Source organism: Prionailurus viverrinus, chromosome X, assembly GCF_022837055.1.
Source record: "Prionailurus viverrinus isolate Anna chromosome X, UM_Priviv_1.0, whole genome shotgun sequence".
Lineage (NCBI taxonomy): Eukaryota > Metazoa > Chordata > Mammalia > Carnivora > Felidae > Prionailurus > Prionailurus viverrinus.
The window spans coordinates 42,242,833-42,314,921 of NC_062579.1; the positions used below are offsets into that span (position 1 = coordinate 42,242,833).

General features: G+C 41.1%; 1 protein-coding gene and 1 non-coding gene across 3 annotated transcripts; both read left to right on the forward strand.

Moving 5' to 3' along the window:
• Positions 1-29,408: 29,408 nt before the first annotated feature.
• LOC125157856 (melanoma-associated antigen D4) lies at positions 29,409-36,913 on the forward strand. 2 transcript variants are annotated; one of them, XM_047844918.1, is made up of 13 exons: positions 29,409-29,503; positions 30,532-30,742; positions 31,021-31,851; positions 32,191-32,394; positions 32,499-32,562; positions 32,789-32,868; positions 33,262-33,353; positions 33,984-34,063; positions 34,164-34,206; positions 34,623-34,685; positions 35,629-35,743; positions 36,076-36,506; positions 36,695-36,913. In XM_047844918.1, exons 2-13 carry the CDS (start codon positions 30,533-30,535, stop codon positions 36,702-36,704), a joined length of 2,223 nt encoding a protein of 740 aa, XP_047700874.1. In that variant the 5' UTR covers positions 29,409-29,503; position 30,532; the 3' UTR covers positions 36,705-36,913. The 2 variants fall into 2 exon arrangements, with proteins under 2 accessions (XP_047700874.1, XP_047700875.1); XM_047844919.1 differs by lacking the exon at positions 36,695-36,913 and having other exon boundaries at positions 36,076-36,510.
• Positions 35,253-35,381, forward strand: LOC125158037 (small nucleolar RNA SNORA11). Its single transcript, XR_007149162.1, has one exon. It is a non-coding gene; the product is annotated as a small nucleolar RNA SNORA11 (small nucleolar RNA).
• Positions 36,914-72,089: the final 35,176 nt, after the last annotated feature.

A 72,089-nucleotide genomic window follows, 5' to 3' on the forward strand; every position in this document is an offset into this window, starting at 1 on the left:
GTGTTCAAAAGAGTGATTCAACACTTCCATACGACACCCAGTGCTCATCACAACAAGTGCACTCCTTAATACCCACCACCTATTTAACCCATCCCCCACCCACCTCCCTTCTGGTAGCCATCAGTTTGTTCTCTGCAGGCCTTGATTTCTAATATCATTCTTTGATAAAAGGAATTAGGACTCCTTGAAGAGATGACTAATTCTAGGACTGAGGCAGGGAATATGCAACATGAGTAGGGAGCATTTTGCAGTACCAGAAAGTGAAGAAGTACTGAAAGTACTGGAGTACTGAAAAAAAAAAAATCAATGATGGGGTTAAGTCAAAGAGACACTGGAGCCAACTGAAAGACATTCTAATGGCCAAAGCTGAAACAATTGGGGAACAACATAAATAAAGTAGTATTGAATTATAATCCAAAGTATAAAATATGTACCCATGATTCCACACTAGCATAAATAAGTGATTGAAGAAAATAAATGGAGGCGAATAGACAAATTTCCCATAGTTAAGAATTCTGAATAATTTTTTATAGAAACCCCACACTCAAGGAGGTTGAACATAGTCTCCACTCCTTAAGTGTGGGCTGCTCACAGTGACTTCATTCCAAAGAGTAAAGAATGGAAAAATGGAAAAAAGAGTAACGTTATAGTGAAGAAACCTGAGTTAACCTTAAGAGTGATAAATCATGTTGATAGAATGTACCCTGAATATAATGTGATGGGGCGGGGCGCCTGGGTGGCTCAGTTGGTTAAGTGACAGACTTTGGCTCAGGTCATGATCTCCCAGTTCGTGGGTTCGAGCCCAGCGTCAGGCTCTGTGCTGAATGCTTGCTCGGAGCCTGGAGCCCGCTTCAGATTCTGTGTCTCCTTCTTTCTCTGTCTCTCCCCTGCTTGTGCTCTGTCTCACTCTGTCTCTCAACAATAAATAAATGTAAAAAAAAAATTAATGTAATGTGATGAGAATAACACTTAACCTCTGTGCTGTGATCTTCCTCCTCCAAACCCCAAACCCCAGTCTAATCATGAAACAAACATGAGACGAAATCCAAGTTAGGGGCATTCTGCAAAATATCTGACCAATACTTCCTCAACACTGTCAAGGTCATCAAAAACAAAGAAAGACTAAGAAACTGTCACAGGCAGGAGGAACCTAAGGAGAAGTGACGACTAAATGTGGTATCCTGGATGGGATCTTATAACAGAAAGAGAGTAGGTAAAACCAAGGAAGTGTAGGCTTTAGTTAATAAATATTAATATTGGGGTGCCTGAAGTGGCTCAGCCGGTTAAGCCTCCGACTCTTGACTTCCACTCAGGTCATGATCTCATGGTGCCTGATTTCGAGCCCCGCATCAGGCTCCACACTAACAGTGTGGGACGTGCTTGGGATTCTCTCTCTCCTCTCTCTGCCTCTCTCCCTCTCTCTGTCTCTCTCAAAATAAATAAATACATACATACATACATACAGAAATAAATAAAGTTTAAAAAAATAATACGTTTTAATATTATTTTGCTAATTGTGGAAAATTTACTATACTAACATAAGGGGTTAATAAAAAAGGAAACTCTCCATAAAGTCTGTACTATCTTCATAAGTTTTCTGTAAATATAAAGCACTTCAAAAATGAAAAGCTTATTTTAAAAAGAATAACGTCAAAGAAGAAACTGGCTTGTGATCTTTACAGTGAGTGCAAAGAAAGGAAACAGGAAAACTATAGCAATTAGGAAGTCATAAAAATGGGGAACAAAATTAATACAAAATTAGTTTAGTTGGATCCCTAAAAATATATGAAATCTAATAACATTTCAACAGTGTAGGAAATTTCCCTTGAAGTAAAACACACACACACACACACACACACACACACACACAGAGAGAGAGAGAGAGAGAGAATGCTGAAGCTCTGGCTCAAAACAAAACAAAACAAACAAAAAAAACAAAAAACAAAAAAACACCACATATTGGAAAAATGTGTAGAAAAATAATGACAAAGATGAATCCAGGGTAAGTTATTTAAATGGAAGTATAACAACGTAATTATTCATATAGTCAACTAGAGAAGACAAATCACCTACAAGGAGGAAAAATCAGTTTGAGCTCAGATTTTGCGGCGCCAGCATTTCATTCCAGAAGGCAATGCAGCAATCTGCACAAAACTGTGAGCAGACTATCACTCAAAAGTGTCATACACAACAAAGATAACAGTTGAATATAAAGGTGATTTGTGTACATTTTCAAACATGAAAGAATGTATGGAATGGCCCTATTAAAAGAATAATTACAGTGCTTAATGATGAAGTCTATTTAACTCATGGATGAACAATAATACATAAACCAGGAATAGAAAAGTGTGAGTATAATGAATGATGCTGAACAATGATCCCATTTATAACTAGAACGAAGACTAAACAGTCAAGGGGTTATGGGCACAGAACAGAATGTAAAAGTTATGAAAATGGACAAAGTGAAAAATAATACAAATATCAAAAATAAGAATTGGGAAGGGGATTCATTAGTCCAGTCTCCTATTCTAACTTTGTGCCAGAGGGCAAAATGATTCCTCTCTGGAGGCCAAAATCCTAAGTGATCTCTACATGTTTTATATGCAAAGTATAGTAAACAACTAAAAAGAAAAAAAGTAGCAGGCATGAACAAGATAGGACTAAATGGAAGGAACCCCAGGTTAAAAAAGAAGAAAAAGAAAAAGAAATAAAATGAACAGATCCATAAATAATCCAGCATTTGGAATTCAAGAAACTAGATGACAAGAAGAATTTAACCAGAAAGCCTAAATATATAAAAATAACACAATAAAAAATTTAGAAATGAAAATAAAATAAATGAAATTAAAAACATAACAGATTGGTTTAGAACCAGGTAAGACAAGAAGAAAGGAATAGGAAGTAGAAAATATATCATATAAAAATATCCAGAATGAAAAATAGAAAGCAATAAGGATAGAAGACAAAGAGGTAAGTGTTAGATATATGAGAAATGGAGAATAAGTATAAGATATCGAATTTGAGCCAGACAGAGAGGAAGGAGAGAGAATGGAGCAGAATGGACATCCTTCAGGTAGAGTGAAATGATCACCAATGGAAACATGGAGATACGAAAAGAATAAACGGAAACGGAAGGGGAAAATATATGGGTTATTCTAAATGATTATTGGTGTACGAAATAGTATAATATGGACCTTAAAATATATGTAAAATTAAAATGCATGCTTAAAATAACACAGAAGATGAGGGACATGAAGGGAACTAAGTGTTTTAATATCCTTGGCCTTTTCTGGGAAGTAGTGAAAGTATCCATAAAAAAAAAAAAAGACTCTAATTAGCAAAATGCATAGTGTGTTCTTCTTTTCTTAAGTGTATTTATTTATTTTGAGACAGAGAGCACGAGCGTCTGAGAGTGGGGTAGGAGCTGAGAGAGAGACACAGAAGAATCCCAGCGCAGGCTCTGCGCTGTCAGTGTGGAGCCCCACAGGGGGCTCGATTCCACAAACCGTGAGATCACAGCCTGTGCCAAAATCAGGAGTCAGGCGCTGAACTGACTGAGTCACCCAGGCGCCCCCATAGTGTGTTCTTGAGAATCGTCACAGAAAGAAAAGAATTATTATACATGTAACCAGCTTCTGAAGAGGAAATATAAAATGATGATAAATACTTAGTTAATCAGAATATGACAAAACCGAAACCAAAACCAAAACCAAAAAAAGAAAAAGACATCAAACACATGGGAGACACAGAAGCAGATAGTAAGATGGTAGATTTAGACAAAAATATATCTGTAATTACATTAAAGCTTAATGAATTTAAAAACTTAAAAAAATGAAGATATCAATGAAACAGAAAAACAGACATACGATAGAGAAAATACAGCTAACATTTGTTTGTAAAGATTATGACTGATAAACCAATAGCATGACTGATCAAGAAAACAAACATAGAGAAAGCATAAATGACCATATCGAGAATGAATGAGATCACAACATGAAGACATAGATATTGAAAAGGTAACTGGTGTAAAATTGTTATGGACAACTTTACACTAAAAAAATTTGAGGATTTAAATAAAATGAAAAATTCCTCGAAAGAAACAACTTACCAAATCTGACAGAAGAAATAGAAAATATGATTGATCTTAAGGTTATTGTTTAAACTGTATGTTATTGAACACTTTCCCACAAAGAACATTTCAGGCATAGACAGTTCAACCAACGAATCCTTCCAAACACTTGGGAAAGAAACGCCACCAATTTTATGGCTGCATCATACTCCATTGTGTATGTATACCACACCTTCCTTATCCATTTGTCTATTGATGGACACTAAGTTTGCTTCCACATCTTGACAATTGTAAATAGTATTGCAATAAACATAGGGGTGCATACATATTTTGAATCATCAGGGTGTTTGTTTGTTTGTTTGTTTGTTTGTTTTTCCTTTGGGTAATATCCAGTAGTGGAACTATTGGATTGTACGGCATTTCTATTATGCATTTTTTGAGGAACCTTGAGACTATTTTCCACAATGGCTATACCAATTTCCATTCCCACCAGCAGTCTACGAGGGTTCCTTTTTCTCCACATCCTCTCCAACATTTGTTATTTCTTGTGGTTTTTTATTTTAGCCACTCTGACAGGTGTGAGGTGATATCTCATTGTGGTTTTGATTTGCATTTCCTGATGGTCGGTGATGTTGAGCATCACTGTGCTGTACAGTATATTCAACACTATCTTGAAAACTAATGTAGCATTGTGTGTCAACCAGTCTAAAAAAAAAAAGACAAGAAATAGCACCAATTACAAATAAAGTCTTTGAAAGACTAGAAAAATTACTCTTTCCAATGATTTTAACTCTCTAGCAAAAATCTGAACCCAAGACCAGAAACAGACCTTACAAAAAGGAGAATTACAAAATATTAACAAATAGAATCAGCAATATATATATAAGGGATAGTCCATGGTGATTAAGGCATGATTAAGCAAGGCAAGGGTGATTTAATGTTGGAAAATCTATCAGTGTAGTTCCACATATTAATAGAAGGGAGTTAAGTTATATGACAATCTCAATGGATATAGAAACATATAATTTTACAAAATTAATTACTTTTTGAAAAATTCTTAGAAAATTAGTGAATAGAACTGTTAAATACTGAACCTGGTAAATACTATCCATAAAACAGGTAGCAAACATCAATAGTGGTGAATTATTTAAAGCATCCTACCTGAAACTGAAAATGGAACAGATAGACAAGGAAAAGAATATAGAATTGGAAAGGATGGAATATAAATGTTATCATTCACACATGATATTATTAAACACGTAGAAAAATCCAAAGAATTTACAAACTGTTAGAATTAATAAGTGAACTTAGCAAGGTTGCAGGAGGCAAGAGGACGCATAACTATTAATTATTTTTCTATAAACAAAAATGAACAAACAAAAGGAAAGGAAATAGCAAAGGTAATGCCGTCTACAATAACATAAAAATAAAATACCTAGGAATCAATCTAAGGAAAGAAATGCAAGACACAACCCATTATTTAGAACAATTAAAGGAAATCTAAATAAATACCACGCCCCTGGATGGAAGTCTCAATAATGTAAGATGTAAATACTGCCCAAATTGCTCTATACAAACAGTGTAATAATTTTTTTTATTTTTTTATGAAGTTTATTGTCAAATTGGTTTCCATACAACACCCAGTGCTCATCCCAAAAGGTGCCCTCCTCAATACCCATCACCCACCCTCCCGTCCCTCCCACCCCCCATCAACCCTCAGTTTGTTCTCAGTTTTTAAGAGTCTCTTATGCTTTGGCTCTCTTCCACTCTAACCTCTTTTTTTTTTTCCTTCCCCTCCCCCATGGGTTTCTGTTAAGTTTCTCAGGATCCTCGTAAGAGTGAAACCTAGAACAAGCAATCCTAAAATTCATATGGAACCACAAAAGGCCCCGAATAGCCAAAGTAATTTTGAAGAAGAAGACCAAAGCAGGAGGCATCACAATCCCAGACATCAGCCTCTACTACAAAGCTGTAATCCTCAAGACAGCATGGGATTGGCACAAAAACAGACACATAGACCAATGGAATAGAATAGAAACCCCAGAACTAGACCCACAAACGTATGGCCAACTAATCTTTGACAAAGCATGAAAGAATATCCAATGGAAAAAAGACAGTCTCTTTAACAAATGGTGATGTAATAAAATTTTTTAAACACAGCAGATTTTTCAAGGAAAAACTGAGAGCTTTCCTCCTAAGGTCAGGAACAAGACAGGGGTGTCCACTCTCACCAGTTTTATTCCACATAGTACTGGAAGTCCTAGCTGGACACATCAATTAAACAATAGGAAATAAAAGGCACCGAAACTGGTAAGGAAGAAGTAAAACTTTCACTATTTGCAGATGACATAATACTCTATAGAGAAAACCCTAATGACTTCACAAAAAATAAAACTATTAGAACTGAAAAATGAATTTGGTAAAGTCGCAGGATGCAAAATCAATGTGCAGAAATCTGTTTCATTTCTATACACTGATAATGAAGCAGCAGAAAGAGAAATTAAGGAATCAATCCCACTTACAATTGCACCAAAACCAATAAGATACCTAGAAATAACCTTAACCGATGAGGTGAAAGACCTGTACTCTGAAAACTATAAAACACTAATGAAAGAAATTGAAGAGGACGCAAAGAAATGGAAAGACATTCCATGCTCACAGATTGGAAGAACAAATATTCTTTAAATGGCTCTACTACCCAAAGCAATCTACACATTTAATTCAATCCCTATCAAAATAACCAACATCAGTTTTCACAAAACTAGAACAAAAAAATCCCAAAATTTAGATGGAACCACAAAAGACCCTGAATGGCCAAAGCAATTTCGAAAAAAAAAAAAAAAAAAAAAAAAGGGCAGAGCTGGAGGCATCACAATTCCAGACTTCAAGTTACAGTACAAAGCTGTAATAATCAAAACAGCATGGTATGGCACAAAAGTAGACACATAGATCAATAGAACAGAATAGAAAACCCAGAAAAGAACCCACAACTATATGGGCAATTGATCTTCGACAAAGCAGGAAAGAATATCCAATGGGGAAAAAAAAATACAGTCTCTTCAACAAATGCTGTCAGGAAAAACGGACAGCAACATTCAAAAGAATGAAACTGGACTGCTTTCTTACACCACACACAAAAATAAACTCACAATGGATTAAAGACCTAAGTGTGAGTCCTAAAAACATAAAAATCCTTGAAAGAGAGCACAGGCAGTAAGGTCTCTGACGTTGGCCACAGCAACATTTTTCCAGCTATGTCTCCTGAGACAAGGGAAATAAAAGCAAAAATAAACTATTGGGACTACATCAAAATAAAAAGCTACTGCACGGTGAAGGAAACAACCAACAAAACTAAAAGGCATCCTATGGGATGGGAGAAGATATTTGCAAATGACATATCTGATAAAAGGTAAACATCCAAAATATACAAAGAATATTATTCAGCCATAAAAAAAAACAAAGAAATATTGCCATTTGCAGTGGCATGGATGGAGCTGGAGAGTATAATGCTAAGTGAAATAAGTCAGTCAGAGAAAGACAAATACTATATGATTTCGCTCATGTGTGGAACTTAAGAAACAACAGCAACTACAAGAGTAAAGGAAGAGAGAAGGAGAGGGAGAGGGAGAGGGAGAAGGAGAAGAAGAGGGAGAGAGAAAGAGAGAGAAGCCAAGCAACAGACTCTTACTATAGAGAACAAACTCTATAGGTGGGTGGTTGAGGTGAAATAGGCGATGGAGATTAAGGAGTGCACTTGTTGTGATGAGCACTGGGTGATGAATGGAATTGTTGAATCAGTATATTGTACACCTGAAACTTATATGACAGTACATGTTAACTATACTGGAATTTGAACCAATTTAAATTTAATTAAATTTTAAAAACACAGCAGGATTTTTGGAAATTGTCTAAAATGTATATGGAAATGTAAATGGGGAGAAAGAACCAAAGTAATCTTGAAGAAGAAAAGCATAGCTGAAGGACTCTGTAAGAAGAGTTAATAGAAAGTTATAATGAAGACATTATATTGTTGGTGCAAGGATAAACAGACAGATGGAATACACTAAAGAATCCGGAAACATGCATGCACACTATGGTCATTGATGATGTAAATGCCATTGCAGTGAGGTGGGGGAGAAGATGGTCTTTTTAATAACTTGTGTGGTATCAACTGTATATCTCTATATATAGAATCTCTATAAAGAATATTCCCCCATCCTCACAAAATGTGAAATAATACATTTGAGATGTATTTCACATCTAAATAATAAATGTTAAATAATAAAGTGTTTAGAAGAAAATACAGGCAGGCAGCTGGTGTGGCTTGCTGGAGCCAGTGTGGGCAATAAGGACCTTGCTCTCTAAATGTCGAGGTTCTGTGTTCTGATTGCTGATCACAGCTTTTCATGGCTGAGGTGCTGGCAGCTTCTTAAAAAGTTAAACACAGAACTACCATATGACCTAGCAATTCTACTCAAAGGTATATATCCAGAAAAAATTGAAAACACAGACTTGAACAGAAATGTGTGTACCCATGTTCATAGCAGCATTATTGACAATAGCCATGAGGTGTAAACAGCCATGTGTCCATCAACGGATGAACGGGTAGGCAAAATAAGGTATATACACACAACGGAATATTATTCAGACATAAAAAATGAAACTTTGACATACACCTCAACATTGGTGGACCTTGAAAACGTTATGCTACCTAAAACAAGCCAGACGCAGTAAAACAAATACCATATTTATATTCGTATCATATAACATATTTCACTTACATGAGTTACCTAGAATAGGCAAATTCATACAGGCAAAAAGTAGAATAAGAGATTGTTAGGGGCTGGTGGGAGTAAGAAATGGGGAGTTATTTTTTTAATAGGTACATAGTTTATGTTGGGGATGATGACAAAGTTTTAAGTATAGTTAGTGGTGATGGTGATGGATACATTGTGAATGTTATTTAATACCACAGAATTCTACACTTATGAATGATTGAAATGATAACTATTATGTTATATACGTTTTACCACACAACATTTTTTTTAAGTGGTACGATCATTTTGGAAATTTCTTTGGTACTGTTTAATAAGGCTGAGTGTAGGCAATGTCCTATGACCTAGCTGTTCAGCTTGTAAGTAACTCTACAAATGCACATCTGTAAGTACAATTATCTCTAAAATATGTACAGTATTGTTCATATCACAAAATATGTACTATCCCAGACCAAAAAAAAAACAACAACAAACTACCCAAATATTTATAACAAGTAAAATTAATGAATAAATCATACCCATTCCCATGATAGAATAAAATGTAACAATTAAATGATTGGATAACTACCATACCCAAGAGCATGGATAAAACGCAGGAAAATGATGTTGAGTGAAAAGAAGCCACACACAGAAGACTCTATACTATATGATTCCATTCACATAAATTTAAAATCAGACAAATGTACACCTTGCTGCTGGAGGTGAGAGCTGTGGTTACTTTGCAGACGAGGGATGGGGGTAACTGGGAAGGGGCACAAGAGGGCCTTGGTAGGGAGCCACATGATATTCTACATTTCAGATTGAGTGGTGATTGCATAGGTGTGGTGTGTTTACTTGTATAATATTTGGTAAGTTACACTTTAATAAATAGGTGTATTTGAAAACAACAAAGGGAGAGGAGACTGGAGGAAGATGGCGGCGTAAGAGGACACTGGGCTCACCGCGTCCTGCTGATCACTTAGATTCCACCCACATCTGCCTAAAGAACCCAGAAGACCGCCAGAAGACTAGCAGAACGGACTCTCCGGAGCCAAGTGTAGGCAAGAGGCCCACGGAAGAGGGTAGGAAGGGCAGAGAGGCGGTGCCCGCTACACGGACTGGTGGGAGGGAGCCGGAGCAGTGGAGGAGCAGCCTGCCCAGCAAAGCAGAGCCCCCGAGTCTGACTTGCAAAAGCAGAGGGGCCGGATTGCGTGAGTACTGACATCCAGCAGGACTCAACATCTGGAATGTTATAAGTCAACAGCTCTGTTTGGAGAGAAGGAGAGCGAGAGGACACCGGGAGGGAGAGGTGTTGAGACCCAGAAGACAGAGCTCAGCTCAGCTGGGAACAAGGACACTGGCCAGTGCCATCTCCCTCGCCCATCCCCCAACCGAAATCCCAAAGGGAACCACTTTCTGTCACCGAACTTGCTTGCACCACGCAAACACCCAATGCTGTCCTTCTGTGGATCCATCCCTCTGACGGGTCTGTCTGCCTCCCACCCAGTGCCACAGGGCCCCTCCCGTAGCGGACCACTGAAGGCAAAGCGAGCTGAGCCTGCCCCTCCCGCCACTGTGCACCTTGCAGAACCACCCTGGCTAATACACCAGATCCCATAGAAGTAGCACCACAAGCCTGGCAGGGTGTAAGTAGCCCAGGCAGGGGCCACACCACTCCACAGTGAGTCCAGCCCCTGGGAGAGGGGAAGATAAGCTACACACCAGTCTGACTGTGGCCCCAGCGGTGGGCTGGGGACAGACATCAGGTCTGACTGTGGCCCCGCCCACCAACGCAAGTTACTCCAGACAGCACAGAGGAAGAGCCCTGCAGTTCCGCGCCACTCCAGGGACTATCCAAAATGACAAAATGGAAGAATTCTCCTCAAAAGAAACTCCAGGAAGTAGCGATGGCTAACGAACTGATCAAAACCGATTAAAGCAACATAACGGAACAAGAATTTAGAACAATAGTCATAAAATTAATCGCTGGGCTTGAAAAAAGCATAGAGGACAGCAGAGAATCTATTACTACAGAGATCAAGAGACTAAGAAACAGTCAGGAGGAGCTAAAAAATGCAATAAATGAGGTGCAAAATGAAATAGAGGCGACCACAGCTCGGATTGAAGAGGCAGAGGACAGAATAGGTGAGTTAGAAGATAAAATTATGGAAAAAGAGGCAGCTGAGAAAAAGAGAGATTAAAAAATCCAGGAGTATGAGGGGAGACTTAGAGAACTAAGTGGTGCAATGAAACGTAACAATATCCATATAATAGGGATTCCAGAGGAGGAAGAGAGAGAAAAAGGGGCTGAAGGTGGACTTGAACAAATCATAGCTGAGAACTTCCCTGATCTGGGGAAGGAGAAACGCATTGAAATCCAAGAGGAACAGGGAACTCCCTTCACACGTCACTTGAATCGATCTTCTGCATGACATAGCATAGTGAAACTGGCAAAATACAAGGATAAAGAGAAAATTCTGAAAGCAGCTAGGGACAAACACGCTCTAACATATAAAGGGAGACCGATAAGACTAGTCACAGATCTATCTACTGAAACTTGGCAGGCCAGAAAGGAATGGCAGGAAATCGTCAATGTGATGAACAGAAAAAATATGCAGCTGAGAATCCTTTATCAGGCAAGTCTGTCATTCAGAATAGAAGGAGAGATAAAGGTCTTCCCAAAGAAACAAAAACTGAAGGAATTCATCACCACTAAACCAGCCCTACAAGAGATCCTAAGGGGGATTCTGTGAGTGAAATGTTATAAGGACCACAAAGTACCAGAGACATCACTACAAGAATTAAACCTACAGACATCACAAGGACTCTAAACCCATATCTTTCTATAATAACACTGAATATAAATGGACTAAATGCACCAACAAAAAGACATAGGGTATCAGAATGGATAAAAAACAAGACCCAACTACTTGCTGTCTACAAGAGACTCATTTTAGACCTGAGGACACCTTCAGATTGAAAGTGAGGGGATGGAGAACTATCTATCATGCTACTGGAAGTCAAAAGAAAGCTGGAGTAGCCATACTTGTATCAGACAAACTAGACTTTAAATTGAAGGCTGTAACAAGAGATGAAGAAGGGCATTATATAATAATTACACGGTCTATCCATCAGGAAGAGCTAACAATTATAAATGTCTATGCACCGAATACCGGAGCCCCCAAATATATAAAACAATTAACTACAAACATAAGCAACCTTATTGATAAGAATGTGGTAATTGCAAGGGACTTTAATACCCCACTTACAACAATGGATAGATAATCGAGACACAGGATCAATAAAGAAACAAGGGCCCTGAATGATACATTGGATCAGATAGACTTGACAGATATATTCAGAACTCTGCATCCCAAAGCAACAGAATATACTTTCTTCTCGAGTGCACATGGAACATTCTCCAAGATAGATCACATACTGAATCACAAAACAGCCCTTCGTAAGTGTAAAAGAATTGAGATCATACCATGCATACTTTCAGACCACAATGCGATGAAGCTTGAAATCAACCACAGGAAAAAGTCTGGGAAACCTCCAAAAGCATGGAGGTTAAAGAACTCCCTACTAAAGAATGAATGGGTCAACCAGGTAATCAGAGAAGAAATTAAAAAATATATATGGAAACAAATGAAAATGAAAATACAACAATCCAAACGCTTTGGGATGCAGCGAAGGCAGTCCTATGAGGAAAATATGTTGCAATCCAGGCCTATCTCAAGAAACAAGAAAAATCCCAAATACAAAATCTAACAGCACACCTAAAGGAAACAGAAGCAGAACAGCAAAGGCAGCCTAAACCCAGCAGAAGAAGAGACATAATAAAGATCAGAGCAGAAATAAACAATAGAGAATCTAAAAAAAAAAAAAAAATCTTTAGAGCAGATCGATGAAACCAAGAGTTGGTTTTTTGAAAAAATAAATAGGGGCGCCTGGGTGGCTTGGTCGGTTAATCGTCCGACTTCAGCTCAGGTCATGATCTCACGGTCCGTGAGTTCGAGCCCCGTGTCAGGCTCTGTGCTGACAGCTCAGAGCCTGGAGCCTGTTTCAGATTCTGTGTCTCCCTCTCTCTCTGCTCCTCCCCTGTTCATGCTCTGTCTCTCTCTGTCTCAAAAATAAATAAACGTTAAAAAATTTTTTTGAAAAAAATAAAAACAAACAAACAAAATTTATCAACCTCTAGACAGGCTTCTCAAAAAGAAAAGGGAGATGACCCAAATAGATAAAATCATGAATAAAAATGGAATTATTACAACCAATCCCTCAGAAATACAAGCAATTATCAGGGAATGCTATGAAAAAGTATATGCCAACAAACTGGACAACCTGGAAGAAATGGGCAAATTCCTAAGCACCCACACAATTCCAAAGCTCAAACAGGAAGAAATTAGAAAGCTTGAACAGACCCATAACCAGCGAAGAAATTGAATCAGTTATCAAATATCTCCCAACAAATAAGAGTCCAGGACCACCTGGCTTCCCAGGGGAATTCTACCAGACATTTAAAGCAGAGATAATACCTATCCTTCTCAAGCTGTTCCAAAACATAGAAAGGGAAGGAAAACTTCCAGACTCATTCTATGAAGCCAGCATTACTTTGATTCCTAAACCAGACAGAGACCCAGTAAAAAAGAGAACCAGAGGCCAATATCCCTGATGAATATGGATGCAAAAATTCTCAATAAGATACTCGCAAATCAAATTCAACAGCATGTAAAAAGAATTATACACCACGATCGAGTAGGATTCATTCCTGGGCTGCAGGGCTAGTCCAACATTCACAAAGCAATCAATGTGATACATCACATTAATAAAAGAAAAGATAAGAACCGTATGATCCTGTCAATCGATGCAGAAAAAGCATCTGACAAAATTCAGCACCCTTTCTTAAAAGAAACCCTCGAGAAAGTCAGGATAGAAGGAAGATACTTAAAAATTAAAAAAAGCCACTTATGAAAAGCCCACAGCTAACATCATCCTCAATGGGGAAAAACTGAGAGCTTTCCCCCTGAGATCAGGAACACGACAGGGATGTCCACTCTCACCGTTGTTGTTTCACATAGTGTTGGAAGTGCTAGCATCAGCAATCAGACATCAAAATCAAATCAAAGGCATCAAAATTGGCAAAGATGAAGTCAAGCTTTCACTTTTTGCAGATGACATGATATTATACACGGAAAACCGGATAGACTCCACCAAAAGTCTACTAGAACTGATACATGAATTCAGCAAAATCGCAGGATACAAAATCAATGTACAGAAATCAGTTGCATTCTTATACACTGATAATGAAGCAACAGAAAGACAGATAAAGAAACTGATCCCATTCACAATTGCACCAAGAAGCATAAAATACCTAGGAATAAGCCTAACCAAAGATATAAAAGATCTGCATGCTGAAAACTATAGAAAGCTTATGAAGGAAACTGAAGAAGACACAAAGAAATGGAAAAACAGTCCATGGTCATGGATTGGAAGAATAAGTATTGTTAAAATGTCAACACTACCCAAAGCTATCTACACATTCAATGCAATCCCAATCAAAATTGCACCAGCATTCTTCTCGAAGCTAGAACAAGCAATCCTAAAATTTGTATGGAACCACAAAAGGCCCGAATAGCCAAAGTAATTTTGAAGAAGAAGACCAAAGCAAGAGGCATCACAATCCCAGACGTTAGCGTCTACTATAAAGCTGTAATCCTCAAGACAGCATGGTATTGGCACAAAAAACAGACACATAGACCAATGGAATAGAACAGAAGCCCCAGAACTAGACTGACAAAAGTATGGCCAACTAATCTTTGCCAAAGCAGGAAAGAATATCCAATGGAAAAAAAGACAGTCTCTTTAACAAATGGTGCTGGGAGAACTGGACAGCAACATGCAGAAGGATGAAACTAGACCACTTCCTTACACCATTCACAAAAATAAACTCAAAATGGCTAAAGGACCTGAATGTGCGACAGGAGACCATCAAAACCCTAGAGGAGAAAGCAGGAAAAAACCTCTCTGACCTCAGCCGCAGCAATTTCTTACTTGACACATCCCCAAAGGCAAGGGAATTAAAAGCAAAAATGAACTGTTGGGAACTCATGAAGATAAAAACCTTCTGCACAGCAAAAGAAACAATCAGAAAAACTAAAAGGCAAGCAACGAAATGGGAAAAGATATTTGCAAATGACATATCGGACAAAAGGCGAGTATCCAAAATCTATAAAGAGCTCACCAAACTCCACACCCGAAAAACAAATAACCCAGTGAAGAAATGGGCAGAAAACATGAATAGACACTTCTCTAAAGAAGACATTCGGATGGCCAAGAGGCACATGAAAAGATGCTCAACGTCACTCCTCATCAGGGAAATACAAATCAAAACCACACTCAGATATCATCTCACGCCAGTCAGAGTGGCCAAAATGAACAAATCAGGAGACTATAGATGCTGGCAAGGATGTGGAGGAACGGGAAACTTCTTGCACTGTTGGTGGGAATGCAAACTGGTACAGCCACTCTGGAAATCAGTGTGGAGGTTCCTCAAAAAATTAAAAATAGATCTACCTTATGACCCAGCAATAGCACTGCTAGGAATTTACCCAAGGGATACAGGAATGCTGATGCATCGGGGCACTTGTACCCCAGTGTTTATAGCAGCACTGTCAACAATAGCCAAATTATGGAAAGAGCCTAAATGTGCATCAACTGACGAATGGATAAAGAAATTGTGGTTTTTATACACAATGGAATACTATGTGGCAATGAGAAAGAATGAAATATGGCCTTTTGTAGCAACGTGGACGGAACTGGAGAGTGTTATGCTAGGTGAAATAAGTCATACAGAGAAAGACAGATACCATATGTTTTCACTCTTATGTGGATCCTGAGAAACTTAACAAAAGTCCATGGGGGAGGGGAAGGAAAAAAAAAAAAAGAGGTTAGAGAGGGAGGGAGCCAAAGCATAAGAGACTCTTACAAACTGAGAACAAACTGAGGGTTGATGGGGGGTGGGAGGGAGGGGAGGGCGGGTGATGGGTATTGAGGAGGGCACCTTTTGGGATGAGCACTGGGTGTCCTATGGAAACCAATTTGACAATAAATTTCATATATAAAAATAATTAAAAATTAAAAATAACATAAATAAATAAATAAATAAATAAATAATCAGTTCCTTAGGCAAAAAAGAAAAAAAAGAAAAAAAGAAAAAAGAAAACAACAAAGGGAGATGGGGAGGGGTTGTGGTAGGAAGTGCAAGGAAAGTATCCTCCTTGTTCATTATCTTCCAAGGCAGGGATGTTCCTGATCCCAACAAAATTTAAATGAGCCATGAAACTAATAAAGGTCCCAAACATATAATGTTATGGAGAATCTATTTTCCTAACTTTGGAGGAATCTTCCAGAAACATATATCCCAAAACCATGATTCATCTCTTTCTTGTTCCCTTTCTCTTTATTTTAGCATAGTGGTAAAATGTAATATATTTTTTTGAATAGCGTATATTGGTGTAAGCCAATTTTTAGGATATTCATTTATTTCAAGTTATCCCTCTTTCTTGCTTTCCGCCTGCTAACCTACCCTTTTATTTAATAGATGAGCAATAAGGTATCTGGAGTGATTTTGATCCAGTGTTAGAAATAGAAACTTCTGGAGTTTAAAATTGCTATACTTAGTAGTTTTGCACTTATTTTTTTCTCATAGTCCTAGATTATTTTTAACAATCAACATGTTATAATAGATTTATGAAATCACACTCCTATGTTTTTAAATTTATGTATACTTCACCCTCTTACATTTTGTAAAGGTAGCTACATGTGTTCAATTTATACCCACCATTTAAAGTTTTAAAATAGCATCTATATGCTAGATTTTGTTGCTTTGTTTTTCTTTTTTTTTTTTTTCTTTTTTTGTGTTTTTATCTAAATTCCAGTCAGCTCACATACAGCGTAATATTAGTTTCAGGGGTGATTTTTTGTGTGTGAACTTACATTTATTTTTGTCAGTAGATCCACATTTTATCGGTTTCCAGAAGTCTTCTTCCTTAACCTTGGAGTAATCTTCCAGGAATTAAATATCTCTTCAGGTAAAGAAATCATTAACCAAAGATTTGCCTCTTTCTTATTGTCCGGCCTTTATTTTATCCTCGTCCAATAAAATAAAATCTAATACCTTTTATTTGAATAGCATGTATGGTAAAAGCTGATCACTGTAAAAATCATTTCCGTAAAGCCATCTCCCTTTCTTGCCAACCACCTTCTAGCCTATCAGTTTATCTCACATGTGAAAAAGTAAATGTTTGTATGCAATGATTTTGAACCAGTGTTAGAACTAGCTAATTCTGAACATTGCAATTTGATATATTTACTTTACTGTATCCACCTTCATATTTTCTTGTAGTGCTTGCTTTTTGAAAGTAATCAACATGTTATAATACATGTATAAAGCAAATATCCTTGTTTTGTAATTTATATAAACCTCACCCTGTTATATTTTATAAATATAGTTGTATGTTGTCAACCAAAGCACGTGATTGATTTCCAACATGATAAAAGTTTTAAAAGCATCAGCGATTATATGCCAGATTTTATTGCTTCTTCATTTTCTAATGAAAATACACTTTTGTGAATTCACATTTGTTTTTCTCAACAGGTCCACATTTTAACACTTTCCAGAACTGGCACATTTGAGATTTTTAACAGCAAAATCCCTTGAGATTTTACACGTGACCTCCTTTTCCTAGGATCAGATCAGTTCCCATCCGTGGTTCTAACTAGCAGGGAATCTACTAGGGTCACGCTTCTCTTTCCTCTCCCCAGGCAAGGGAAAGCCCCCACTCCCAGGCCCTTTCCCCACTCCTTTACACGGGCCAGATTCCAGAGCACTCACTGAGTGCAGTACCACTGCACGCTGTGAGGTGGCACCCATGCAGTAGGACATGTGCATGTTCTCTCTCTCTTGCAATATTAAGCAGTAAACTGAGCCAGTGCCAACCTGTGAAGGCTGGGGTGCTGCCACATCACTCTCTCTTCCTTTCTTCTCACTGGAGATTTGGGGCTGAGTCATCATCCTTGCACATTAGGGGTCAGTGGTGGTAAGATGCAGAAGTAGTCAAAGAGATTCTGCTTCATTCTTGAGTCCAAGCCTGTGCTTCAACCCAACTCCACCAGAAGGCTCTAAATTGAGGGGTGCTGGGAACTAGCCCAGTGAACAATGTTCGACGCCCTCGTGTCTGTGCCTCATTTAGAGAAAGCCCAGGGGAGAGGGCAGAGTGGCAGTGTAGGGTAAGGGGAAGATGTTGTTTTGCCCTGTGGACAAACACTAGTCCCATACCGTCAGATTCCTGCCAACACCTCCACATGCTCACATGCCCCTCACCCTACTCCATTTTAGAGGTTTGATATAGGGAATTCCCAATACCAGCAGCAGGACAACTTCCATCTGGAATTCCTTGTTTTGTCCCTGAGAGGACTCAGTTCTTTTCCAGTGCCCCACAATGGGGAATTCTCCATGGCATATTACATGAAAGACTTGATAAAATATTTCCTTTTTTTTTTTCCTTTCTACAAATACAATGCAGAGATCAGTCTATTACCTTCACGGTGTGTGCTTCCGACATAGCCACCTGAATGCAGCTGCTTCAGAATGAGGAGTGTGCTCTTCGTGTTTCCTGCCTGTAGCCTTATCACTGGTGAGAGCTCAGCCACCAGCTTTTCACCAAAAGCAATGAGTGAGGTGGGACCTTTGTTGTCTTGATTTTTACAGACAGCTCTAAATTTTCATGGCCAATGTTAAGAGATGACAGTGAAAGAAAGAAAAGGGGGAACTTGTGGAATTCATTATTTTGATCACCACCCAGTAAGGTGTGCCTCTGGGGAGAGGCGCTCCTTAACTTTCCTCCTGCCCCTGGCTTTCTGCTTGTCACCTTGCAGTCCTACTTCCTGTCCCTCTCCCCCCACCTCTCCCTCGTCTCCGCTGAGTCCTCCCTCGCTCTTTGCCGCCACTTCTCTCTCTCCTTCCTAGATCATTTCAGTCCTCCAGCTGGTTCTTCTGCTGAGTTTCTCTTTCTCCCTTCCACCCCGTTCCACATATTCCATATCTGGGTATCTTTCATCCCTTTGCTCTCCCTCACATATCCCTGTCTGTGTCCCCACTGTCAGGGCCCCAGGGAACCACATCTGCGGGAGAGCATGAATATATACATTCACATACCAATCCCTCTACTGATTCTTATTCTTCCTTCCTTTCCATTCAGTTTCAATTATTCCTCCCACAAACATCCTGGAGAGTCTATTATGTAACAGGCATTGGAATAGGCCCTCAGAATATACAGTGGAGAACCAAACAGACAATGGCAACTTTCACCATGGGGCTGGGGCTGGAACGGGGAGACAGATGTTTCAGCAAGGTTCTCTCTAACCACTATATCCCCTTAGGACAAATACTGAAATGGAGAAAGTTTTCAGGGTGCTCAGAGAAAGGAAAAGAGGATGAGTAATTTAAATTGGGGATAAAGCGGTTTGTGGCCAGAAAAGGCCTTCGTGAAAAACTGATGTGAAAGTTGAGACCTCAAAAGTAAGCCTGAGGTAGACAGTTGAGCACGAGAGGAAAATGGGTTACCACGGCAGGGACCCCAGGAGCAGCACTATAAAGCCCCTAAGGCAGTCACAAGTGTGACTCTCACGGGCCTGAGAGAAGGTCAGAATAGTTTAAGCAAAGGGACAGTGGGGATATTTAGGGTCAGAGGTTGACAAAATCTTCTTTCCAGCTCATATCACTATTCTCATGATTCTTTCAGGCCAGACCCCTCACTTGTCATTCATTCGTTTGATCCTTTTTGTTGGCATTTTCCACTCCCACGCTATGCCTCTCACAGAGACAACAAATTCTATTGTGTTTAATGCATATCATTTTCTTTATGCAACTGGAAAATGCATACCGTGAGGCATCTGCCCTTGGTTTACATAATATTTGATATTTATATCTTATAAATTTATAAAGTTTGCAATATATATCTCCCCATCCTCTGTCTTTTTTTAAAAAGTTTATTTTTTTTATTTAGAGAGAGAGAGAGAGAGAGAGAGAGAGGACACGTGCGCACGAAGTGGGGGTGGGGCAGAGAGAAAGGGAGAGGGAGAATCCCAAGCAGATTCCATGCTGTCAATGCAGAGCCCTACACGGGGCTCAGTCTCAGGAACCATGACATCATGACCTGAGCTGAAATCAGGAGTCGATGCTTAACTGACTGAGCCAAACAGGTGCCTCTCCATCCGCTTTTTGTTTTTGTTTTCTTTTACACTGTATTGAGTTTTAATCGACACACTGTAGACTGAACAGATTTAAAGTGCACAGTCTGATAGGTTTTGACATATGTACCTGTGAAATAGTCATCATACTCGAGATAATGTGTATATATACATATGTATAGGCGTGTGTGTGTATGTACATATGTATGTGTGTATATATATACTTATGTATACATACATATGTATATGTATATGTATATGGTGTATATATATACACAATAATGAAAAATAACCTTGTATGCCTTTGAAATCCATCCTGCCCTCCTCATGCTCTCATTACCGGGCAAACATTGAACTGATGTCTATTACTATAAGTTAGTGTTCATTTTCTAGTGTTAATAAATGTAATTATACCATCTGTGTTCTTTTTGGGGGGGGATACTTCTGACTTTTTTCAAGTATTGTATTTTCACATTTAGTCTTGTTGCTGTATGTAGCAATAATTCATTCCTTTTTAATGGTTTATGACATTATATGGATATACCACAGTTAGATCATGTCCCTGTTGATGAACATTTGGTTTGTCTCCAGGATTTTGTCTATTGCAAGTACAATTGCAAAGAACAATCATAAACACATTTTTTTTTTTTAGATTTACGTTTTCCTTTTTTCTGCATTCACCTTGGAGTGGAATGACTGGGTTGTATGCGAGATGTATATCTAACTAGATAACTACCAAACTGTTTTCCAAAGTGTTTGCATTATTTTACATTTCCACCATCAGTGTATGAGTATTCTAGTTGCTCCATATCATTGCTACTATTTGTTAGGGTCAGTTATTTTATTTTAGTCATATGAGGGTGTTGACACAGTTTTGTTTTTTTGTGGCTTTAATCTGCATTTCCCTAATAATAAATGATGGTGAGCGTGTTTTCATGTGTTTATTTGCCATCTGTATTACTTCTTTGTTGAGGTAGTCTGTTGAAATATTTTGTCCATGTTTCCAGTTTTTTAGTTGGGTATTTGTCTTCTTATGACTGAGTTGCAAGAGTTCTTTATATAGTTGAAAAGTGTACTGTGTTGAATATATATTTTTTCTAAATACTTTATCCCAGTCTGTGGCTTTCCCTTTCATTTTCAAAACAGTGACATTTGAAGACCAAAACATTTTTAATTTTGAAGTCATACTTACTAATTTTTGTCTTGCATACTTTGTGCTTTAGACATCCTAGTTTGAAAAACTTTGCCCAAACCAAAGACACTGTGATGGTCGTAATTTCCTATGTTTCCTTGTAGAAATTTTACAATTTTAGCTCACGTTTAGGTTTTTGATCCATTTTAAGTTTGTTTTGGTTTATGGTGTCAAGTAAGGATTGAGGTTTCTCCTTCCTTCCTTCTTTCTCTTTCTTTCTTTCTTTCTTTCTTTCTTTCTTTCTCTTTCTGTCTTTGTCTTTCTTTCTTTCTTTCTCTTTATATATGGCAAAAAAAAGCAGCACTATGTTTTGAAAAGATTAATTTTTCCCCATTGAATTTCCTTGACATCTTTTTGAAAAAGCAAATTGGCTATATACTTGCATGTATTTGTGTCTGGAATTTCTATCATGCTAAATTGTTCTATTGTCTCTCTTTATGTCAACTGCAAACTCTCTTGATTATTGTAGCTTCGTAATAACTGTTGGTTTCTTTTCTATTTTTTTAAGTTTCAATTTAAATTTCAGTTAGTTAATATGCAATGTAATATTAGTTTCAGATGTACAGTGTATGGAGTCAACACTTCTGTACGACATCCGGTCCTCATCACAAGTGCCCTTCTTAATCCTCAATACCTGAAAAAAACAGTGTTTAATTCTGATGGCATAAATCTTTCAAACTGGGTTTCCTTTTCCAAAATTGTCTTAGATACTCTAGGTGTTTTGTATTTCTTTATAAATTTTAGAATCAGTTTATCAATTCCTACAAAAACCCTGATGGGATTATTACAGAGATTGTGCTGAGTCTATTGATGAATTTGTGGCGAATTAAGTCTTTAACAATGTTTGGTATTTGAGATAGTATGAACATAGTATATCTCTGCATTTATTTAAGTTTTCTTTAATTGTTTTTGGCAATATTTTAATGTTTTCAGGTAAAATGTTGCACATTCTTCTACCACATCTATATGAAAACAATTTATATTTTTAGGCTATTGTAAATGGAATTTTTGCTATTGCAAATGACATTTTAAATTTCATTTTCTTGAATATTTTTGTGGTATAAAATTTCATTGATTACAATAAAGTTATTGATAATATTCATTTATAATATTTTAATGTAAGATCATTGATGACAACAGTTCTCTCATTCCTGATATTGGTAACTTGTGTCTTCTTTCTCTCATTTTTTATAATATTTTCCTTTTTTAAAATATTTTTAAATTTATTTTGAGAGACAGAGGGAGAAAGAGAGAGAGAGCACATGAGCTGGGGAGGGACAAAGAGAGAGGGAGAGAGAGAGAATCCCAAGCAGCGTCTGCACCACCAGTGCAGAGCCCGATGTGGGTCTTGAACACACAAACCATGATATCATGACCTGAGCCGAAGTCAAGAGCCGGATGCTTAACCCACTGAGCCACGCAGGTGCCCTGTGTCTTCTCTCTTTTATTCCCCTAACCATTCTAGATAAAGGCTTATCAGTTGTACCGATATTCTTTTTTTTTAAATTTTTTTATGTCCATTTATTTTCTAGAGAGAGAGACAGAGAGAGAGAAAGAGAGAGAGAGAGAGAGAGAGAGAGAGAGAGAGCAAGCAGGGGAGGGGCAGAGGGAGAGGGAGATACAGAATCTGAAACACGCTCCAGGCTCTGAGCTGTCAGCACAGAGCCCCACATGGGGCTGGAACTCACGAACCTCGAGATCATGACCTGAGCTGAAGTCGGATACTTAACCAACTGAGCCACCCAGGCACCCCAATTGTATTCATATTCTTAAAGATCAGATTTAATGTATTTTATTTTCCCTATCATCTACTTCAGTGACTTCTGCACTTTCCCTTATTTCCTTTCTTCTGCTATTTTGGTCTTCACTGTGTCTGCATTTTTGTTTCTAAGTACTGAAGTTTAGGTCATTGATTTGAATTCTTATTTTTATATGTAGGCATTTGTGCTCTATAAATTTCTTGGTAAGGACTGCTTTAGAAACATCCTACTAATTTTAGTAAGTTGTACTTTCTTTTCATTCAGTTCAAATTACTTTCCAAATTTCTTTTTGATTCCCTCTTTCACCCATATGTTACTGAAGAGTGTATTATATACTTTCCAAATACTTTTAAAATATTACAGATACATTTGTGTTATCTACTTCTAATTTAATCCCACTGTCCTCTAGGAAAATCCTTTGGGTGATGCTAATCCTGTCAAATTTAGTAACACTTTTTTATGGCCCAGAATATTGTCTATCGTGGTAAATTTTCATGTATATATGAAAAGAGTGTGTGTTCTTTGCCGTTGGGGAGAGTGTGCGAAAATGTTAATTAGATTAATTTGGGTGATAGTGTTTTTCAGTCTATACACTTACTGGTTTTGGGTTTTTTTTTTTTTTTTTTTTTGTCAACTTGTTCAACTCTTGAGAGAAAAGACTTAAAATCTCTGACCCTAATTATGAATTTTTCTTTCTTTCATTTATTTCCAAACTCCGTTTAGAATTTTTATGTCCACTTGACCATTTTAACCAATTTTAAATACAAATATAATTGTAAATATAAATATAACCAATTACTATCTCTGGTAATGTATTTTGTTCTGAAATCTGCTTTGTCTGGTATTAATATATCCATTACAGCTTGATTTTGATTACTGCTAGCATGCTATATCTTTTCCCATCCTTTTACTTTTAACCTCTATGTACCTTTACATTTAAAGTGGAATTCATGTACACACCATATAGCTGGATCTTATTTTTAAAATCCATTTGTCATGCTCCACTTCATATGTCATCAGGCAAAAGCAAATTACAACGATGAGATGACACTACACACTTATTAAAATGGCCCAAATCCAGATCAGTGGCAATGCCAAATGCTGGTGGGAATGTGGAGCAATAGGAACTCTCATTCATTGCCGGTGGGAATGCAAAATTGTACAACCACTTTGGAAGACAGTTGTACAGTTTCTTACCAAACTAAATCTACTCTGACCATACAATCCAGCAAGTGTGCTCCTTGGTATTTACCCAAATGAGCTGAAAATTTAGGTCCACACAAAAATCTCACATATATGTTTATAGCAGCTTCATTCATAATTGCTAAAACTTGGAAACAACCAAGACGTCCTTCATAGGGTAATGAATAAATAAACTGTGGCACATCCAGGCAATGGAATATTATTCAGCATTAAAAAGAAATGGGCTATCAAGCCATGAAAAGACACAGAGGAACCTTACTTAAATGCACATTACCCACTAAAAGAAGCCAATCTAAAAAGGTCACATAGTGTATGATTCCAACTATATGACATTTCAGAAAAGGCAAAACTATGGGAACAGTTTAATTTTTTTTTTCAACGTTTAATCTATTTTTGGGACAGAGAGAGACAGAGCATGAACGGGGGAGGGGCAGAGAGAGAGAGGGAGACACAGAGTCGGAAACAGGCTCCAGGCTCTGAGCCATCAGCCCAGAGCCCGACGCGGGGCTCGAACTCACAGACCGCGAGATCGTGACCTGGCTGAAGTCGGACGCTTAACCGACTGCGCCACCCAGGCGCCCCGGGAACAGTTTAAAAATACAAAAACATAACAAAACAAAACAAACAACAAACAAACAAACAAAAACTCAGTGATTGCCTGTGGTTAGGAAAGAGAGAGGGGTTTGTATGTGGAGCACAGAGGATTTGGAGGGCAGTGAAACAATTCTGTGTGGTACGATAATGGTGGATACATGTCATTATATATTTGTCCAAACCCATGGAATGCACAAAACCAACAGTGAACACCGATGTGAACCGTGGACTTTGCATGATAATGACGTGTCAGTATAGATTCATTGATTGTAGGAGGAGGTATTCCAGTCTGGTGCAGGATGTTGGTAGTGGGAGAGGCTGTGTCTGTTTTGGGCAAGGGGTTTATGGGATGGCTCTGTACTTTCTGCTCAATTTTGCTCTGAACTTAAAAAGTGCTCTAAAAATAAAGCCTATTTAAGAAAAAGGAATCCAATTTGTCAATCTCTACATTTTAATTGGTGAATTCAATTTGTATTCAATACCATTGTCGATATGGTTGGATTTAAAACTATCATGCTATTTGTTTTCTACTTGCTCATCTGTTGTCTTATTTTGTTTTCCCTTTTAGGACTTATTTTAAAGTATTTCATGATAATACCATTTATCTTCCAAATAGGCTTATTAGCCATAATTTTTTGGATAGGTTTTACATTTGATGCTTCTTTTAACTTACGACAGTCTACCTTCAAGTAATATTGTACTACTTCACATGTAGAATTAGAACCCACCAACAGTATACTTATATTCCCACTAGGCCCTGTGCTATTATTGTCCAAGAAATTAATTCCACAGAATTTATACTCCACAATGCATTGCTATGAATTTCTGTTTACGCTCTCAATTAATTTATAAAGAAAGTTCCAAAAATAAAAAAAAAGATTATTTTATCGCTATCATCATATTTAACATCTCCAGTATTGTTTATTCATTTGTGTAGAATACATTTATATTTACTGTCATTTTTCTCATGCCTCAAAGACATCCTTTACTATTTCTTGTAGTGCATATCCAATGATGATGAATTATTTCAACACTGGTATGTATGAAAAGAACTTTTTTTTTTTAAAGTTTATTTATTTTTGGGACAGAGAGAGGCAGAGCATGAACGGGGGAGGGGCAGAGAGAGAGGGAGACACAGAATCGGAAACAGGCTCCAGGCTCCGAGCCATCAGCCCAGAGCCTGATGCGGGGCTCGAACTCACAGACCGCGAGATCGTGACCTGGCTGAAGTCGGACGCTCAACCGACTGCGCCACCCAGGCGCCCCTGAAAAGAACTTTTAATTCAACTTCACTTTAAAAAGATATTCGTTGAATATAAAAATTCTGAGTTGGCAGTTATTTTTTTTTTCAACGTTTTTTTTTTTTTTTTTTTTTTTTTTTTTTGGGACAGAGAGAGGCAGAGCATGAACGGGGGAGGGGCAGAGAGAGAGGGAGACACAGAATCGGAAACAGGCTCCAGGCTCTGAGCCATCAGCCCAGAGCCTGACGTGGGGCTCGAACTCACGGACCGCGAGATCGTGACCTGGCTGAAGTCGGACGCTCAACCGACTGCGCCACCCAGGCGCCCCATGAGTTGGCAGTTATTAATTATTTCACTATTATAAGGATTATATGCCACCATCTTATAACTTGCATTGTTTCTGATGAGAAGTTCCCTGTAATTCTTACCTTTGGTGTTGAATGGTTGTATATTTTTTCCAGTTTTCCACTTCCTTAGGAGTCAGGGTAAAGCCCTGGGGGAGCAGATTGGAAAGAAAAATGTCATGAATACACGCCATACGATATCTGTGCAGAGTCACTTAGGTAGATCTTAGATGCATGTGTAGCAAGGAAACACATCTTAAAACCCTATGGCTCAGCGAAAAAAATTCAAATTTAAGAAAAAATTCAAATTTAAGAAATACATCATGGAGGCATGATGGTTTAACAGGAACCCGATTTACTCTCCCACCTGAATAGCTGCAAACCAAAAAAATTCTAAAGCTTTTACGTCATGGCACCACAGGCAACAGTAGACAGCGATCCCTGAGAGAAAGGAAACTAATATGGTGAGCTCTCAGATTGCCCAACTCCCCCAATTTCTTGCCTGGATGGAGTTTACAGGCTGCAGCACAGGGAGACTGAACACAAACAGAGCCCAGTGGAGAGCCTGAGTGAAGGAGACACAGTTGAGAGTTCTGAGAGGCCAACGTGACTAGAATTTGCTGGAAATAAGGGAGGGGAGAGCCACACAGAGAGATAGTTCTGGAGAGCTGCAGAGGCTTCCCATCAGGGTGCAGCGTATGAGCAAAGGGGAGTGGTGGTAGCTGACTTCCGTTTTCTGGAGTGAGTGTGGATAATGGTGCCATTTACTGAGATGGTGAAGATGGGAGTTTTAGAAACAAGAGAGATGGGGAGTCTGAGCCTTTGGGAGGGGTAGTATACCAAGTGACCAGTTCTAGACAGACTCACTGTGAGGAGCCCTTGAGACATCCAAATGGAGATGTCATGTAGGGGAATGAATATATGGGTTTGGATCTCAAAGGCGAGGTTCAAACTGGAGCTGTAGATTTTGGAGTTACTAGGATGTTAGCATAGATATATAGTTACATAGCTTATATAGAGAGAGGCTGATACAAAAACGAATGTGACAAAAGCTCGCATCATAAGAAAAAAAGTCGTAACTATATATGGGGATGGACGTTAAGTAGACTTATTGTGGTGATCATTTCACAATACATAAAAATATTGAATCACTACGTTGCACACCTGAAACTAACATAAAGTCATATGCCAATTATACCTCAATTTCAGAAAGGAGAAAGAAAGCAAAAACAAGCAAACAAAATGAGTACGAGAGTCCACTATGGCTTTTGTAAAAAGCACAGGTTCAGTTTGAGATGGGAACACAGTATTTTCTATTAGCACTGAGCAGCTTGCCAAGGCTTTCATTTCTAGGGTCTGGTCACCTCCCACAGAAACGTGTTATACAGGAAGGGCTGAAGAGACACAGGCTGCTGAAGGGGGAGGTTGCTATGCAACAGCTGAGGAAAGTCAACCAGCCAGTCAGAATTGATACTGGTCATTGGAGAGTAAAAGCTGTGGTCCTAGCAATAGCTTCCATTCACACACAGGAGTCCCGGAGAGGCTGACATAAAAACAAATCTAAAAGTCCGCTATGGTTTTTGTAAAAAGCACAGGTTCGATTTGAGTTGGAAACATAGCATTGTCTGCCTCCAAAGCAGTTTCTCCAGTCATTCTGGAAGCACAGCAGCATGTGTTGGGTCGGGTAGGACCCCGGGATGTGCTTCCTGTGCTCTCCATGTTGCATATTGAGAAACCGGGCTCACAGATGTCCAGGGACCCGAGCAGGCTCACACAGCTAGTAGCAACAGACTGGCCCGGCACCCCATCCCTGGAATTCTGAAGACCAGCCCGGTTTCTTTCCACAAGACCACAGCGGCCCCAGGCCCCTGCCCTGCAAGGAACCCCGGGCAAACATTTACTCTGAAGCAGGGCTTGCCATGGCTCAGACACACAAAATGCCTGATTGTCCTGGCCGCTCCAGCGGGCACCAGGAAGGCCTCAGGGGCAGCGTGTTTGTGCCACTCACAGCGAAGAGGCCTGAGGCTAGGTCAGGGAGTGGACCCCAAGGAGCAATTCCCACACCTGGATGGACCCACGCGTGCAGTAGGTGAGGGCTGGAGACTGGGGGTCTCTACCTGTGTCCCGGATACAGAGCATGAGCTTGCGTCTCAGAGAGCACAAACTTTGCTTGTTTGGGACAGGTGTTGGCAGGGCAGGAGAGCTGAGGGGTGGATCTGTCGCTCCAACTGAAGGGGGGGGGGGGCGCACCTCAGTCCCCAGGCCAGCCCTACAGGGACATGGGGTCTGGAGTCAGGAAGACCCAGGCCCACATATTGATTGCATTTTCTGTTTACTGGCTCTGTGGCCTTGTCTAGTTCATGCGGTGTGACTGTGCTTCAGCTTTCTGATCTGTAAAATGGGGATGCTGACAGCCACCTCCCAGGGTTGCTGTGAGAGGAAGACAAGCCCCAGTACAGACAGCGCTGTGATGCACACGCTGCATACAGAGTATCTGGGGAAGCAGATGTTCCCAGTGTGTCTGGGGGCCATGGAGATGGGTAGTGCTGGGCAACACAAAGGCAACTGGCATCCTCTGGCCATTTCCATTCCCCTTGTTACAGTTAGAGACACAGCTAGAGACCTTTGTGTTTGTGACCTAGGGGTCATGCTGGGGAAGCCAGACATAGTGTATTCCAGACCACACCAGAGGAGTTTAGCGGGAACGGGGAGGGCAGGGACGAGAAGCATTGTGCAGGAGTGCGGGCACCGAGGGTAGATGATTGGGTGGTCGAACTGCACCCAGAGCTGTGAGTGCGCGACCCTGCGGTCAGAGGAGGGGTGAGGGGTCTCGGGCGGGAAGGAGAAAACGCCCCCCACCCCGCCCACCACACTCTTGGAGTCGCATGCGCACTGGGAACCTGGTGGAGAGGGCTTTTGTTGGGAAAGCGGGCGGGCTGGAGGGGTCCGCGCATGCGCAGGCTGCCCAGACGCGGGGGGTGCGCGGAGAAAAGGGGCGGGGTGGTCGGAGCTGCTGTGCTGGCAGCAGTAGGCGAGGGCGCGGCTGCGGGGTTCCTGGTGCTGAGGACGGACGCCATTGGAGCCCCAGGGAAGGTAAGAATCCAGCCCCGGACTGGACCGGGAGAGGACGAGTGGAACCCGGCACGGTGCGCCCTCCCCGCCCCCAATAGCCGGATCTGAACAAAGCCCAGGCACTCAGAACCTGAGCCCGCTTAGACGCACGGTCTAGGTAGGACACTCCGCCCGCCCCCCCCCCCCCCCCCCACCTCCGCACCGACCTCTTCCAACAGGAGAGGAGAGTCTTCCAAAAGGAGACTCAGGCTCTCTGATCCCCACTTACACTGGAGCCCACAATCCGAACCCCTTTAGCAGACCCGTGTGCACCCTGCTGAGCTATCTTAGAGCAGAGGCCCTACCCCCACCCCAACCACTCCTAGATCACTCCAACCAAGTTGACCCCGTGAGCCCCTTCCTGGAGTTGCGATCCTGGGGTTTGAGACCTCCAGCGCTCTAATTCATGCCTCACCTAATCCGAGCCCCCACCCCCACCCTTCTCACCCCTAGCGCTCCTGTATGAGCCCAACCCAGACCTGAATCATCAGCTGAATGCCCCCGCCTGGACCTAGCCAGAGGGTCTCTGGATTCAGTTTCCCATAGCTTTCCGGGGTCCCTGTAGTCTCAGCCCTCTCATGTCATCTGCTCTCCCCCCTTCGTCGTTAAATCCAAACCCTTTGTTTCTCCCTCTCTCAATGCATCCCCCTTTGGGACTCTTCAGACCCAAGCCCACCAGTCCACCCCCTATTCAAATCTAGAGGCTGGGACGGGGAGCGTGCCCCTCTTGAACTCCCCTTTAAGTGCAGGGAGACCATCGCTATCCCTCTCCTAGTGCTGCGTCTCTGACAGAATCTAACCCAACAGACACCCCCTCCCTCCCTTCTCCCTCCTACCCCTCCCTCCTCTGTCTGCCTTGTACTGCCTAGTAACCTGATGATTGCAGCCTCCCTCCTCCTGAGGGATCCCACCTCCCACTGGATCCCGCCCCTTCCCCCTTGAAAAAGCCTCACCCTCCCTCCCTGGCTAAGCTCTCTTCTCCTTGGGACCACCCGCCCCCCCCCCCCCAGCATGGCTGAGGGAAGCTACCGCATGGAATCAGAAACCTACAACGTTGAAGACATGGATGAGGGTAGCGATGAAGTCGGGGAGGAAGAGATGGTTGAAGGAAATGACTATGAAGAATTTGGTGCTTTTGGAGGCTATGGCACCCTCACCAGCTTTGACATCCGTATCCTCAGAGCCTTTGGGAGCTTGGGTCCAGGCCTTCGCATCTTATCGGTGAGGCTCCTTGTTGGCCACCTGCTGGCCCTGGGCCTTCTCCCTTGTGAAGCTGCTTTGGGGGGGGGGTCGTGAATGGGAGGGTTGAATGGGGAAGGACTGCCCAGCTTCCCGAGCATTCCCTCTCCTGCTCAGAGAAAGGGGGTTTGGGAAGTCCGGGGTGGGGGGCAGACGGGGGGGGGGTTGGGAGCTGGCCGCAGGGAGGAGGCTGGGTGGGAAGCATGATGTGAGCTTGTAGAACTGTCTGCTTTCCCCTACCCTTCTGTCTGGCCTTGCAGAATGAGCCCTGGGAACTGGAAAACCCTATGCTAGCTAGGACTCTGATGGAGGCATTTCAGCTGGATCCAGAAACACTTGCCAATGAGGCTGCTGCCCATGCTGTCAACGTAGCCCGTGCAGCCGCCTCCAATCGTGCTGCTAGGGCCGCTGCTGCTGCTGCCCGTGCCACCTACAATCAGGTGGTCACTAACCGCCCAGTGGCCACAGACCAGGCTTCAGGAGAAGATACCCAGCCCATGACCTATGCAGCCCAGGCTCAGGCAGCCACCCCTGAGACCACCCTTGCTGCTCCACACATCTCCCAGATGCTAGTCACCAGTGAGATGGCCACCCCAGGGGCTCCAGCAAAGTCCACACAGCCCCAGACAGGCTCCCAGGCCCAGGAGGCTGCTACTGAGGGTCCTAGTGCTGCCTGTGGTTTCTCTCAGGCTCCGTGTGCCAGTGAGATGGATGCCACCCGGCCCAAGACAGCCTTCCTGGGTCAGAACGATCTCTTTGATTTCACCCAGCCGGCAGGTGTCAGTGGCATGGCCTTCTCCCGCTCCAAGAGGCCCGCCCCGGCCCAAGAGGCTGCCACAGAGGGCCCCAGTGCTGCTTCCGGGGTGCTCCAGGCAGCACCTGCCAGGGAGGGGGCAGCCACCCGGCCCAAGACGACCAAATCTGGAAAGGCGCTCGCCAAGACCCGGTGGGTGGAGCCTCAGAATGCTGTGACAGCAGCTGCTGCCAAGACCAAGGTGGCCACAAGCATCCCTGAGCCTGAGGGTGCAGCTGCCCCTGCCCAGCACAGTGCTGAGCCCTGGGTCAGGATGGGAGGCAAGAGGACCAAGAAGGTGAGACCTCCCTGCTGTCTGCACCCCCCACTTGCTCCCCTCCTTTCTCTGCTCTATCCTCTCCTCTCCCCTCCCCTCCCCTCCTCTTTTCTGTCAGCTTGTGCACGTTGGTCCAACACAAGTTTGCTAGCATGCTTTGACCCCACAAAGTCTCTGCCCTCAGGCCTGATGGGAGAAGAGGTTGGCTCAGTGCCGGGCACGTAGTAAGCACTCAGCACATGTCATCCACTGTTTGTACTACCCTCATTTCCAAGTATCTCCTCTGGTTAAGACGTGTGCTGGGCACTTTTGCACGGTGAGTCTGGTAGCCCTGGGTCTCTTCTCTCTCTAATGCTACAGTCCAAGCACCTGGATGACGAATATGAGAGCAGCGAGGAGGAGAGAGAGCCTCCTGCGGTCCCACCGACCTGGAGACCATCGCAGCCTCCGATGACAGTGCGGGCTCATATGGTTCCCCGGCCACCGATGGCCCTGAGGTCCCAGGTACCCTCAAGACATGTCCTGTGCTTGCCACCCCGCAACGTGACCCTTCTGCAAGAGAGGGTAAGAAATCTGCCTTTTCCCCGTCTTCCTCCTCTCCTCTCCTATGGGCCAGTTCTTGGAGGTCAGCCATGCCTTGATCTCCCCGTGTGCTCCTCCTCCTCCAGGCAAATAAACTGGTGAAATATCTGATGATTAAGGACTACAAGAAGATTCCCATCAAGCGCTCAGGTGGGCAACCTGTGCCCCCTCCCTGAGCTCTGCCCTTCCCCCGTCCCCATCCCTACCCTGCGGGGCCTCGCATCACATGTCCCCACCCAGTGTGCCCAGCTGATCGCTCCCATTTGCACAGTACGGGGGTCCCAACTGTGCTCCCCTCAGTGAGGCTGACTGAGGGGGTGCAGCTCTTTGGCCCCTGCTCGGCCCTGGTGCTCTCTCCACCTCTCATCTCCCGCAGACATGATGAAGGATGTCATCCGAGAATACGACGAACATTTCCCTGAGATCATTGAACGAGCAACGTACACTCTGGAAAAGGTGGGCAAAGGGACAGGGGCAGCTCCCTGTAGTACAAGAGCTGCAGGCAGGCCTTGCACCCTGCAGCCCCTTGAGGCCCACCTCCGGCACTACCTGCTCTGGAAGCCCTCCCTAGCTTCTCCACCTGGGAGCGTCCACCTTATGCTTCCATCCCCCGCAGGGTCCTCTCCCTCATGCTCTTTTGAGTGTCTCTTGTCCCCTGAAGTGGGTCCTGTTGCTTTGGCCGGTGTCAGAGCTCCCACAGGGCAGTTCCTCTTCGGCCTCTCTTCTTCAGTCTTCCGCGTGACTTTGGGGTCCCGGCTGAGAGAGAGTTCTGACGGGAAATGAAAGGACTGCCTGTGGGACAGGCAGCGTGGGTTTCTCATGTCCTGTTCTGGTTTCTCCCCCACGTAGAAGTTTGGGATTCACCTGAAGGAAATTGACAAGGAAGAACACCTGTACATTCTCGTGTGCACACGTGATTCCTCAGCTCGTCTCCTGGGAAAGTAAGAAAGGGCGGGCAGGAGGATTGTGGGCTCCTCGCTGGTGCCTCTCCCTTTCCTCTCGGAGAAATGGGAAAACAAGGCTTTGGTGCCTGGCACAGCTCCTACCCACAGTTAGTGGTGCCCAGTGATTAGGGGATGAAAGGGCAGGAGCCTGGGGTCAAGCCTTGGCTGCTCTCAGGGCTTCACCCCCACCCCGGCCACCTCCTCACCCCATCTTCTGGGAAAGCAGGCTCCTTGTTGCCTGTCCCTTCCTGCTACGTGCCTGGCCTGGGCTTGGCAGAGTGGTCCGGGGAGAAGGAAGCTTCCCGTCCAGTCTAACTCCCGGTGCTCGAAGGGCAGGGAAGGTCTGGATATGCCTCCTGTGGACACACTGTTGCCAAGCATTTGCTCCCTGCCCTGACCCCGTTGTGGACACGACTCTGGGAGGGGCTCTTCGCATCTACGTTCGATGCGTGAAGCGATTCAGTCTCAGACAGAGGAAAAGATGGTCTGGGTCAGAGAACAAGCCATGCGCAGAGTGGGAAGAACCGCTCTGTAGCCCAGCCATCTGGGAAAGGCTAGTCAGGTGAACCGACCCTAGTCCCTCGGGCAGATGCCTGCCGGATAGAATACGTTTTTCTCCACCTTTAGGACCAAGGACACCCCCAGGCTGAGCCTCCTCTTGGTGATTCTGGGAGTCATTTTCATGAATGGCAACCGTGCCAGCGAGGGTGAGTGGCTGGACCTGCCGCCGGGGGGGTGGGGGTGGGGTGGGTTGCCCAGAGTCTCAGCTTTGTGTGTGAAATTCTTGTATCTCATCTCCCCTCACAGCTGTCCTCTGGGAGGCACTACGCAAGATGGGACTGCGCCCTGGGTATGGTTGGGCTCTCGACTCCCACCCCTCAGTGTTGTCCTTGGGCACCAGTGGCACCAGGGTTGCAGTAGCCTGGTGGCCTGGTGCCAGGGGAGTGGACGTCCTGGACTGGGTAGAGGCAAAGGGTCTCGTCACGGTGCATGGGGAAATGGTCCTGAACTCTCAGCCCCTCGCTGCTCCATGTCCCCTCTCTGTCCCCAGATGAGACGTAAGAGAAACCATCAGATTTAGGGATTCCACCAAACCCTTGCCTAGGGTATCCTTGACATCCTTGACGTGCGGCCCCTGGTGCCACCCCAGGCCTCCATGGGGATGCCCCACAGGCTGGGCAGCTCTCAATCCTGCCAGGGAGTGCTCCCGCCCACGTGTCCCTCACTGCCACTGTTCTTGTTATGGATTCCTTTCTTTGCCCTCAGGGTGAGGCACCCATTCCTTGGCGATCTAAGGAAGCTCATTACAGAGGACTTTGTGAAGCAGAAGTAAGTATTGGCCAGGTTAACTTTGTCTCACGCTTGTGCATTCCTCGTGTGCCGATCTGGCCGAGCAGCCATTCTCCATCCCATATCTTAGCACCAGAGGGATAGGTGTCCCTGGTGTGAGTGTGGGTGGCGTCTGGAGTGTTGGCGAGGAGTAGAGATCCAGCTTGGTCTTGGGGAAAGGGAGTACAAGCTGACAGAGAACACGGTGCAGGGTGTGTTACAACCCCCATGCCCTTTGGCACCTGCCCCATAGGCTGTAGTAGAATTTCCCTTGCTTTCCATCCCGGGAACAGGGGACTCAGAGGGTGGAAGTCTGAGCGTGGCCCCCACAGGTAAGCGCCCCATTTGGCCCTAGAGCCCAGCCCTCCTGGCTTTCTGGTTAAGGTCCACCCAATCCTTGGTCCTTGGAGAACACGCGCGCACCCACACAGGCACATGGACATGCGCACGCGCACGCGCACACCGTCGGGGATATGGGCGGAGTGTGCTGCTCTTCTTCCCTTTAGCGTCGTTCTCTGCGGTGGGCCGTCCCGGGGTTCCTCCAGGCCATGGACGACACCCTGCACTGGGGTGAGCTCAGAGCAGGGCGCCTGATGAAATGGCTCCTCTGTTTACAACACACCCAACGGGACTCTGGGTGCATTGTGACAAGGGGCACAAACTTGTGGCCTTCCTATGAACAGATACCCTACACGTGTCCCACCCTGCACCTCCACATGGCTTCTGGGCAGGACTGGCGGCCTAAGGCTTTGTAGGCCTCAATCGTGGAGGCAGAAACCCTAGGAGTGAGCGTGGGAGTGAGGCATGGGCTGGAGGTCAGGACCATCCTCCCCCAGGAGCTGAGCTGCAGCATCAGGGCCGGAAAGGGGCCACCTGGGAGCCACTGGTGCAACAACAGGTCTGCCTGGCTGGAAGCAAACGTTTCTCTTCCTCTTGCCCTGAGGTACCTGGAATACAAGAAGGTCCCCAATAGCAGCCCACCCGAGTATGAGTTCCTCTGGGGCCTGCGAGCCCGCCACGAGACCAGCAAGATGAGGGTGCTGCGATTCATTGCCCAGGTAACAGAGAGCCTCTGTTTGGGGCCAGGCGATGGGGTCTGGGTCTGGTCCTTGCTGTACCTTCTTTGTTTCTTGGTCACGGCCTCCTCCCACTGTCTGTCCAGTGAGGATACTGACAGGTTCCTAAGTAGGTCACTGACACAAGTTCACAGACTTAGTAAGCAGGAGGGATGGGGTGAAGCCCCTGGACTGGCCTGGAATAACGGGAGAGTCAGACTCCAGCGGTCTTTGTGTAATGATTATGCACAGCTCCCAGGAGGGTGTATGGCAGGAAGCAGGTGCTCAGTGGAGGTGGGCTAGCTGTTTGGATGGTTGCTGTCACTCTACTGCAGAATCAGAACCGAGACCCCCGGGAGTGGAAGGCTCATTTCCTGGAGGCTGTGGATGATGCATTCAAGACGATGGATGTGGATATGGCTGAGGAGCATGCCAGGGCCCAGATGAGGGCCCAGATGAATATCGGGGACGAAGCTCTGATTGGACGGTGGAGCTGGGACGACATACAGGTGGAGCTCCTGACCTGGGATGAGGACGGAGATTTTGGCGATGCCTGGGCCAGGATTCCCTTCGCTTTCTGGGCCAGATACCATCAGTACATTCTGAATAGCAACCGTGCCAACAGGAGAGCCACTTGGAGGGCTGGTGTCAGCAGTGGCACCAACGGTGGGGCCAGCACCAGCATTCTCGATGGGCCCAGCACCAGCTCCACCATCCGGACCAGAAATGCTGCCAGAACGAGTGCCAACTTCTTCTCCTGGATCCAGTAAGGTTTTCAGTCGCTAAATGAAACTCTGCAGAAGGGCATGGGAGGGGGCTGTGAGAAGTCGGGGGAGGGCCTGGGAGCAGTGGGGGAACCAAGAGAGTGTGAAAGACATTTGTTCTGTCCTTGCGTCCCTCCCCGTTTCACATATATTTGTATTTCTGCGTCAGCTTTTGTGTCTTGCTTTGCAGGCAGCGCTGATGGACTGCGGCCGTCACGCACCAGGCCAGAGTGCCTCCTCAGATCCCTCTCTCACACAGCACTCTAGGCAGCTTCTCCCTGCCCATCTGAGATGGCATGCCAGATGAAGCTCTCTCTGCCCTTCCTGCTTTGGTTGTGTGCTGTTGTTGTGCGCTTCTGTCGTGTTTTCATGTTTTTGGTATCGGTGTTACATTAAAGTTGCAAAATTACTTGGGAAGTTTCTTCCTTTACCTGCGCACGTGGTGCTCTGAGGAGCACGTGGTCAGGTGCTCTGAGATGGCCACGCCCTGCCTCTGCATGGAAGGCAGTAGGTGTGGGTACAGTGCTGGGAGATGCGGAGGTGCCCCCTGAGTGCCTAGACCGTGAGTTTCGAGAGGCTCCAGTCCACAGAGTTACATGATTTCCCACGTGGTACAACCCCAGTTAGATGCCAATGGTGGGGGAGGTGGCGGGAAAAAGGGTGGAGTGGAAGGCTGTGGGTTGGTGCCACGGTCCCTCCCACCACACAACAAGGTCCACAGACATTCACCAATCCCCACCTCCTCCACCCCATCTTTGGAGGCGCCATCCTCCACACAACCTCAGCACCTCATCCCTCCCTCAGATGGAGTCTTCAGGGAAAGGAGATAGGCCTCAGCAACATTCTCCGCCCTCCAGCAGGTGGAAGGAGGAGCCATCGTTCCCGACAGAGTAGGTTTAATGAAAGTAGAGCTCACCAGCCCATTGCCTGTGACCATGACCTGAGGCCTGTTGGTGGGCTCTGGAGCTCTTCTTCACTGGAAACAGGGCTCTCCCAGTGAAGCCAAAGCAAGGCCTAAGCCCTGGTGTCTTGAAGGGCTGAGTGATCCCTGCGGGAGTGGGGTGGGGACCGCAGTTCCTCCCATGGACCAAGGTGAGACACCTGGGAGGGCTCAGTGGCAGGCGGGACAGTGGAACTTTCTCAGGCCCCTCAGTGACGTCCTCAGTTGAGGGGACGAGGTCCCAGGTTCAGAAGAGGGAGAGAGTAGTACTAAGGACCCCTGCACCCCATTGCCTCTTTTCCCTGAGAAGAGGTTCCCCTCTCTCACCCACACAAGGCTCCTGACCCAGACCCAGGCACCTAATTGCACAGGCCCAGTGGAGAATGAAAACGTGGGTCTCCCTGTGAAAAAATGATGAAGAATTCCAAGAGGGTGACAGCAGAGCATGGAACCAGGTGTGCAACGCCTGCGAGCACGGGGTCCCATGGGGCTGTGTAGGTCACACCCCCAGGAAGCTGGCTGTGTAAGGTCTCCTCCCCTAAAGTCAGGCTTCAGGTGGGTTTCTGCCTTATTGGCCAGTGCTGTGCTTTCTGTCTTCCTGGCTGCTGGGTCTGGGCTTGGCAACACGGACGCTGTGATTCTGACAGAGATGGATTCCCCTTCACTTTAGCTTTACTGGTGCTTGGCCTGGGATGTGAGAGGGATGGATGATGCCTGGGCCCCAGCCCTGGAGTGGTGGATGACCCAAGACTCTTCTGGCACCCTCACCCTGGAAACCTCCCAGGATCCTGCTGTGCACACAGCAGGATGTGCCTTTTCCTGAATGAGGGTGCAGACACTCACCAAAAGCCACAGGTGTGGGTTTGAGCACTGCGTGCAGAGGACACTTGAGATAAGGCACCTCGTCTGGAAAGGAGGAGAAAGTATGTGGCAATTTATGACAGCTACAATGCGATACCAGTATCATTTGGAAATACATTCAACAAAGTTTAACACCTATTCAGATTAAAAGTTATCTGGAAACTGGGAATAGGAATAACTTCTTAAATCTGATAAAGGTCATCTGAAACATACTTCATCATTAAAATCTGAAAGCTTTCCCTCTCAGGTCTCTTACCACTCCTAGCCCTGATTGGCAGTCTTAGTGCATTAAGGCAGGATTTGCAAAAAATTGAAAAGGCATACAAGGTGGAAAGAAAGAAGTAAAATTGTCTTTATTCATAACTGAGAAGATCACATACATAGAAAGTTCCACAAGTCCTTTAAAAAATTACTAGAACTCCTGCTAGTGAGATAAGCAAGGTGGCAGGATATGAGGTCCATACCCAAAAATCAATTATAGTTATCTATCCTAGAAACAAAAAAATTGGAAATAAAAATAAAAATATCATTTACAATACATGAAAAACATGAACTTCTTAGGGTGAATTTAACAAAATACATGTGAAGCTGTAAATGAAACATTTACATCGGCATTGCTGAGAGAAATTTGAAAAGATGTAAATGAATGGAGAATAGATGATGTGTTTAGACTTTAAGGCTCAATATTGCTAAGATGAAAACTCTCCCCCAAATTATCTGCTGATTCATAATAATTCAAATGACTAAAAAAACAACAAGGTGGTTATATAAATTTTACTGACATACAAAGGATTGAAATAGCCGAGGGGCGCCTGGGTGGCTCAGTTGGTTAAGTGTCCGACTTCAGTCGTGATCTCACGGTTGGTGAGTTCAGGCCCTGCATCGGACTCCGCGTCGGCAGTGTGGAGCCTGGTTGGGATTTTCACTCTCTCCTCTCTCTCTGCCCCTCCCCTGCTCGTGCTTTCTTTCTCTCTCTCAAAATAAATTAATGTACTTAAAAAAAAATCTTTGAAATAGCCAAAACAACTGTGAAAGAGAAGCACATATTTGGAATTCTCATGCTGACTAACTTCCTAAGTTACTATAAAGCTACAGTCATCAAGATAGTGTGATACTAGCATAAATATAGACATGTAAATAAATAGAAAACAAATAGAAAGTCCAGGAATAGAGGTACGCATATATGGGCAATTGATTTTCAACAATAGAGCTAAGGTGATCCAATGAGGGAAAATATGTGCTCAACAAATATTAAAGAAACATTGAATATGCATATGGAAAAAATAGAACTTTTGCATTACCTCAAATCACATACAAGGGGAACCCCCAAAAGACAATAAGCATATATGTAAAGGGAAAAATTATGAAACTTGTTCACGGTAACAGGAGAAAAACCTTTGTTAACTTGAGTTAGACCACACTTCCTAGAACACAAAAAGCATGAACAATAATGGGGAAAAAATGGTAAACTGGCTTTATAAAACAATTTAAAAGGCAAGTTAAACCTTGCTTTTTTGGAAGATCTTGTTAAGAAAATAAAATCCAGTCACAGAGAGGGAGAATACTTACATAATAAAGAACTTACTTGCATGTCTGGACATACAAAAATCTCTTACAACTCAGTAATGGGAACACAGAACTTGTTTTAAAAATAGCTAAAATATTTGAACAGACATTTCCCCAAAGAAAATGCATGTCAAATAATTAAACACATGTAAAGTTGCTCAAAGTTATTAGGCAACAAGAAAATAAAAATTAAAATTGAACCGAGACAGCATACCACAACTACTAGAAAGAGCTACATTCAAATGGGTGACAATGATGGCAAGGGCTGGTAAGGTGGAGCCACTATGGTTTTCACATGTTAGTGTAAAGACTAGGTGCTTTGGCAGTTTTTGGCAGTTTCTTATTAAGGTAGGCATGCAAGTACCATGTAATCTAATCATTCCACTCTTTGTATTTAATTCAGAAAACTAAAAGCACATGTCCACACCAATCTTGTATGTGAATGTTGATAGCAGCTTTATTCATGATGTCCCCAAACTGAAAACATCCCAAATGTCCAGCAGTTGGTGAATGAATAGCAAACTTTGGGATATCCATTCAAAGTATCGCAAAGGAACAAACTACCAACACACACAATGTTTGGGAATATCAAAAGCATTACGTGGTGGACGACTGGAAACAGAATATTGCATGCTGTCTGAATCATTTGACATACAATTCTTGAGAAGACAAAACTATACTGAGACAAGAGATCTTGGTGGTTGGCCAGGGCTGGAGATGGAGCAAGAAGTTTGACTTCAAAGGCACAAGAGGGAAGTTGGCAGGGCACTGGAAATATTCTGAATATTGATAGTGGTGGTGGTTACACACGTTTCAATTTGTACACTTCATCAAACTGTACACTTAAATAGGCGCAGTCTATTGAATGTAAATTATGTATCAACAAAACAAAAAAAAACCATAAAAGATATTTTACAGACAAAATATAAAATACCTGAAAGCAAGAAATGTATTATATACATTTTCAACAGGTAAGTCATGGTGAAGAGATGCTAGTACACTAGATGATGGATTAGATAAAAATATCTAGAGTAAAACATACAGAGAAAAGATGAAGGAAATACAAAATGAGTAGGAAGAGATTCAGTGGATGCAGAGGCTAACATGGGCGGAACATATTTTAATTGAAGTTAAATGAAGAGGAGACAGGGAAAGTGCCTGGGCAATATTTGAACAGACAAGGGCATGCTGTTTCCAAAACTGATGAATAACATGTTGCTTAAGACTCAAGAAACACTAAGAATCTCAAGCAAGAAAGTTCTAAAGCAAACATCTTTTAAACTTACATTGTCAGCCTGCAAGAGAGAGAGAGAACATCATGGAACCAACCACGGCAGATAAAGCTAAAGCCATGGTCTTCAAAACAGAACAATGAGAGCGATGATTGACTTTCAGCATAAACAGGGAAGACCAGAAGTCTCTAGGATGACATATTCAAGGTGTTGAAACAATATAACTGCCAACTTAGGGCTCTATAACCAGGAATAATATCCTTCAAGATGAAGATGAAATAAAGACATTTTCAGAGAAACAAAACAATGAAGGTTTCATATTCTTATTATATGATCCAGCAATCATGCTTCTTGGCATTTACCCAAGTGAGTTGAAAACATTTGTCCACTCTAAAACCTGCACACAAAAATTTATAACAGCTTTATTCATAATTGCTAAAACTTGGATGCAATCGTTACAGCATGCTGACTATAGTTAATAATAGTGTATTGTATACTTGAAATTTGCTGAGAGAGTACACATGAAGTGTTCTCACCACAATAAAAGGGGGTAACTATGTTAATTAGTTTGATCATGGTAGTCATTCCACAATGGATATCAAAATGTTACATTATTCCACCTAAATAGATACAATTATTATTTGTCAACCATACCTCAACAAAGCTGAAACAAAAGATATCCTGCAATAGGTAAGTGCATAAACTGTGGTACATCCATATGATGCAGGGTTACACAGGGAAATAGGGAAAAGTGCTACCAAGTTGCAAAGGGACATTTAGAAACATAAAGACAGGTTGCTACATGTAAAAAGACAATCTGAAAAGGCTACCTACTGTATGAATCCAACGAATGCATATGATATTACGGAAAACGCAAAACTATGGAAACACTAAAAAGATCAATGTTTGCAAGGACTTTGGGGTGAGTCAAGGAAGGGAGACTAAGTGGAACAAAAGGAGGTCTTAGGACACTGAAAGTATTTCACTTTCTTACACCACACACAAAAATAAATTCAAAATGGATGAAAGACCCACATATGAGACAGGAAACCATCAAAATCCTAGAGGAGAGGGGCACCTGGGTGGCTCAGTCGGTTAAGCATCCAACGTCGGCTCAGGTCATGATCTCACGGTTCGTGGGTTCAAGCTCCATGTTGGGCTCTGTGCTAACACCTCAGAGCCTGGAGCCTGCTCTAGATTCTGTGTCTCCCTTCTCTCTGCCCCTCCCCCACTCACACTCCGTGTGTGTGTGTCTCTCTCTCTCAAAAATAAATAAACAATAAATTAAAGAAAAAAATCCTAGAGGAGGAAACAGGTCAACTTCTTTTACCTCGGCCACAGCAACTTCTTACTAGACATGTCTCCAGAGGCAAGGGAAACAAAAACAAAATTGAAATATTGGGAACTTATCAAGATAAAAACCCTCTGCACAGCAAAGGAAACAATCAACAAAACTAAAAGGAAACTGATGGAATGGGAGAAGATATTTGCAAATGACGTATCTGATAAAGAGTTAATATCCAAAATCTGTAAAGAACTTATCAACCTCAACATCCAAAAAACAAATAAACCAGTGAAGAAATGGGAAGATGACATGACTAGATACTTTTCCAAGGAAGACATCCAGATGGCTAACAGACACATGAAAAGATGCTCAACATCACTCATCACAAAGAGAAATGCAAATCAAAACTGCAATAAGGTACCACCTCACACCTGTCAGAATGGCTAAAATGAACAACTTAGGAAGCAACAGGTATTGGCAAGGATGCGGAGAAAGGGGAACCCTTCTGCATTGTCGGTGAGAGCGCAGACTGGTGCAGCCACTCTGGAAAACAGTATGGAGGTTCCTCAAAAAACTGAAAATAGAACTACCCTACAACACAGCAATTGCACTACTACGTATTTATCCAAAGGATACAGGAGTGCTGTTTTGCAGGGGCACATGCACCCCAATGTTTATAGCAGCCCTATCAACAATAGCCAAATTATGGAAGGAGCCCAAATGTCTATCAAATCATGAATGGATAAAGAAGTGGTATATATATTATATGATGGAATACTACTTGGCGATGAAAAAGATGGAACCTTGTCATTTGCAACAACGTGGATGGAACTAGAGGGTATTATGCTAAGCGAAATAAGTCAGTGAGAGAAAGATAAATATCATATGATTTCACTCATGTGTGGAATTTAAGAAACACAATGGATGAACATAGGGGAAGGGAAGGAAAAATAAGATAAAACCAGTGAGACAGGCAAACCATAAGTGACCCATAAATAAAGAGAACAAACTGAGGGTTGCTGGAAGGGAGGTGGGTGGGAGAATGGACTAAATGTGTGTTGGGCATTAAGGAGGTCACTTGTTGGGATGAGCACTGGGTGCTATATGTAAGTGATGAATCCGTGGGTTCTATGCCTGAAACCTCTATGTTAACTAACATGAATTTAAATTAAAAAAAAAAAAAGAAAACAATAACCTGTGCCTCTCTTTCAAACTTTAGTAGAATGGCAAATTCAACTCAAGAAGGCAGAAGAAATGAAGTAAGGATAAGAGCATTAATAAGTTAAAGATAAAACAAAATAGTCAAGGTTGGTTCTTCAGAAGGACAATACAATTGATAATCGTCTTTGTGGGCCTGAAGACAAAGGAGAGAAGTTCTCTAGAAACCAATGTCTGGAACGACTGAAGAGACATGGCTATGAGTAATGAAGATATCGGAAGGTCATTAATCAAAATCATAAGCAGCTTTATGTAAATGCAATTGAAGAATTAAAGTAAAAATTTCAAGAAAACACAAAATGACACAAAATCAACAAATTATTCTCTAAATATTAAACACGTGGAATCTGAAGAAAACAACAACAACACAAAACAATGTCCATATTCGGATGATACCACCAATTAATGCAACAAAACTTTCAGGATGAAAAAATGTCAATCTTACATACCTGCTGGAAAATAGCAGAAAGAGGAATCACTTCTCATCTCAGTCCACGAGGCCTTAACATGATAAGAACGTTATAAGAAATGAAATGTATAGACTAATCTTTCATATAAGCACAGAAGGAAAAATCATGAATAAAACACTAGCAAAACAAATCCAGTTGTATGTTTTAAAAGGATAATATATCACAAGCAAGTCAGGATTATTCTAGAAATGGAGTGGTTTAGCACCTGAAAAATAAATGTATTCCACAGAATCAATGTGTTAAGAAGAAAAACTTATTATATTCCCTATAGATGCAGAGAAAAGTATTTCATGAATTTGATTCTCAAAAAATAAACATCAAGCGATGTGGAGAATAGGGAAACTTGTACACTGTTGGTGGGAGTGTAAACTGGTATAGGAACTATGGGAAACAGAATGGAAGTTCCTCAAAAAATTAAAAATAAAACTGCCATATGATCCAGCAATTCCGCTTCTGAGTTTATATCCGAAGGAAACAAAATCACTTTCTCGAAGAGATATCTGGATCCCCATGTTCATTTCAGCATTGTGTCCTATAGCCAAACCTTGGAAACAACCTAAGTGTCTATCGAGACATGAATGGATAAAATATATTTTATAATGGGATATTATTCAGTCGTAAAGCAGAGAGATGCCCTGCCATTTGTACAACATGGAAGGATGTTGAGGGCATTCTGCTAAGGGAAATAAGTCAGACAGGCAAAGACAAATACTGTATGGTCTCACTTATGTGTGGAATCTAAAACAAAGCCCAACACAGAAACAGACAGTGGATGGTGTTTGCCAAGGGCTGGAGGGTGGAGAATGTGGGGAGATGTTGGTCAAAGTGTGAAGAATCTCAGTTAGAAGATGAAAAAGTTCTGGAGGGGTGCATGTACCCCAATGTTTATAGCAGGGATTTCAACAATAGCCAAATCATGGAAAGAGCTTAATTGTCCATCAGCTGATGAATGGATAAAGAAGATGTGGTTTATATATACAATGGAATACTACTCGGCAATGATAAAGAATGAAATCATGCAATTTGCAACCACGTGGATGGAACTGGAAGGTATATGCTAAGTGAAATAAGTCAGTCACAGAAAGACAGATATCATATGTTTTCACTCATATGTGGATCACAGAAGACCATGGGGGGAAGGGAAGGGGGAAAAACTAGTTACAAACAGAGAAGGAAGGAGGCAAACCATAAGAGACTCTTAAATACAGAGAACAAACTGAGGGTTGAAGGGGGGGCCGGGTGGGGGAGAGGGGAAAATGGGTGATGGGCATTGAGGAGGGCACTTGTTGGGACGAGCACTGGGAGTTGTATGTAAGCGATGAACCATGGGAATCTACCCCCAAAACCAAGAGCATGCTTCACACACAGTATGCTAGCCAATTTGACAATAAATTATATTTAAAAAAAAAAGAAAAATTCCTGGAGTTCTATACTGAGCACAGTGATTATAGTTAACAATACTGTGCCATACATTTTAAAGTTACTAAGAAAATAGATCTTAAATATTTTTACCAAAACATTTTAATTATGTGACGTGGCGTTGTTAACTAACTTTATTGTAGGAATCACTTCATTGAAATGATCATATCACTGAAATTATGTGTGTGTGTGTGTGTGTGTGTGTGAAATCATCATGTTATTTAAATTTATGTAATGCTATATGTCAATTATATATCAACAGAGCTAGAAATTTTTTAAATAAAAATAAACATTTATTGTAAAACCCCTATGCCAACTAGGAATAAGAGAACTCTCTTAAACCAATCAGAATTATCTTTAAAAGCCTACAAGAACCATTGCACTTAATCATGAAATATTGAAAGCCATCCCTCTGAGACCATGAAAAAGACCAGGTTACCCACTGCCACCACAAACAATGCCATAAGGGAAGAAAAAGTAGTAAAAGGGATCCAGCAATACAGCCCCAAATGTATACACGTGTGAATCAAAGGACATGTATGTGAATGATTCCCACAGTAACATTTCTAACACTCTGGGACTGGAAATTACTGAAATGTCCACCATCAGAAATAGAATGCACAAAAAACCGTGGTATATTTATACAAATTGAAATATTATTCAGTAATGAATATCAATGAACTCAGCTAACAGACTACAAAAAAATGAAGAGCACTAAGTGAAAAATATAATGCTGCCAGAAGAAAGCTAGATTATAAGAATATGTACTATAATGACTCTATTTATCATGTGCAATGAAGTTCACAAACAAGCAAAAGCCAAGTGTTAAAATTCAAAATACTAGTTAGACTCGCTGAGGTGGCACATAGCAGTGAGTAGGTAAAGGCATGAGGGTGATTTCAGGTTGCTGCCAATGCCAGATCTCTTGACCTGGACTATAGTTACTCAGATATTTGTGATATAATAATTTACTGAATGGTACACTTATGTTTCATACAATTCCCTTTTTGTGTTGTATTCCACTGAAAAGTTACAGGAAGATGTTTTAATAAGTAGAATCCCAGGAGTATACATGAAGAGTTGATTCTTTGCTGATTTGAATATTCTCTGGCCACAATGTCATTAAAGTATAAATTAATGACCAAAATCATTTGAAAACTCCTTCATATATTTGTAAGTAAAGAATATCCTCCTGATACCCAGGCCTCTATGAAGAAATCACGTTTAAATTAGAAAATGTTTTGAACAGACTAATGTGAAAACTTGAGAGTCTTTTGCCTGCTATAGTTATGAAATCTCTCCACTTGTGATAGATTTCTCGGGGAAAGATCTCCTGCATCTATGGGAAAAGACAAGATGCCAGCAATTTGCACAAGTTGGGAATGAAGCTAGGAATTAAACTTTTATGTAGATTTTTGCTTAAATCCCTATATTGGGTTTGGATGCCTGCCTTCACCTAAGGCTGAGATCCCAAAGTCCATTAATCATCCCTTAATCCCCTCCAGAGAGTGTTTCCTCAAACTCCCAAGGGTTTGGGGAAAGTAATTTGCCCAGATAGAGGTTGCTGAGAGGGGTTCTGGGTGTCTAAATGTGTCTTAACTATACTGTAGAGCAATCATGTAATTTACAACCCCCACCATTACCCCAAACTTGCCGGAGAACATGCCACTGCCAATCTCGCAAACAGTTTGAAGGTCTGGTGAGGGGGTTTAAAGACCACTGCTTTGGAGTTTTCCTCACTGGTTGGGTAGGATTAAATGGTCTTAAACCAGTGAAGTCAGACATCACTCATCTATCTGCTTCCCACCTTCTCATACTTTATAATTGTCCCTTCACCCACCCTTTTTGTCCTTGTGAGGTTAAGAATCTAATGAAAAGGATCTAGCCTGGAGAGCAGAAGCAGGAATAGATGGAAGAACAAAGAATGAAAGAGAATACATGAAGGACATGAACAAAGGTGCCTCTGGGGCACTTGGAAACAGAAACAAGCATCCACCAACACGATGAAACAGCTCCTCACCCTCTTTTGGTGCATATGTTAGATCCCAAAGAGTGGGCATCCAGTTGGACTTCAGGTTCACACCTTGGGTAGCAGAGGACAGGATACCTAGGTCCCATCATAAGAGTCCCATCATGCCACAAACGATGGAAGAGGGTAGTTGACCCCAACATTAAGGGGAAGACAGTTACCTAAAGATGCAATAAGAGAACGCTGGATGGCAGAAGGACAAATGCTAATGGCATTCCCTGCACTGAGCCCACCACAAAAATTAGTTCCCCTACTGTTCATTTAATTCCACATCACTTACTATAATTGGCGATGTTAACAATTTTGCCTGTGATTCATTTTATGACGCACTGATCTACCAGGCTGAAGCTCAATATGCATGGCCCATGTTAGGTCGCTCATAATCGAATGACTTAATTCTTAGTCACTCCATAAGTAGCTGGGTAGGGGCAGGGGAGGGAGGGTGTGAGGAAGAGCAAAGTATAGAGATAAGGAGGAAGGAAAAAGGGAAAAGAGGGAAAACAACGCAGGAACAAAATGAAAAACTAAGGAGGGAGAGAAGAGGCAGGGATAGAGGAAGACAGAAGGAGGAGACACTCAAAGACAATGCAGGTAGGAGAGAGGGAGGAGTGAGAGGGGAAAGAAAAGAGAGTGATGATGTATATTGAAGTGGTCATAGCACAGCCTCACCCACAAGAATCCTGTGGGCCTGCAGCATGATGCAGAGAATGGCGTGTTTGTTTTGTGTGTGTGTGCGTGTGTGCGTGTGTGCGCGTGTGTGTGTGTGTGTGTGTGCGCGCGCTTGCACCCGTGTGTTTTCTGTGTGATAGTAATTGCAGGGACCAAAATGCCTGTGGAAATTTCTGGATTCATTTAATATGAGTGCTTTGCTCAAATCTCTTCCTCCCAGGGCTTTTATGTCAGGACCACCTCTGCTTTCCTCCTACAGTCCAATGCATCACTCAGCTTCAGTTTCCATGGTAACCAAAGTATCTGTTTCCTGTCATGACTAAGGACTAAAAATGAGGCAGGCAGAGAAAGGCAGAGAAATGAATGTTCCTCTGAGGTACACAAGCCCCTATTCAGGGATTAAAAGGCACAATCTATTTAGTTCCATCTTGCCCTGAGCCCATGCTGGGTGGAGGAGGACAGAAATTGTAGAGAGACGCTCAATACAAACCTAGAATTTCTACCTCTCCGTAACACACCTACGTAGTTGGGAGACCTAGGCTTCCTGGCCCCCTAGCCGGCTTCTTACCAACAATTTGTTTTACTTGCAAACCATACACATGAAATCCAGGATTCATGCCCCCCAACCTACTTCTCCTGATCCTACCATGTACCCTCTATCACATTATGGGGACTGGGTGTCCAGTAGCCCCATTTTCTGACACAAACCTCAGTTCCAGCCCAATTTCAGAAGTACTGCTTCCAGAAAAGATCCATGATCTGCAGTAGGGTAGTCACTCAGGACAACTTCCTCCTCTCCTCTTTGGCCTGGGAAACCTCTACCCAGACCACAAGACCAGTTAGTTAGCCTCCTACTTCCTGCCCCACCACCCCAGTTCTGCCAGGGCCTTGGAGAGTCAGAGGGGGGAGGTCTCTGCCAGTCTCTGGATTTTGGAAAACAGCGCCTTTTCCCTTTCCCCTTATCCAGAGTAACCAACTTCCTTCTTTACATTTTCTCCTGTTTCGGAGACTGGGCAAGCACAGTGCCAGGCAGGACAGGAGACTTCTTGGGGCAAATTTGTGGGGATAGACAGCACAAACCTTGAGGGTATGTCCCATCTACCCCTCCCTTCTCTCCCAGTATTGTAGCTATCTCTGGAAGTCCATTTGATCAGCCTCACTCTCTTTTCATGGGTCCTGGCTGCCCACCATATCCCATGCCCACTTGGAATCCCTCAGTCTGAAAAAATCTAAGGAATCTCATCTCCATTTCTATTGAATAAACCACACTGGACAGAACTCAAAGCCTTGCCCATTCTCCTGATCTTGGGGTCTTTTTGAGACATCCAGTTTATGTTTGTTAAAGGAGTTTGCCAGAACTCCACCTACCTGCCACTTCTCTATATCTCACACCCCTCTTAGGGGATCCCGATCTGCTTGGGTGGCGGTCTCTGTCTTGATACCCAGGAGGAGATTCCTTTGGAGTAGGACCAAAGTGGAACCATAATGCAGGAAGACAATGCTTTGCTTGAAGCCCTTCCCCTGAAATCTCCCCAAACGCCACTCTTTACTTTATGCGTGCGCAGATTTTAATGACAGGTGAAAGGTAACTTGAGGAGCTAGACACAATTGTAATATGGAAGAAAACTATTAGGACACGATGGCTAAAGGTCAACATCCTTAAAGCCCAAGGAAAATCACCCATCTCCTACTTCCCCCCAAAAACGGTAGCCCATCTAGGGAGATTCTACCCTGAGTGGATCCCTGTTTCTAGTTTGTCTTCTCTGTCTTGAGGACTGCCCTTTTCTCCTCCTGAGGAAGAGAAAGTCCCTTCCATTCTCCCCTCTATTGCAGAGATTTCTTTTTCTCTTAACAGTAGGATCTTTCCACATCTCCAGCCCCCCAACTCTGAACATACAAGCGCATAAAGACACTCACACACATGCCCCAGGACTAGCAGTGGCGCACAATAATCCCTAACCAATACATTTCTCAACACTTAAATTTGTCAGTCCAGATTAACCTCCAGTACTCAGTATGAATCTCATGGGCTTCCAACCTCTTTCTCTCATCCACTGGCCATTACTGGTTTGCTAATCCCTCATTCTCAATTTGGCTTTACACAAGGATGTAAGTATCATCATGTCCTTAAGCAAGAGTATGAAGCCTGGGGCAGGTGGGTCATAATTTTAACAAAGTCAGTATCTCCAGAAGATCAAATCTTTCTTCTGACCCTTTAAAAGATTTAGCCCCTGGGGCGCCTGGGTGGCTCAGTCGGTTGAGCGTCTGACTTCGGCTCAGGTCATGATCTCGCAGTCTGTGGGTTCGAGCCCCGCGTTGGGCTCTGTGCTGACAGCTCAGAACCTGGAGCCTGCTTCAGATTCTGTGTCTCCCTCTCTCTCTGCCCCTCCCCTGCTCATGCTCTCTCTCTCTCTCTCTCTCTCTGTCTGTCAAAAATAAATAAACATTAAAAAAATTTAAAAGATTTAGCCCCTCCTGATAACCGCTCTTATTCCCATCAGCATACAATCGTGCTCCACTATACTCCATTTTAAACAAATACCTTGATTACACTTCCCTACCAATTATTGTTCCATTTATCTGCTGCCCTTTTACAGCAAAGCCTTTATGATAAGTTGTCTAAACGGGCTGTCTCCACTTCTTCCCCTCTCCCTCCAACAAGTCTTGCACCCCCTTCTGCCCTCTAAATTTGTTTTTTTTTCCATGCTCTTCAATAACCAGCATGATGTGAAATCATAGTATCATTCCTATGCTTCTGTTTAACTTCTTAGTAGCATTAGACATACTGCCTACTCCCTCTTCCTTGTTATCTTTTGAATTTCATGAAACCACTCTCTTCTGGTTTTCTTCCTTCCTGCATGGATGCTATCCTTTGACTTATTTATGGGGTCCTCTTCCTATAAACATCTTTACAGGTTGACATGCTCTAGGTTGCTGCTTCTCTTTTCTTCCTTTTGTACATTTTCTAAGAAATTTTTAATCAACTTATACCTTAAATATGTACAGCTATTTGTATGTCAGTCACACATCAATAATGTGGGTATAAAAATAAAATATTTTATTCTCCCTTTATAACTGTAAATAACACTTACATGTGCCAACCTCTGTACGAATCAGTGTGTGGTTCCAATAATAGAAAAAGTCTCAAGGGTGCATGGGTGGTTCAGTTGGTTGAGCATCAGACTCTTAGGCTCAGGTCTTGGTCTCATGGCTTGCGGGTTCAAACCCCGCATCAGGCTCTGCACTGACAACATGGAGCCTGCTTGGGTTCCCCTCTCTCCCTCTCTTCTACCTCTCCGCCGCTCGTTTGCTCTTTCTCTCTCAAAATAAATTTAAAAACTTAAAAAAAAGAAAAAGGCTCAGGTTTGTTCAATCAAAAACAAATCTCCTTGAGAAGAAATCACAAAGGAATTTGTAAAATATCTTTAACTGAATCAAAGTTAAATTTGTGGGGGCACTTCTTAAAGCAATCATCTTCTGCCTCAAGAAACAACAACAACAACAACAACACAAAAAAAACAGAAAATTAAACCCAAAGTAAATAGAGAATAAAGTGCTTAAAATAAGAGTGGAGATCATCAAAAGAAAAACAAAAAGCTGTAGAAAGTCAACAAAGTTAAGAAGCCATTCTTTAAAATATTAATGAAGATAATATAACATGATATATACAGATCAAGAAAAAGAGAGAAAGGCTCAAAATAACAAGAAATTCAAGAGTAGAAATCACTATAAGCTCTATAGAAATTCAAGAGAAAGTAAAATATATCACAAAGTCTAGACAACAACAATTTGGAACAGTTAGATGGAAAGGGCAAAACTCCTTTAAAAACCACAACTTACCAAACTGACATATGGGAAAATAGAATATGTAAATGGTCCCGTATATAACTCATAATTAAAACTTTCCAAATAGCAAACTCCACCCCAGTCAGTTTCACCAGTGTATTCTCTTAAACATTTAGGGAGGAAAGAATGCCAATTCTACACACATTCTTCCAGAAAATTGATTAAAAGTGCAAACGTCCCAAGTCATTTTATGAGGACGGTATGAGCTGGATAAAATGTTAACTTGCTTAAACATTTACAAATCAAGTAATGAAATGTATCTCAATAGAATAAAAACAAAAATAATATGGTGTTCTCAATAGATAAAAAGGAAGGTTTTGACATAATTCAGTACACATATATGACAAAAAAAATACTCTCAGGAAATTAGGAAGAGAAGGAATCTTCCTCAACCTGATAAAGGATGTCAATGAAAAACCTATGTGTAACATTATACTCAATCTCAATCATAAAAGGCTAAATGTTTACCTCATAGGATCGGGAATGCCTCTCTTATTTAATGCTGTATTGGAAGTACTCATCAGTGCAATAAAACAAGGAAATGAAATAAAATTTATACATATTGGCAAGGAAGAATTGAATATGTGATTATTTACAGAATGCATGATTTTGTTCACAGAAAAGCATGTTGAATCTATAAAAATTAGCTCCAAATAACAAGCATGTTTAATAAGACTTCAGAATAGAAGGTCAATAAAAAAACAGCAGCTGTCTCTGTACACTAATAATAACCAATTGGAAATGCAGTGTAAAAAATAATGCAGTTTAAAATAATATCAACTAACCCCAAATATCTAAGAATAAATCTAGCAAAAGTGTACACAATTCCTACACCAAAAACTACAAAATATCACAAAGAAAGATTTTAAAAGGCCTAACTAAATGCAGAAAAACTAAAACCAAAAAGGTTTAATCCCAGTGTAGTTAACATCCAGTGCTATATGAGTTTCAGGTGTACAATATAGTGATTCAGTGGTTCCATATATTACTCAGTGCTCATCAAGGGAAGTGTGCTCTTAATCCTCTTCCCTATTTAACCCACCCCCACCCATTTACCCTCTGGTAGTCCTCTGTTGTCTATGGTTAAGAGTCTGTTTTTTGGTTTCTTTTTTTAAAAACTCAATTTTTATGTTATTTCTCCCCAAATCGATCTATAGATTCATTTTGACCCCTATGAAATCTGCAGCAGTCTTTTAATTTTGATTAAATTTTTGAATAAGATTTTTTTAAGTTTATGTATTTTTTTTTTTTGAGAGAGAGAGAGAGAGAGACAGGGAGAGAGAGAGAGAGAGAGAGAGCGAGCGCAGCATGGGGTTAGAGGGAGAGGGAGACAGAATTCCAAGCTGGCTGTGCACTGTCAGCACAGAGCCCAACGTGGGGCTCCAACTCATGGAACTGAGAGATCATAACCTGAGCCAAAATCAAGAGTCAGACACTTAACTGACTGAGCCACCCAAGTGCCCCAGCAGCAGTCTTTTTAAGGTAATTTACAAATTGATTAAAAACTTATGCAGAAAAACAAAATATCAGGAATACTCAAAACATCCTTTAAAAAGACCAGCTATACTATCCCTTTTCAGGACTTGCTATAGAGCCACAGTAATCATGTCAATATATAGGAATCAAGACTATAAGAGTAGACAAATAGATAAATGGGTGATAATCAACTCCAGAAAGAGACCGACATATTCAGTCAACTGATTTTCATCCAAAGCATCAAGCAAATTTGGTAGGTTAAGGTTGCAATGTCCTCGGCCAAAGACCTCCAGGAACATTAATTAAACAGGTTAGAATGAGAGAGAACACACACCATGGAGTGTCAGAGGATGTTAGAGAATCTACTACAGGATTTGAGCTTCGGTTGAATGATTTAGGGAGGGACTAACAAAGGGAGGATCCAATCTAGTTTGAAAGCTTTCAGAAGGCTTGGGCCATTTTTTCATAAGTTATCTCAAGACACCTTATCCATAGGGAGGAGAGACGATAAGGGGCATAAATTTATAATTGGCAAAGAAGCAGCAGCCACTCATTTTGTCCAAGCGAGTGGGGGTATGGTATTTTATGTGTGGCACAGGGACTTTGCTTTTGCCTGTGCTTGGACACAATTATGGAGCAGCTATGCTTTGTTTCACTTTATCATGGTCTCAGAATAAACTTGTCTGAGACTTGCATTCAGTAAAAATGTGTATGCTTGTAGAAGAAGGACACGGCCTAGCTGTGAGTGCCAGGCCAGCTTCTGGATGTTAGGGACCACTTTTTTTATCTTTCTCAAGGAAAACCTTTTTTAATATATAAATAATCTTTCAGGGTGAATTATTTTAAATTTGCAGAAAAGTTGCAAAGATATACAGAGAACATAGATGCCCTTTCTCTTGTAGATTAAGCCTCTTGTACCATAATGGAAATAGGGAAGATGTATCTGCTAGGATTTTGGCAGAGACTATTGTTTTTCTTTCCCAGCAAGCACCAAGAGCGATCTTTCTAAGGATCCTCTCAGATCTTTCTTGTGGACATCAAGTGGGGCTCCTTGAGGAAAAGCTCACAAGATGGTGTGAAACTTCTCTAGGGATTTCATACTCTTCTGGTAGCCCACACATGACCTTTACAAGTTTCTCAAAAATTTCTAGTTCTTAATGTTCTTAATGTCTTACATGGCATTCGGGCAGTGTCTGTCCCAGGTAAATAAATGCTCAGGTCTTCTTTCTACCTGCAAACCCTTGTCTTTCACTAAAATTTATATTTTCCATTAGACTTCAGTTCATTGAGGGGTTCCAAAATAAGTCATCACTTTGCAGTTTTCCCATCTCTTCTTGTTTTGTGAACAGGAATGATGCTCCTTCCAGTTCTGGGCATCTCTGAGATCAAACCAGAAGTACTCAGGAAAGTCTTTTTAACAGATGGATCTGGATCAGTTGAGTATCCATTTGAAAGGTAATTTGAGGGCGCCTGAGTGGCTCAATTGGTTAAGCATCTGACTTCAGCTCAGGTCATGATCTCACCATTCCCGAGTTTGAGCCCCTCATCAAGCTCTGTGTTGACAGCTCAGAGCACGGAGACTGCTTCAGATTCTGTGTCTCCCTTTCTCTCTGCCCCTCCCCTGCCCATGCTCGCTCTCTCTCTCTCTCTCTCTCTCTCAAAATTAAACAAAAAAAAACATTAATTTTTTTTTTTAAAAAAGAAAGGTAGTTTGATACTTGATGACTATTAAACTTCATATACATCCTTACTTATCACTGTTCATTGTTTGGGCTTCCTGAAGACACCAATCTGTCAAGCCACCTTATGCATTCTTAGAAAGTTTACTAGCTTTTTCTTACTTCAGCAGATTCCTTCTGCATGTTGTTTATCTGATCCTTTGTCCAGACAGACTCAGCATAGAACTTTAGTGTCTGCTAATCTCTGCTCACCAAGCCCTTGCTCATTTTCTGCTATGAAATTTAGTTCCTTTTAATTTATTTTTAAATAGATAGTTTGTGTCTTTTAAAAATGTTTTATGTTTTTTAATTTTATCAAGTTTTTAACTTACTTGGTATAATGGTCACAATGGCCTGTCATGGCATTCAGTTTCTTCATAATTTATGTTTCCCAAACAAGGTTTAAGTCATGAGAACATTGCAAGAAATAAAAATTACAGTTCAATTTCTATCATTAAAATGGATGCAAAAATACATGTTAGAAAATAGTATCCAGCAATAGATAAAAGGAATAATACATAATGGCCAATAGAGAGTCACTTCCCAGAAGGCAATTGTGGTTTAATATTAGAAAATCTATTAATGTGATTCTTACATTCAGAAAAGCAGAAAAATCATATGATAATCACAATAAGTGGAGAAAAACAATTTCACAAATTCAACGGCCATTCATGATTTAATTTGAAAAATTCCCTTAAAACAAAGGAATAGAAGAAAATTATTTGTTCTGATAAGGATTACATCCAAAAAATCTGTACCAAATTTTTAATTAATGATATATTACTGAGAGTGCTCTTCCTGAGACTTGAAATTGTGGAAATGATTCAAGGATGGCCATTATCCCCACGTTTGTTCAAAAATATACTGGTAATTCTGGCTACTGGCATACAGCAAAATAAATACATAAATACATAAATAAATGAATAAAATTGAAAAGGAAGGAATTAAAATGCCTTTATTCGGCGGTGACATAGTTATATATATATACAATTCAAAAGAAACTACACACTCTTAGAATATATGAGTTTAGCAAAGCCACAATGTATACGGTCAATATATGAACACCAATCATTTTCTATATATTAACAAACAACAAATGTTTTCAAAAAATTGAAACCACAGCATACACAATAGCATTAAAAAGATAAAATACAAAGAAATCAATAAAATGAAAGAAGTGGAACATCTCTGCATTGTAAGCCACAAAATACTATTCAAAGAAACTTAAGAATTCAAACACCATATGATTTCACTCATATGTGGAATTTAAGACACAAAATAAATGAGCAAAGGGGGAAAAGAGAGAGAGAGAGGCAATCCAAGAAACATACTCTTAACTATAGAAAACAAACTGATGGTTTCCAGAGGGGAGATGCATAGGGGAGATGGCTGAAATAGGTGATGGGGATTAAAGAGTGCACCTCTTCTGTTGAGCACTAGGTGTTGTATGGAATTCTTGAATCACTGTATTGTACACCTGAAACGAATATTACTATCTTAACCAACTGGAATTTAAATTAAAACTTAAAAAAATTCCAAATAAATGCCATGTTCCCCTATTAGAAAAATCAATACTGTAAATATGTAAATATTTCTCCAAATTCTCTCTACAAATTTTACACAATTCTGATAATAATTATAGCAGGTTTATTTTGATGGAAATGGGCAACACAATTCTAAAATGTACATAGAAATACAAAGGACGGGGCGCCTGGGTGGCTCAGTCAGTTAAGCGGCCGACTTCAGCTCAGGTCATGATCTCTCGGTCTGTGAGTTCGAGCCCCGCGTCGGGCTCTGTGCTGACAGCTCAGAGCCTGGAGCCTGTTTCAGATTCTGTGTCTCCCTCTCTCTGACCCTCCCCCGTTCATGCTCTGTCTCTCTCTGTCTCAAAAATAAATAAATGTTAAAAAAAAATTAAAAAAAAAAGAAATACAAAGGAAGAAGAACCAAGACAATTTTGAAGAATAACAAAGCTGGAAGACTCACATTATCAGTTAATACAACTTAGTAGAAAACTATAGTAATTAAAAGTAGTTGACACATGAAGTTACCCTGGTTTCAGGTGTACAATAATAGTGATTCAACAATTTTATACATTATTCTATGGTCACTGCAACTACCTACCACATGTCCCCATAAATTGCTATTACAATATCATTGGGTATATTCCTTATTCTGTGCCTTTTTACTCCCATGCCTTATTTATTCCATACATAGAAGCCTGTATCTTCCATTCACCCATCTTGACCTACCCTTCATCCTGCTCCCCTCTGGCAACCATCATTTTGTTCTCTGTATTCATAGGTCAGATTCTCCTATTTGTTTGTTTATTAATTTTTTTAGATTCCACTTATGAAGGAAATCATATGGTATTTGGCCCTCTCAGTCTGACTTGTTTCACTTAGCATAATACCCTCTAGATCCATCCATGTTGTCTCAAATGGCACAACTTTATCCTTTTTATGAACTTAAACCTATAATGACATGCCTATGAAACATCCTCTGTGCCAACTTGGATGGCTCAAAAGAAAAAATAAATGCAAAATTTTGATGAGAATGTGAGGAAATATGAACCATACTACACAACTGATGAGAGTGTAAGGTGATATGACCTTTTGGAAATCTCCTTGGTAGCATGTAATAAAGCTGGATCTAAACAATGTCCTGTGACCTAGCAGTTCCCTGCTAAGTAAATACTAAGGGAAATCCACATACATGAGTATTATCACCAAAAAATATGTACAGGGTTGTTCACACAGCACAATATGTAATATACCAGATGAAAAGCTACACAAATGTTCATAGAGTAAATATGCTCTATCCATATGATGGAATACAATTAAGAAACACAATGGTGAATAACTACCAGACCCAAGAGCATGGATAAAACACAAGAAAATGATGTTAAGTAAAAGAAACTAAACAAAAAAGACTTTATGATATATGATTCCATTTACATAAATTTAAAATCAGACAAAACTAGACCATGCTGCTGGAGGTGAGGATTGTGGTTACTTTTAGGAAAGAGCTATAAGGATGACTGGGAAGTGGCACAAGAGGGCCTTGTAGGGAGCTATGATTATAAAATACAACCATTTGGATCAGAGTGGGGATTATATAGATATGTTAACTTGGTTAAATTTCATAGAACAGTACACTTATGACTTCTGTCTTTTTCATATGTGTGTAATAAATAAATATGTATATGTAAAAAAAAATTGGGACATGATGGAGGGTATATCATGAAGAACAACAGAACCAACCTTCTGAAATGTGATCTTCCAGACCAGGGAATTTTTGACTCTGCCAAAATTTAAACTCGTCATTAAAAACAATTTTCAATCTAAATCTGTATTGTTTGGAAATTCTTTTTCAAAATGATGAATATATCTCCCAAGAACTAATACCTCTTCAGCTACAGAAATTGTTAGTCACCTCTTTGTTTACTTTCCCTTTTTTTTATCATTGTCTAAGAAAATGAAAACTAATGCTTTTGTATCTGAATAGGTATGTATGGTATAAATGTCGTTGTTGTAGAATAATTTCCTTAAAGTTATCTCTCTTTCCTGCTGTTCCCCTTTCTACTCTATTTATTTCATAAGAGAAAAGAAAGAGGCTTCTATGTAATAACTTAAAATCTTTTCAATTTTGTTAATAAATACATAACATACATTATTGTATAAATTTAAGGCATACATACTAGAACTGATAAATGAATTCAGTAAAGTTGCAGGACATAAAATCATTGTACAGATATCTGTTACACTTTTATACACTAATAATGAAACAGCATAAAGACCACTTAAGAAAAATCCCATTTTCAATTGCACCTAAAATGATAAAGTACCTCAGAATAAACTTAACCAAAGAAGTGAAAGACCTGTACTCTAAAAACTATAAAATACTGATTAAAGCAATTGAAGGGTACACAAATACATTCCGTGCTCAGATTGGAAAGCCAAACGTTCTTAAAAATGTCTACACAACCCAAATCAATATACATATTTAATATATCCCAATCAACTTACCAACAGCATTATTCACAGAACTAGAACAAGAAATTCCAAAATTTCTGTGAAACCACAAAAGTCCTTGAATAGCCAAAGCAAACTTTGAAAAACAATGCAAAATTGGAGGTATCACAATTCCAGACTTCAAGTTATATTGCAAAGCTGTAATAATCAAAATGGTATGATACTTGCACAAAAATAGACACATAGAAGAATAAAACTGAAAACCCAGAAATAAACCCACAACTATATGCTCAATTAGTCTTCAACAAAGTAGGAAAGAATATCTAGTGGGAAAAAGACAGTCTCTTCAAAAAATGGTGTTGGGAAAACTGGACAGCAACATGTAAAACAACAAAACTGGAACACGTTCTTACACCATACACACAATAAATTCAAAATGGATTGAAAACCTAAATCTGAGTCCTGAAACCATAAAAATGCTAGAAGAGAACACAGGCAATAACTTCTTTGACATTGGCTAAAGCAACTTTTTTTCTATATATGTCTCCGGAGACATATTTAAGAAGGACATATAAAGGAAACAAAGCAAAAATAAATTATTGGGACTATATCAAAATTAAAATTTTCTGCACAATAAAGGAAACAATCAACAAAACAAAGGCAACCTATACAATTGGAGAAGAAATTTGCAAATGATGTGCTTGATACAGTGTTAGTATCCAAAATATATAAAAACTTACAAAACTCAACACCCAAAAAACAAATAACCAAGTTAAAAAATTAGCAGAAGACATGAATAGACATTTTTCCAAAGAAGACTGACAGATGGCTAACAGACACATGAAAAAGATGCTGAGCATCACTCATCATCATGGAAATAAAAATCCAAACTACAGTCAGATATCACCTTATATCAGTCAGAATGACTATATTCACAACACAGGAAAAAAACAGGTGTTAGTGAGGATGTGGGGAAAGGGGAACCTTCTTTGACTGATTTTAGGAATGCAGACTGGTTCAGCCACTCTGGAAAACAGTATGAAGCTTCCTCAAAAAGTTAAAAATAGAAACACCTATGGCCCTGCCATTTCACTACTAGATATTTACCAGAAGGATACAAAAATGCTGATTCAAAGGGATACATGTACCCCAATGTTATAGCAGTATTAGCAACAATAGCCAAATTATGGGAAGACCCCAAATGTCCATTGACTGATGAATGGATAAAGAAGGTGTGGTATGTATACACAATGGAATATTACTCAACCATAAAAAATGCCGTCTTGCCATTTGCAATGACATGGGTGGAGCTAGAGAGTATTATGCTAAGTGAAATAGGTCAGTTAGAGAAAAACACCATATGATTTCACTCCTATATGGAATTTGAGGGGAAAAAAACAGATGAACATAAGGGGGAAAAAAGCAAAGAGAGACACAAACCAGAAAAAAAAAAAGTCTAACTAGAGAACAAACTCGGAGGGTTACCATAGAAGAGGTGGGCAGGTGGATGGATTATATAGGTGATGTGTATTAAGGACATCACTTGTGAGGAACACCGGGTGTTGTAGGTAAGCGATGAATCACTAAATTCTACACTTGAAACTAAAAATGAAATAAAATAAAGGTTAAATCATCATCAATTACATGCTAGACTTTATTGCTTCTTCATTTTCTAATGAAAATACACTTTTGTTAATTCACATTTGTTTTTCTCAACAGGTCCACATTTTAACACTTTCCAGAACTGGTACATTTGAGATTTTAACAGCAAAATCCTTTGAGATTTTACACATGACCTCCTTTTCCTAGGATCAGATCAGTTCCCATCCGTGGTTCTAACTAGCAGGGAATCTACTAGGGTCATGCTTCTCTTTCCTCTCCCCAGGCAAGGGAAAGCCCCCACTCCCAGGCCCTTTCCCCACTCCTTTACACGGGCCAGATTCCAGAGCACTCACTGAGTGCAGTACCACTGCACGCTGTGAGGTGGCACCCATGCAGTAGGACATGTGCATGTTCTCTCTCTCTTGCAATATTAAGCAGTAAACTGAGCCAGTGCCAACCTGTGAAGGCTGGGGTGCTGCCACATCACTCTCTCTTTCTTTCTTCTCACTGGAGATTTGGGGCTGAGTCATCATCCTTGCACATTAGGGGTCAGTGGTGGTAAGATGCAGAAGTAGTCAAAGAGATTCTGCTTCATTCTTGAGTCCAAGCCTGTGCTTCAACCCAACTCCACCAGAAGGCTCTAAATTGAGGGGTGCTGGGAACTAGCCCAGTGAACAATGTTCGACGCCCTCGTGTCTGTGCCTCATTTAGAGATAGCTCCCAGGAGAGGGCAGAGTGGCAGTGTAGGGTAAGGGGAAGATGTTATTTGTCCTGTGGACAAACACTAGTCCCATACCGTCAGATTCCTGCCACATGCTCACATGCCTCTCCCCCTACTGCAAATGGTAGACACACGTTCCCAAATGTCATAACCCACATTGAAACATCACATATGTTCATTCAAATACACATGCCCTCATGTTGCCATGATCTCATCCAGAGACTCGCACTTGGTGTTTGCAGGCATGGTTTGTGGACTCAATTCATGAGAAGATGTCTGTTGGTAGGAGGACTGGTTAAGGCCCTCTGAATTTCAGTTGTTCCCTCACATCTGCTTTTCCATCAGGGGCTCATGCACTAATGTCAGGTACCATGACGCCAGTGTTCTCATTCTTAAACTGGTCCCAGGTAGGCAAGGTGTCCTCATTTATCTCTCAGCACTTTGTCTTTGACATTAAGACTGTCCAGACTGACAACACATCCCATGGTTGACTTACTAGCTTCTGATATTTCTCAGTTGGAATTGGAATCTCAGGTCATCTTCAGTAACTAATCCCATGTCTGTAACTGATTATTGTCTTTCTTTTCTCACAATGTTATTTTATATAACTCATGTTTTACAATTACTTTGAAATATGCAATGCATATCACTATTGCTCTTTCTTAAAAGGTTTTTCTTTTGAAAGGCTTTTCTTTCTTAGAGGATCCCCAGATGTACAGCAGTACCACTACTACTTACCAGTATGTATATTTTTTTCATTGCACAGAAATTTTGCAATTAAATGTCCATGTCAACTATGAATAGAGCCAAAATGGGATGAGAGAAATTTCTCCTCCGTGATCAGCTTCCAAATATGCCTCCACATGAGCAGGTGGAGTCTGCTCTGTAGCCTCTATAATCCATCTAATCTGTATGTTCCACAACAGTTTCTTTAACACTGGAAAATCAATTCTCTGTTCCCATACACTCTGGTCATGCTCACATTCCTCTACCATCCCAAAATAAATCCACTACTGAGATCACACCCATATCACATGGTGCCATCACTCAAATTGAGCCATAGTGAAAATGTTCATACATAAAGTTCCCTCTAATACATGCTCAGGAAATGGAAATGAATGTTGTCATGACAAAGTTAAAATAAATGCAGTAATGTGGTTTCTGGTTGAGAGACACTTTTATATCAGTTCATCTAAATACTGAATATCTTGGCTAAAAGACTCAGCAATAGACAATGTTAACAATACTGGATCATAGTGAATTATAACACAACATTCAACTTTAAAAACATTAACATAATTTGCAGCTTATTTTTTAATACTCACCTTGAATTTTAATGGATATAGTTGACAGCATTTATTTGTGCCAGGGGAGTAACATTTTCATTGCTCCTAAATGTAAGTTTCCTATTTAGTAGGTTTGTTTTTATCTAACAAATTAAAAATACCAGCCTGAGTAATTTTGCTAAGAGAGAGGATAGGATAACATCCCAGTGTCTCAGAAAGGGACATGGAAACTTCATCATGAAATATTTAAATAATTCCTAAGAAAAACTTTTTAGCAATGAGAAATGTAACAGTTTATACTATTCACTACATGAGATGGAAAGCCTTCATAAATGTCTGTTCCTTATAGTGCTTCAATTAGTAATTTTCTAAAAACATACTTCTATCAAAATCCTTTAACCATCAACTACATGATGAAGTTAAAACTCCTTAGCATATGGATTTTAAAATAGACCTTATATTTCAGAGAAGTTGCAGTTTAATAGCAAAATTGAATGAAAAGTCCAGATATTTCCCCCAAATCCCCTGCCCCCACATATGCACAGCCTCCACCAGTATCAACATCCCACACCAGAGTGATACATTTTTTACACTCCATGTATGTACATTCACACATTAGGGTTCACTTTTAGTAACGTACATTCTATAGGTTTTGACAAATGTATAATGACATGTACCCACCATTATAGTATCATACAGAGTAGCTTTACTGCCCTAAAAGCCCTCTGTGCTCTGCCAGTTCGTCCCTCCCTCATTCCTAATCCTTGACAAATAGTGATATTTTAATCTTCTCCATAGTATTGCCTTTGCCAGAATGTCATACAATTGGAAACATACAACATATAGCCTTTTCAGATTGGCTTTTTTTAGTTAGTAAGATGCATTTAAGTTTTTGTTTTTATTTTTTTTAAGGTTTATTTTTGAGAGAGAGATAGAATGTGAGCAGAGGAGGGTCAGAGAGAGAGGAAGACACAGAATCTGAAGCAGGGCCAGGCACAGAGCCTGCACAGAGCCCTTTGCAGGGCTCAAACCCATGAACCATGAGATCATGACCTCAACCAAAGTTGGAGCTCAACCAACTGAACCACCCAGGCACCCACATTTAAGTTTTATTTATATCTTTTCATTGTTTGATAGCTCATTTCTTTTTAAAACTCTTTGAATAACATTCCATTATCTGGATGTACCAATTTTATCAATTCACCTACTAAAAGACATTTGCTTCTGAGTTTTGGCAAATATAAATAAAGCTACTATAAATATCCATGTGTAGCTTTTTGTGTAGACATAAGTTTTCAACTCTTTCAGGTAAATACCAAAGAGCATGATTGTTGGATCATATGGTCAGAGTAGATTTAGTTTTGTAAGAAACTTCCAAACTGTCTTCCAAACTGTACCATTGTGCATTCTCGCCAGCAATGAATGAGAGTTTTTGTTGCTCCACTTCTTCACCAGGATTTGGTGTTATTACTGGTATGGATTTTGATGATTCTAATAGTTGTGCAGTGGTATATCATTGATGTTTTCATTGGCATTTCAATGATGATATGATTGAACATTTTTTCATGTGTTTACTTGCCAACTATGTATCTTCTTGGGTGATGTATCTTTTAAATTCTATGCCCCATTTTTCTTTTTCTTCTTCTTTCTCTTCTTGGCTTAAGTCCTATACGTTTATTTCTCATAGTTATTGAGGCTGAAAGTCCAAGATCAAGGTACCATGGGGGTTGGTTTCTCCTAAAGCCTATCTTCTTGGCTTGCAGATGACCACCATCCTGCTACTTCTTCACAGCACCATCCCACTGTGAATATGTGCCCCTGGAAGTCTCTTAGACTGTATGTCCTAATCAACTCCTGTTATAAGGACAGAAATCAGTTTGAATTAGGGACCACACTAAGGGCCTCATTTTATAATAATTACCTTTTTAAATGTCCAGCCTACAAATAGAGTCACATTATGAGCTACTAGTGATTTGAGTATGCATGAACAAATACCATCACAGAATGCAGGGAGCTCAAACATACTTGGGATGGAGGGAGAGAGCAAGGTAACTACCATCCCCAAACAAGTGTTCCAAGCACCCAGGTCTCCATGACAGAAGAGCAAACTTTCCTTCAAGATATAAGAAATTAATTGCAGTGAGCCCACGAACAAAGGGGGAGCTAACCGCAAATTACTGAGCAATGACCAAGTGACACCCCCATTGCCTGTGACTCTGGCCCCTTTTCTCTACTTCCCCCATCCTCAGAAGTGAGGCTGGGTCTTTGGCCGATTTTTAAATTGGGCTTTTTTTTCCTTATTGTGGAGCTTTAAGAGTTCTTTGTACATTTTAGATAGCAGTCCTTTATCAGATATGTCATTTGCAAATATTTTCTCCCATTCTGTGACATATCTTTTCATTTTCTTGACAATGTCTTTTGCAGAGCAGAAAATTTTAATTTAATGAAGTCCAGCTTATCAGTTCTTGCTTTCATGGATTGTGCCTTTGGTGTCATCTAAAAACTCATAGCTAAATCCAAGGTAATCTAAGATTTTCTTCTATGTTATCTTCTGGGAGTTTTATAGTTTTGCATTTTATATTTAATCTGCGATTCACTTTGAGTTAATTTTTGTTAAGGGTGTAGTGTTTGTGTCTAGATTTTTTCCAGTTGTTCCAGCACCATTTGTTCAAAAGACTACCTTTGCTTTATTGTATTGTCTTTATTCTTTTGTCAATGATCAGTTGACTGTATTTTATAGGTCATATCTTGAACTCTCTACTCTGTTTCACTGATTTATTTGTTAATTCTTTCACCAATACCACACTGTCTTGATTACTGTAGCTTTATAGTAAGTCTTGAAATGAGGTAGGCAGCTTTGAAGTCAATCATCTAGCTTTCTTCTTGTCCCTCAATATTCTGTTGACTGTTCTATATTTCTTGCATCTCCATATAAACTTTACATCAGTTTGTCAGTATTCACAAAATAACTTGCTATGATTGTGATTGTGATTGCAATGAATCTATAGAACAAGGTGGGAAGAACTGACATCTTTACAATATCAAGTCTTTCTATTAATGAACATGAAATATCTTTCCATTTATTTACTTCCTCTTATAGATATAGACATATCTAAGTATTTCATTTTGGGGTTTGTAAATGATATTGTGTTTTTAATTTCAAATTCCACTTTTTCATTACTGGCATACAGAAAAGTGATTGGCTTTTATTATTAACCTTGTGTCCACCAATCTTGCTATAATTATTATTAGTTCAAGGAAGTTTTTTGCTGATTCTTTCAGACATTCTGGATTGATGATCAATCATGTGATCTATAAACAAAAACAGTTTTATTTCTTCCCTCCCAGTCTGTATACCTTTATTTACCTTTCTTGTTTAAAAAAATAATGTTTATTTATTTTTGAGAGAGACAGAGCATGAACAGGGGAGGGGCAGAGAGAGAGGGAGACAGAGAATCCTAAGCAGCGTCCAGGCTCCCAGTCTTCAGCACAGAGCCCAACGCAGGGCTCGAACTCACCAACCATAAGATCATGACCTGAGCTGACGTTCAGCTGACTGAGCCACCCAGGTGCCCCCACCTTTCCTGTTTTATTGCATTAGCTATGACATTCAGTACTGCTTTCTGCAAAGCACTGATAAGAAGGGACATTGTTTATTCAAATGCAATAGAATGAATTAGGAAAATATTCCTTCTGTTTCTATCTTCTGAAAGTAATTATATAGAGTTGACATAATTTTTTATTTAAATGTTTGGTATAATTCCAAATGTTTAACACAATATCGGTGAACCCATCTGGGCCAGGGGCTTTCTGTTTTTGATGGTTATTAATAATTGATTCAATTTTTAAAATAGATATAGACCTATTCAGATCATCTATTACTACTTGTGTGAATATTGGCATATTGTATCTTTCAAGGAATTGGTCCATTTTTTCTAGGTTATCAAATTTGTGGGCATAGAATTGTTCATAATATTCCTTGATTATACTTCTAATTTCCGTGGGATCTGTAGTGATGTTCCTGCTTTCATTTCTCATGTAAGCAATTGTGTCTTCTCTCCTTTTTCTTAGTTTGGCAAGAAGCTTATTGTTTTTATTTTTTTCAAAGAACCAGATTTTTTTGCTCTAAGAAAACTCCTACATTTTTTAAAGTTTTTATTTAAATTTCAGTTAGTTAAGAAAAGAGGGAAGATGGCGGCGTAGGAGGACGCTGGACTCACCGCGCGTCCTGCTGATCGCTTAGATTCCACCTACACCTGCCTAAATAACCCAGAAAACCACCAGAGGATTAGCAGAACGAAGTCTCCAGAGCCAAGCGCAGACGAGAGGCCCACGGAAGAGGGTAGGAAGGGTGGCGAGGCAGTGTGCGCTCCACGGACTGGCGGGAGGGAGCCGGGGCGAAGGGGCAGCCTGCCGGCCAAGCAGAGCCCGCGGGTCTGGCTTGCAAAAGCGGAGGGGCTGACGGACTGTGTTCCCACAGCAAGCGCGACTTAGTGTCTGGGAGGTCATAAGTTAACAGCTCTGCTCAGAAAGCGGGAAGGCTGGAGGACAAAGGGAGGGAGAGTTGCTGAGCCCCCAGACTACAGAGCTCAGTTTGGTGGGGAACAAAGGCGCTTGCCAGCGCCATCTCCCTCGCCCATCCCCCAGCCAAAATCCCAAAGGGAACCAGTTCCTGCCAGGGAACTTGCTCCCTTCGCTCAAACATCCAACTCTGTGGTTCTGCAGAGCCAAACCTCCGGCAGCGGATCTGACTCCCTCCTGCTGCCACAGGGCCCCTCCTGAAGTGGATCACCTAAGGAGAAGCGAGCTAAGCCTGCCCCTCCTGCCGCTATGCACCTTGCCTACCCACCCCAGCTAATACACCAGATCCCCAGGACCACAAGCCTGGCAGTGTGCAAGTAACCCAAACGGGCCACGCCACCCCACAGTCAAGCCCGCCCCTAGGAGAGGGGAAGAGAAGGCACACACCAGTCTGGCTGTGGCCCCAGCGGTGGGCTGGGGGCAGACATCAGGTCTGACTGCGGCCCCGCCCACCAACTCCAGTTATACACCACAGCACAGGGGAAGTGCCCTGCAGGTCCTCACCACACCAGGGACTATCCAAAATGACCAAACGGAAGAATTCCCCTCAGAAGAATCTCCAGGAAATAACAACAGCTAATGAGCTGATCAAAAAGGATTTAAATAATATAACAGAAAGTGAATTTAGAATAATAGTCATAAAATTAATCGCTGGGCTTGAAAACAGTATAGAGGACAGCAGAGAATCTCTTGCTACAGAGATCAAGGGACTAAGGAACAGTCACGAGGAGCTGAAAAATGCTTTAAACGAAATGCAAAACAAAATGGAAACCACCACGGCTCGGATGGAAGAGGCAGAGGAGAGAATAGGTGAACTAGAAGATAAAGTTATGGAAAAAGAGGAAGCTGAGAGAAAGAGAGATAAAAAAAATCCAGAGGTATGAGGGGAAAATTAGAGAACTAAGTGATACACTAAAAAGAAATAATATACGCATAATTGGTATCCCAGAGAAGGAAGAGAGAGGGAAAGGTGCTGAAGGGGTACTTGAAGAAATCATAGCTGAGAACTTCCCTGAATTGGGGACGGAAAAAGGCATTGAAATTCAAAAGGCACAGAGAACTCCCTTCAGACGAAACTTGAATCGATCTTCGGCACGACATATCATAGTGAAACTGGCAAAATACAAGGATAAAGAGAAAATTCTGAAAGCAGAGAGGGGTAGACGTGCCCTCACATATAAAGGGAGACCTATAAGACTCGTGACTGATCTCTCTTTTGAAACTTGGCACGCCAGAAAGGATTGGCACGAGATCTTCAGTGTGCTAAACAGAAAAAATATGCAGCCGAGAATCCTTTATCCAGCAAGTCTGTCATTTAGAATAGAAGGAGAGATAAAGGTCTTCTCAAACAAACAAAAACTGAAGGAATTTGTCACCACTAAACCAGCCCTACAAGAGATCCTAAGGGGGACCCTGTGAGACAAAGTACCAGAGACATCGCTACAAGCATAAAACATACACACATCACAATGACTCTAAACCCGTATCTTTCTATAATACCATTGAATGTAAATGTATTAAATGCGCCAACCAAAAGACATAGGGTATCAGAATGGATTAAAAAACAAGACCCATCTATTTGCTGTATACAAGAGACTCATTTTAGATCTGAAGACACCTTTAAATTGAGAGTGAGGGGATGGAGAACTATTTATCATGCGACTGGAAGCCAAAAGAAAGCTGGAGTAGCCATACTTATATCAGACAAACTAGACTTTAAGTTAAAGGCTGTAACAAGAGATGAAGAAGGGCATTATATAATAATTACAGGGTCTGTCCATCAGGAAGAGCTAACAATTATAAAGGTCTATGCGCAGAATACCGGAGCCCCCAAATATATAAAACAATTACTCATATCATAAGCAACCTTATTGATAACAATGTGGTCATTGCAGGGGACTTTAACACTCCACTTACAGAAATGGATAGATCATCTAGACACACGGTCAATAAAGAAACAAGGGCCCTGAATGACACATTGGATCAGATGGACTTGAGAGATCTATTTAGAACTCTGCATCCCAAAGCAACAGAATATACTTTCTTCTCGAGTGCACATGGAACATTCTCCAAGATAGATCATATACTGGGTCACAAAACAGCCCTTCATAAGTTTACAAGAATTGAAATTATACCATGCATACTTTCAGACCACAAAGCTATGAAGCTTGAAATCAACCACAGGAAAAAGTCTGGAAAACTTCCAAAAGTATGGAGGTTAAAGAACAGCCTACTAAAGAATGAGTGGATCAACCAGGCAATTAGAGAAGAAATTAAAAAATATAGGGAAACAAACGAAAATGAAAATACAACAATCCAAACGCTTTGGGATGCAGCGAAGGCAGTCCTGAGAGGAAAACACATCGCAATCCAGGCCTATCTCAAGAAACAAGAAAAATCCCAAATACAAAATCTAACAGCACACCTAAAGGAAATAGAAGCAGAACAGCAAAGGCAGCCTAAACCCAGCAGAAGAAGAGAAATAATAAAGATCAGAGCAGAAATAAACAATATAGAATCTAAAAAAACTGTAGAGCAGATCAACTAAACCAAGCATTGGTGTTTTGAAAAAATAAACAAAATTGACAAACCTCTAGTCAGCCTTCTCAAAAAGAAAAGGGAGATGACCCAAATAGATAAAATCATGAATGAAAATGGAATTATTACAACCAATCCCTCAGAGATACAAACAATTATCAGGGAATACTATGAAAAATTATATGCCAACAAATTGGACAACCTGGAAGAAATGGACAAATTCCTGAACACCCACACTCTTCCAAAACTCAATCAGGAGGAAATAGAAAGCTTGAACAGACCATAACCAGCGAAGAAATTGAATCGGTTATCAAAAATCTCCCAACAAATAAGAGTCCAGGACCAGATGGCTTCCCAGGGGAGTTCTACCAGACGTTTAAAGCAGAGATAATACCTATCCTTCTCAAGCTATTCCAAGAAACAGAAAGGGAAGGAAAACTTCCAGACTCATTCTATGAAGCCAATATTACTTTGATTCCTAAACCAGACAGAGACCCAGCAAAAAAAGAGTACTACAGGCCAATATCCCTGATGAATATAGATTCAAAAATTCTCAATAAGATACTAGCAAATTGAATTCAACAGCATATAAAAAGAATTATTCACCATACTACAGGCCAATATCCCTGATGAATATGGATGCAAAAATTCTCAATAAGATACTAGCAAATCGAATTCAACAGCATATAAAAAGAATTATTCACCATGATCAAGTGGGATTCATTCCTGGGATGCGGGGCTGGTTCAACATTAGCAAATCAATCAACGTGATACATCACATTAATAAAAAAAAAAAAAAGAGAAGAACCATATGATCCTGTCAATCGATGCAGAAAAGGCCTTTGACAAAATTCAGCATCCTTTCTTAATAAAACCCCCTGAGAAAGTTGGGATAGAAGGAACATACTTACACATCATAAAAGCCATTTATGAAAAGCCCACAGCTAACATCATCCTCAATGGGGAAAAACTGAGAGCTTTTTCCCTGAGATCTGGAACACGACAGGGATGCCCACTCTCACCGCAGTTGTTTATTTATTTATTTTTTAATTTTTTTTCAACGTTTATTTATTTGTGGGACAGAGAGAGACAGAGCATTAATGGGGGAGGGTGAGAGATAGGGAGACACAGAATCAGAAACAGGCTCCAGGCTCTGAGCCATCAGCCCAGAGCCTGACGCGGGGCTCGAACTCACGGACCGCGAGATCGTGACCTGGCTGAAGTCGGACGCTTAACCGACTGCGCCACCCAGGCGCCCCTCACCGCAGTTGTTTAACACAGTGTTGGAAGTTCTAGCATCAGCAATCAGACAACAAAATGAAATCAAAGGCATCAAAATTGGCAAAGATGAAGTCAAGCTTTCGCTTTTTGCAGATGACATGATATTATACATGGAAACTCCGATAGACTCCACCAAAAGTCTGCTAGAACTGATACAGGAATTCAGCAAAGTTGCAGGATACAAAATCAATGTACAGAAATCAGTTGCTTTCTTATACACTAACAATGAAGCAACAGAAAGACAGATAAAGAAACTGATCCCATTCACAATTGCACCAAGAAGCATAAAATACCTAGGAATAAATCTAACCAAAGATGTAAAGGATCTGTATGCTGAAAACTATAGAAAGCTTATGAAGGTAATTGAAGAAGATATAAAGAAATGGAAAGACATTCCCTGCTCATGGATTGGAAGAATAAATATTGTCAAAATGTCAATACTACCCAAAGCTATCTACACATTCAATGCAATCCCAATCAAAATTGCACCAGCATTCTTCTTGAAACTAGAACAAGCAATCCTAAAATTCATATGGAACCACAAAAGGCCCCAAATAGCCAAAGTAATTTTGAAGAAGAAGACCAAAGCAGGAGGCATCACAATCCCAGACTTTAGCCTCTACTACAAAGCTGTCATCCTCAAGACAGCATGGGATTGGCACCAAAACAGACACATAGACCAATGGAATAGAATAGAAACCCCAGAACTAGACCCAAAAACGTATGGCCAACTCATCTTTGACAAAGGAGGAAAGAGCATCCAATGGAAAAAAGAGTCTCTTTAACAAATGGTGCTGGGAGAACTGGACAGCAACATGCAGAAGGTTGAAACTAGACCACTTTCTCACACCATTCACAAAAATAAACTCAAAA

What these genes read in the sequence shown, in the direction of transcription:
- LOC125157856 (XM_047844918.1), top strand. Translation starts at nt 30,533, where the DNA reads ATGGCTGAGGGAAGCTACCGCATGGAATCAGAAACCTACAACGTTGAA. An exon ending in CAACGTACACTCTGGAAAAG is followed by an intron (nt 32,869 to 33,261) that starts GTGGGCAAAGGG and finishes TCCCCCACGTAG; the next exon opens with AAGTTTGGGATTCACCTGAA. An exon ending in TGCTGCGATTCATTGCCCAG is followed by an intron (nt 35,744 to 36,075) that starts GTAACAGAGAGC and finishes ACTCTACTGCAG; the next exon opens with AATCAGAACCGAGACCCCCG.